Source organism: Xiphophorus hellerii, chromosome 22 (assembly GCF_003331165.1).
Source record: "Xiphophorus hellerii strain 12219 chromosome 22, Xiphophorus_hellerii-4.1, whole genome shotgun sequence".
NCBI lineage: Eukaryota > Metazoa > Chordata > Actinopteri > Cyprinodontiformes > Poeciliidae > Xiphophorus > Xiphophorus hellerii.
In genome coordinates this window covers 26,702,218-26,774,306 of record NC_045693.1, presented here as the reverse complement: position 1 = coordinate 26,774,306, position 72,089 = coordinate 26,702,218, and the positions used below count along the sequence as shown (strand labels likewise).

At 37.3% G+C, this 72,089-nt stretch overlaps 2 protein-coding genes across 2 annotated transcripts in view; both read left to right on the top strand.

The window, feature by feature from the left end:
• Window positions 1-21,258: 21,258 nt before the first annotated feature.
• Window positions 21,259-29,190, top strand: fam98a (family with sequence similarity 98 member A). Its single transcript, XM_032554075.1, has 8 exons — window positions 21,259-21,385; window positions 22,442-22,590; window positions 23,038-23,172; window positions 23,655-23,836; window positions 24,082-24,162; window positions 24,245-24,361; window positions 25,378-25,545; window positions 27,952-29,190. The coding sequence occupies exons 1-8, from the start codon at window positions 21,348-21,350 to the stop codon at window positions 28,597-28,599; spliced, it is 1,518 nt and encodes a 505-aa protein (XP_032409966.1). The 5' UTR covers window positions 21,259-21,347; the 3' UTR covers window positions 28,600-29,190.
• A 34,212-nt stretch (window positions 29,191-63,402) lies between these two features.
• The window catches only part of LOC116712577 (uncharacterized), a 10,919-nt gene continuing 2,232 nt past the window's right edge, over window positions 63,403-72,089 (top strand). The window contains exons 1-6 of the mRNA XM_032552378.1: window positions 63,403-63,734; window positions 68,785-68,921; window positions 69,012-69,588; window positions 70,670-71,255; window positions 71,918-71,979; window positions 72,081-72,089. The exon at window positions 72,081-72,089 is cut by the window's right edge and continues 79 nt beyond it. Of these exons, the coding sequence (XP_032408269.1) occupies window positions 63,558-63,734; window positions 68,785-68,921; window positions 69,012-69,588; window positions 70,670-71,255; window positions 71,918-71,979; window positions 72,081-72,089 (1,548 nt within the window). The 5' untranslated portion in view covers window positions 63,403-63,557. The remainder of the gene's footprint in view (window positions 63,735-68,784; window positions 68,922-69,011; window positions 69,589-70,669; window positions 71,256-71,917; window positions 71,980-72,080) is intronic.

The following is a 72,089-nucleotide window of genomic DNA, read 5'->3' as shown; positions in this document are numbered from 1 at the left end:
ACTTTAAGGTCGTGTGAAGACTTTCAAGGTTCAGTAAAAGTGAGCTGGTCAAAATCGCTTTTTCCATAGCCACAGATGAATTTGTCACATTTGTACTACCTCAACATGGAGCACTTTCTGAGTATATTCAAGACTGTGCTCATGTCAAGGTAATAGAAGTGATAATGCAATGGCTTCTTCAAGCTTGGAAACACGGCTGTAATAAAATGATGTTTGCAGTAAGAAACAACAAGAACACCCCAACAGTTAGCACTTACTGTATGCACAGACCAAGTGAGAGCCTCTGTTAAGGTCATCTTTTTGCCTAATGTTGTTTGCTTGCAGTTTCTTCTTGTTGATGATAAACTTCCAACCAAGTTAACCCAAAAGAGAAGCACTTATGATATAAGTTGACATCAGTGATTCCATTTCAGGTGACCTGCTTGTATCAGATTCTTCATGATGTGAATCTTATATAGTAAATGCAGCCATTCAAAACAAACACCACCTTCTTTTAAGCAAAGTTTCAGTAGAGTAGACAATGCTCTTCCAACGACTCGTCAGTGATGAGATGGGACGACTCTGATGCGATCAATGCGGGCCGTTAAGGATGGCTGAGTGGTCAACAGTTTTACATGTGAATACTTGGTGGAGGTTGTATTTGATACTGGAACTTCTTTCCTAAAAGGATAAAAAAATACAGGATTTAAAATATACTTTTTAATTATCAACAGTTTGAGAATCACTATTTCATGAAGCAAGTCCACAATGGATGTTTTCTGTTGTTTCTTGATGACGATAAAATCACAGATTACGATAACCCCAAATGAAGCACTTGGACATTAGAAGCCATGAATGCATCATTTGAGGTTGTCCAAAAGTGACTGGGTCAAAAACACAACTTGAATGTTCACAGCAGATTTGTTCCAATTTTAATTGCCCCAACATGAAGAACTTTAAGGTCGTGTGAAGACTTTCAAGGTTCAGTAAAAGTGAGCTGGTCAAAATCGCTTTTTCCATAGCCACAGATGAATTTGTCACATTTGTACTACCTCAACATGGAGCACTTTCTGAGTATATTCAAGACTGTGCTCATGTCAAGGTAATAGAAGTGATAATGCAATGGCTTCTTCAAGCTTGGAAACACGGCTGTAATAAAATGATGTTTGCAGTAAGAAACAACAAGAATACCCCAACAATTAGCACTTACTGTGTACAGAAACCAAGTCAGTGCAAAACATCATCTCAATGCCTTCTTCAGGTATTTCAGCAAGACTGTCAAGAGATCCCATGCCGAGAAAAAGACTAAAAGAATACCCCAACAGTTAGCACTTACTGTATGCACAGACCAAGTGAGTGCCTCTGTTAAGGTCATCTTTTTGCCTAATGTTGTTTGCTTGCAGTTTCTTCTTGTTGATGATAAACTTCCAACCAAGTTAACCCAAAAGAGAAGCACTTATGACATGAGTTGACATCAGTGATTCCATTTCAGGTGACCTGCTTGTATCAGATTCTTCAGGATGTGCATCTTATATCCTGTATTCATCCATTTCAAACAAACCCCACCTTCTTTTAAGCAAAGTTTCAGTAGAGTAGACAATGCTCTTCCAACGACTCGTCAGTGAAGAGATGGGAACGACTCTGATGCGATCAATGCGGGCCGTTAAGGATGGCTGAGTGGTCAACAGTTTTACATGTGAATACTTGGTGGAGGTTGTATTTGATACTGGAACTTCTTTCCTAAAAAAAAAACAAAAAAAAACAAGATTTAAAATATACTTTTTAATTATCAACAGTTTGAGAATCACTATTTCATGAAGCAAGTCCACAATGGATGTTTTCTGTTGATGACGATAAAGTCACAGATTAAGATAACCCCAAAAGAAGCACTTGGACATTAGAAGCCATGAATGCATCATTTGAGGTTGTCCAAAAGTGACTGGGTCAAAAACACAACTTGAATGTTCACAGCAGATTTGTTCCAATTTTAATTGCCCCAACATGAAGAACTTTAAGGTCGTGTGAAGACTTTCAAGGTTCAGTAAAAGTGAGCTGGTCAAAATCGCTTTTTCCATAGCCACAGATGAATTTGTCACATTTGTACTACCTCAACATGGAGCACTTTCTGAGTATATTCAAGACTGTGCTCAAGTCAAGGTAATAGAAGTGATAATGCAATGGCTTCTTCAAGCTTGGAAACACGGCTGTAATAAAATGATGTTTGCAGTAAGAAACAACAAGAACACCCAACAATTAGCACTTACTGTGTACAGAAACCAAGTCAGTGTAAAACATCATCTCAATGCGTTCTTCAGGTATTTCAGCAAGACTGTCAAGAGATCCCATGCCGAGAAAAGGACTAAAAGAATACCCCAACAGTTAGCACTTACTGTATGCACAGACCAAGTGAGTGCCTCTGTTAAGGTCATCTTTTTGCCTAATGATGTTTGCTTGCAGTTTCTTCTTGTTGATGATAAACTTCCAACCAAGTTAACCCAAAAGAGAAGCACTTATGACATGAGTTGACATCAGTGATTCCATTTCAGGTGACCTGCTTGTATCAGATTCTTCAGGATGTGCATCTTATATCCTGTATTCATCCATTTCAAACAAACCCCACCTTCTTTTAAGCAAAGTTTCAGTAGAGTAGACAATGCTCTTCCAACGACTCGTCAGTGATGAGATGGGACGACTCTGATGCGATCAATGCGGGCCGTTAAAGATGGCTGAGTGGTCAACAGTTTTACATGTGAATACTTGGTGGAGGTTGTTTTTGAAACTGGAACTTCTTTCCTAAAAAAAAAAAAAAACAAGATTTAAAATATACTTTTTAATTATCAACAGTTTGAAAATCACTATTTCATGAAGCAAGTCCACAATGGATGTTTTCTGTTGTTTCTTGATGACGATAAAATCACAGATTACGATAACCCCAAATGAAGCACTTGGACATTAGAAGCCATGAATGCATCATTTGAGGTTGTCCAAAAGTGACTGGGTCAAAAACACAACTTGAATGTTCACAGCAGATTTGTTCCAATTTTAATTGCCCCAACATGAAGAACTTTAAGGTCGTGTGAAGACTTTCAAGGTTCAGTAAAAGTGAGCTGGTCAAAATCGCTTTTTCCATAGCCACAGATGAATTTGTCACATTTGTACTACCTCAACATGGAGCACTTTCTGAGTATATTCAAGACTGTGCTCATGTCAAGGTAATAGAAGTGATAATGCAATGGCTTCTTCAAGCTTGGAAACACGGCTGTAATAAAATGATGTTTGCAGTAAGAAACAACAAGAACACCCCAACAGTTAGCACTTACTGTATGCACAGACCAAGTGAGAGCCTCTGTTAAGGTCATCTTTTTGCCTAATGTTGTTTGCTTGCAGTTTCTTCTTGTTGATGATAAACTTCCAACCAAGTTAACCCAAAAGAGAAGCACTTATGATATAAGTTGACATCAGTGATTCCATTTCAGGTGACCTGCTTGTATCAGATTCTTCATGATGTGAATCTTATATAGTAAATGCAGCCATTCAAAACAAACACCACCTTCTTTTAAGCAAAGTTTCAGTAGAGTAGACAATGCTCTTCCAACGACTCGTCAGTGATGAGATGGGACGACTCTGATGCGATCAATGCGGGCCGTTAAGGATGGCTGAGTGGTCAACAGTTTTACATGTGAATACTTGGTGGAGGTTGTATTTGATACTGGAACTTCTTTCCTAAAAGGATAAAAAATACAGGATTTAAAATATACTTTTTAATTATCAACAGTTTGAGAATCACTATTTCATGAAGCAAGTCCACAATGGATGTTTTCTGTTGTTTCTTGATGACGATAAAATCACAGATTACGATAACCCCAAATGAAGCACTTGGACATTAGAAGCCATGAATGCATCATTTGAGGTTGTCCAAAAGTGACTGGGTCAAAAACACAACTTGAATGTTCACAGCAGATTTGTTCCAATTTTAATTGCCCCAACATGAAGAACTTTAAGGTCGTGTGAAGACTTTCAAGGTTCAGTAAAAGTGAGCTGGTCAAAATCGCTTTTTCCATAGCCACAGATGAATTTGTCACATTTGTACTACCTCAACATGGAGCACTTTCTGAGTATATTCAAGACTGTGCTCATGTCAAGGTAATAGAAGTGATAATGCAATGGCTTCTTCAAGCTTGGAAACACGGCTGTAATAAAATGATGTTTGCAGTAAGAAACAACAAGAATACCCCAACAATTAGCACTTACTGTGTACAGAAACCAAGTCAGTGCAAAACATCATCTCAATGCCTTCTTCAGGTATTTCAGCAAGACTGTCAAGAGATCCCATGCCGAAAAAAAGACTAAAAGAATACCCCAACAGTTAGCACTTACTGTATGCACAGACCAAGTGAGTGCCTCTGTTAAGGTCATCTTTTTGCCTAATGTTGTTTGCTTGCAGTTTCTTCTTGTTGATGATAAACTTCCAACCAAGTTAACCCAAAAGAGAAGCACTTATGACATGAGTTGACATCAGTGATTCCATTTCAGGTGACCTGCTTGTATCAGATTCTTCAGGATGTGCATCTTATATCCTGTATTCATCCATTTCAAACAAACCCCACCTTCTTTTAAGCAAAGTTTCAGTAGAGTAGACAATGCTCTTCCAACGACTCGTCAGTGATGAGATGGGAACGACTCTGATGCGATCAATGCGGGCCGTTAAGGATGGCTGAGTGGTCAACAGTTTTACATGTGAATACTTGGTGAAGGTTGTATTTGATACTGGATCTTCTTTCCTAAAAAAAAAAACAAAAAAAACCCAAGATTTAAAATATACTTTTTAATTATCAACAGTTTGAAAATCACTATTTCATGAAGCAAGTCCACAATGGATGTTTTCTGTTGATGACGATAAAGTCACAGATTACGATAACCCCAAAAGAAGCACTTGGACATTAGAAGCCATGAATGCATCATTTGAGGTTGTCCAAAAGTGACTGGGTCAAAAACACAACTTGAATGTTCACAGCAGATTTGTTCCAATTTTAATTGCCCCAACATGAAGAACTTTAAGGTCGTGTGAAGACTGTCAAGGTTCAATAAAAGTGAGCTGGTCAAAATCGCTTTTTCCATAGCCACAGATGAATTTGTCACATTTGTACTACCTCAACATGGAGCACTTTCTGAGTATATTCAAGACTGTGCTCAAGTCAAGGTAATAGAAGTGATAATGCAATGGCTTCTTCAAGCTTGGAAACACGGCTGTAATAAAATGATGTTTGCAGTAAGAAACAACAAGAACACCCAACAATTAGCACTTACTGTGTACAGAAACCAAGTCAGTGTAAAACATCATCTCAATGCGTTCTTCAGGTATTTCAGCAAGACTGTCAAGAGATCCCATGCCGAGAAAAAGACTAAAAGAATACCCCAACAGTTAGCACTTACTGTATGCACAGACCAAGTGAGTGCCTCTGTTAAGGTCATCTTTTTGCCTAATGATGTTTGCTTGCAGTTTCTTCTTGTTGATGATAAACTTCCAACCAAGTTAACCCAAAAGAGAAGCACTTATGACATGAGTTGACATCAGTGATTCCATTTCAGGTGACCTGCTTGTATCAGATTCTTCAGGATGTGCATCTTATATCCTGTATTCATCCATTTCAAACAAACCCCACCTTCTTTTAAGCAAAGTTTCAGTAGAGTAGACAATGCTCTTCCAACGACTCGTCAGTGATGAGATGGGACGACTCTGATGCGATCAATGCGGGCCGTTAAGGATGGCTGAGTGGTCAACAGTTTTACATGTGAATACTTGGTGGAGGTTGTATTTGATACTGGAACTTCTTTCCTAAAAGGATAAAAAATACAGGATTTAAAATATACTTTTTAATTATCAACAGTTTGAAAATCACTATTTCATGAAGCAAGTCCACAATGGATGTTTTCTGTTGTTTCTTGATGACGATAAAGTCACAGATTACGATAACCCCAAATGAAGCACTTGGACATTAGAAGCCATGAATGCATCATTTGAGGTTGTCCAAAAGTGACTGGGTCAAAAACACAACTTGAATGTTCACAGCAGATTTGTTCCAATTTTAATTGCCCCAACATGAAGAACTTTAAGGTCGTGTGAAGACTGTCAAGGTTCAATAAAAGTGAGCTGGTCAAAATCGCTTTTTCCATAGCCACAGATGAATTTGTCACATTTGTACTACCTCAACATGGAGCACTTTCTGAGTATATTCAAGACTGTGCTCAAGTCAAGGTAATAGAAGTGATAATGCAATGGCTTCTTCAAGCTTGGAAACACGGCTGTAATAAAATGATGTTTGCAGTAAGAAACAACAAGAACACCCAACAATTAGCACTTACTGTGTACAGAAACCAAGTCAGTGCAAAACATCATCTCAATGCCTTCTTCAGGTATTTCAGCAAGACTGTCAAGAGATCCCATGCCGAGAAAAAGACTAAAAGAATACCCCAACAGTTAGCACTTACTGTATGCACAGACCAAGTGAGTGCCTCTGTTAAGGTCATCTTTTTGCCTAATGTTGTTTGCTTGCAGTTTCTTCTTGTTGATGATAAACTTCCAACCAAGTTAACCCAAAAGAGAAGCACTTATGACATGAGTTGACATCAGTGATTCCATTTCAGGTGACCTGCTTGTATCAGATTCTTCAGGATGTGCATCTTATATCCTGTATTCATCCATTTCAAACAAACCCCACCTTCTTTTAAGCAAAGTTTCAGTAGAGTAGACAATGCTCTTCCAACGACTCGTCAGTGATGAGATGGGACGACTCTGATGCGATCAATGCGGGCCGTTAAGGATGGCTGAGTGGTCAACAGTTTTACATGTGAATACTTGGTGGAGGTTGTATTTGATACTGGAACTTCTTTCCTAAAAAAAAACAAAAAAAACAAGATTTAAAATATACTTTTTAATTATCAACAGTTTGAGAATCACTATTTCATGAAGCAAGTCCACAATGGATGTTTTCTGTTGATGACGATAAAGTCACAGATTAAGATAACCCCAAAAGAAGCACTTGGACATTAGAAGCCATGAATGCATCATTTGAGGTTGTCCAAAAGTGACTGGGTCAAAAACACAACTTGAATGTTCACAGCAGATTTGTTCCAATTTTAATTGCCCCAACATGAAGAACTTTAAGGTCGTGTGAAGACTTTCAAGGTTCAGTAAAAGTGAGCTGGTCAAAATCGCTTTTTCCATAGCCACAGATGAATTTGTCACATTTGTACTACCTCAACATGGAGCACTTTCTGAGTATATTCAAGACTGTGCTCAAGTCAAGGTAATAGAAGTGATAATGCAATGGCTTCTTCAAGCTTGGAAACACGGCTGTAATAAAATGATGTTTGCAGTAAGAAACAACAAGAACACCCAACAATTAGCACTTACTGTGTACAGAAACCAAGTCAGTGTAAAACATCATCTCAATGCGTTCTTCAGGTATTTCAGCAAGACTGTCAAGAGATCCCATGCCGAGAAAAGGACTAAAAGAATACCCCAACAGTTAGCACTTACTGTATGCACAGACCAAGTGAGTGCCTCTGTTAAGGTCATCTTTTTGCCTAATGATGTTTGCTTGCAGTTTCTTCTTGTTGATGATAAACTTCCAACCAAGTTAACCCAAAAGAGAAGCACTTATGACATGAGTTGACATCAGTGATTCCATTTCAGGTGACCTGCTTGTATCAGATTCTTCAGGATGTGCATCTTATATCCTGTATTCATCCATTTCAAACAAACCCCACCTTCTTTTAAGCAAAGTTTCAGTAGAGTAGACAATGCTCTTCCAACGACTCGTCAGTGATGAGATGGGACGACTCTGATGCGATCAATGCGGGCCGTTAAAGATGGCTGAGTGGTCAACAGTTTTACATGTGAATACTTGGTGGAGGTTGTTTTTGAAACTGGAATCTTCTTTCCTAAAAGAAAAAAAAAACAAGATTTAAAATATACTTTTTAATTATCAACAGTTTGAAAATCACTATTTCATGAAGCAAGTCCACAATGGATGTTTTCTGTTGTTTCTTGATGATGATAAAATCACAGATTACGATAACCCCAAATGAAGCACTTGGACATTAGAAGCCATGAATGCATCATTTGAGGTTGTCCAAAAGTGACTGGGTCAAAAACACAACTTGAATGTTCACAGCAGATTTGTTCCAATTTTAATTGCCCCAACATGAAGAACTTTAAGGTCGTGTGAAGACTTTCAAGGTTCAGTAAAAGTGAGCTGGTCAAAATCGCTTTTTCCATAGCCACAGATGAATTTGTCACATTTGTACTACCTCAACATGGAGCACTTTCTGAGTATATTCAAGACTGTGCTCAATGTCAAGGTAATAGAAGTGATAATGCAATGGCTTCTTCAAGCTTGGAAACACGGCTGTAATAAAATGATGTTTGCAGTAAGAAACAACAAGAACACCCAACAATTAGCACTTACTGTGTACAGAAACCAAGTCAGTGTAAAACATCATCTCAATGCCTTCTTCAGGTATTTCAGCAAGACTGTCAAGAGATCCCATGCCGAGAAAAGGACTAAAAGAATACCCCAACAGTTAGCACTTACTGTATGCACAGACCAAGTGAGTGCCTCTGTTAAGGTCATCTTTTTGCCTAATGTTGTTTGCTTGCAGTTTCTTCTTGTTGATGATAAACTTCCAACCAAGTTAACCCAAAAGAGAAGCACTTATGACATGAGTTGACATCAGTGATTCCATTTCAGGTGACCTGCTTGTATCAGATTCTTCAGGATGTGCATCTTATATCCTGTATTCATCCATTTCAAACAAACCCCACCTTCTTTTAAGCAAAGTTTCAGTAGAGTAGACAATGCTCTTCCAACGACTCGTCAGTGATGAGATGGGACGACTCTGATGCGATCAATGCGGGCCGTTAAGGATGGCTGAGTGGTCAACAGCTTTACATGTGAATACTTGGTGGAGGTTGTTTTTGAAACTGGATCTTCTTTCCTATAAGAAAAAAAAAACAAGATTTAAAATATACTTTTTAATTATCAACAGTTTGAAAATCACTATTTCATGAAGCAAGTCCACAATAGATGTTTTCTGTTGTTTCTTGATGACGATAAAGTCACAGATTACGATAACCCCAAATGAAGCACTTGGACATTAGAAGCCATGAATGCATCATTTGAGGTTGTCCAAAAGTGACTGGGTCAAAAACACAACTTGAATGTTCACAGCAGATTTGTTCCAATTTTAATTGCCCCAACATGAAGAACTTTAAGGTCGTGTGAAGACTATCAAGGTTCAGTAAAAGTGAGCTGGTCAAAATCGCTTTTTCCATAGCCACAGATGAATTTGTCACATTTGTACTACCTCAACATGGAGCACTTTCTGAGTATATTCAAGACTGTGCTCATGTCAAGGTAATAGAAGTGATAATGCAATGGCTTCTTCAAGCTTGGAAACACGGCTGTAATAAAATGATGTTTGCAGTAAGAAACAACAAGAACACCCAACAATTAGCACTTACTGTGTACAGAAACCAAGTCAGTGCAAAACATCATCTCAATGCCTTCTTCAGGTATTTCAGCAAGACTGTCAAGAGATCCCATGCCGAGAAAAGGACTAAAAGAATACCCCAACAGTTAGCACTTACTGTATGCACAGACCAAGTGAGTGCCTCTGTTAAGGTCATCTTTTTGCCTAATGTTGTTTGCTTGCAGTTTCTTCTTGTTGATGATAAACTTCCAACCAAGTTAACCCAAAAGAGAAGCACTTATGACATGAGTTGACATCAGTGATTCCATTTCAGGTGACCTGCTTGTATCAGATTCTTCAGGATGTGCATCTTATATCCTGTATTCATCCATTTCAAACAAACCCCACCTTCTTTTAAGCAAAGTTTCAGTAGAGTAGACAATGCTCTTCCAACGACTCGTCAGTGAAGAGATGGGAACGACTCTGATGCGATCAATGCGGGCCGTTAAAGATGGCTGAGTGGTCAACAGTTTTACATGTGAATACTTGGTGGAGGTTGTATTTGATACTGGAACTTCTTTCCTAAAAGGATAAAAAATACAGGATTTAAAATATACTTTTTAATTATCAACAGTTTGAAAATCACTATTTCATGAAGCAAGTCCACAATGGATGTTTTCTGTTGTTTCTTGATGACGATAAAATCACAGATTACGATAACCCCAAATGAAGCACTTGGACATTAGAAGCCATGAATGCATCATTTGAGGTTGTCCAAAAGTGACTGGGTCAAAAACATAACTTGAATGTTCACAGCAGATTTGTTCCAATTTTAATTGCCCCAACATGAAGAACTTTAAGGTCGTGTGAAGACTTTCAAGGTTCAGTAAAAGTGAGCTGGTCAAAATCGCTTTTTCCATAGCCACAGATGAATTTGTCACATTTGTACTACCTCAACATGGAGCACTTTCTGAGTATATTCAAGACTGTGCTCATGTCAAGGTAATAGAAGTGATAATGCAATGGCTTCTTCAAGCTTGGAAACACGGCTGTAATAAAATGATGTTTGCAGTAAGAAACAACAAGAACACCCAACAATTAGCACTTACTGTGTACAGAAACCAAGTCAGTGTAAAACATCATCTCAATGCCTTCTTCAGGTATTTCAGCAAGACTGTCAAGAGATCCCATGCCGAGAAAAAGGACTAAAAGAATACCCCAACAGTTAGCACTTACTGTATGCACAGACCAAGTGAGTGCCTCTGTTAAGGTCATCTTTTTGCCTAATGTTGTTTGCTTGCAGTTTCTTCTTGTTGATGATAAACTTCCAACCAAGTTAACCCAAAAGAGAAGCACTTATGACATGAGTTGACATCAGTGATTCCATTTCAGGTGACCTGCTTGTATCAGATTCTTCAGGATGTGCATCTTATATCCTGTATTCATCCATTTCAAACAAACCCCACCTTCTTTTAAGCAAAGTTTCAGTAGAGTAGACAATGCTCTTCCAACGACTCGTCAGTGATGAGATGGGACGACTCTGATGCGATCAATGCGGGCCGTTAAGGATGGCTGAGTGGTCAACAGTTTTACATGTGAATACTTGGTGGAGGTTGTTTTTGAAACTGGCTCTTCTTTCCTAAAAGAAAAAAAAAAACAAGATTTAAAATATACTTTTTAATTATCAACAGTTTGAAAATCACTATTTCATGAAGCAAGTCCACAATGGATGTTTTCTGTTGTTTCTTGATGACGATAAAATCACAGATTACGATAACCCCAAATGAAGCACTTGGACATTAGAAGCCATGAATGCATCATTTGAGGTTGTCCAAAAGTGACTGGGTCAAAAACACAACTTGAATGTTCACAGCAGATTTGTTCCAATTTTAATTGCCCCAACATGAGGAACTTTAAGGTCGTGTGAAGACTTTCAAGGTTCAGTAAAAGTGAGCTGGTCAAAATCGCTTTTTCCATAGCCACAGATGAATTTGTCACATTTGTACTACCTCAACATGGAGCACTTTCTGAGTATATTCAAGACTGTGCTCATGTCAAGGTAATAGAAGTGATAATGCAATGGCTTCTTCAAGCTTGGAAACACGGCTGTAATAAAATGATGTTTGCAGTAAGAAACAACAAGAACACCCAACAATTAGCACTTACTGTGTACAGAAACCAAGTCAGTGCAAAACATCATCTCAATGCCTTCTTCAGATATTTCAGCAAGACTGTCAAGAGATCCCATGCCGAGAAAAGGACTAAAAGAATACCCCAACAGTTAGCACTTACTGTATGCACAGACCAAGTGAGTGCCTCTGTTAAGGTCATCTTTTTGCCTAATGTTGTTTGCTTGCAGTTTCTTCTTGTTGATGATAAACTTCCAACCAAGTTAACCCAAAAGAGAAGCACTTATGACATGAGTTGACATCAGTGATTCCATTTCAGGTGACCTGCTTGTATCAGATTCTTCAGGATGTGCATCTTATATCCTGTATTCATCCATTTCAAACAAACCCCACCTTCTTTTAAGCAAAGTTTCAGTAGAGTAGACAATGCTCTTCCAACGACTCGTCAGTGAAGAGATGGGACGACTCTGATGCGATCAATGCGGGCCGGTTAAGGATGGCTGAGTGGTCAACAGTTTTACATGTGAATACTTGGTGGAGGTTGTATTTGATACTGGAATCTTCTTTCCTAAAAGGATAAAAAAATACAAGGATTTAAAATATACTTTTTAATTATCAAAAGTTTGAGAATCACTATTTCATGAAGCAAGTCCACAATGGATGTTTTCTGTTGTTTCTTGATGACGATAAAATCACAGATTACGATAACCCCAAATGAAGCACTTGGACATTAGAAGCCATGAATGCATCATTTGAGGTTGTCCAAAAGTGACTGGGTCAAAAACATAACTTGAATGTTCACAGCAGATTTGTTCCAATTTTAATTGCCCCAACATGAAGAACTTTAAGGTCGTGTGAAGACTTTCAAGGTTCAGTAAAAGTGAGCTGGTCAAAATCGCTTTTTCCATAGCCACAGATGAATTTGTCACATTTGTACTACCTCAACATGGAGCACTTTCTGAGTATATTCAAGACTGTGCTCATGTCAAGGTAATAGAAGTGATAATGCAATGGCTTCTTCAAGCTTGGAAACACGGCTGTAATAAAATGATGTTTGCAGTAAGAAACAACAAGAACACCCAACAATTAGCACTTACTGTGTACAGAAACCAAGTCAGTGCAAAACATCATCTCAATGCCTTCTTCAGATATTTCAGCAAGACTGTCAAGAGATCCCATGCCGAGAAAAGGACTAAAAGAATACCCCAACAGTTAGCACTTACTGTATGCACAGACCAAGTGAGTGCCTCTGTTAAGGTCATCTTTTTGCCTAATGTTGTTTGCTTGCAGTTTCTTCTTGTTGATGATAAACTTCCAACCAAGTTAACCCAAAAGAGAAGCACTTATGACATGAGTTGACATCAGTGATTCCATTTCAGGTGACCTGCTTGTATCAGATTCTTCAGGATGTGCATCTTATATCCTGTATTCATCCATTTCAAACAAACCCCACCTTCTTTTAAGCAAAGTTTCAGTAGAGTAGACAATGCTCTTCCAACGACTCGTCAGTGAAGAGATGGGACGACTCTGATGCGATCAATGCGGGCGGTTAAAGATGGCTGAGTGGTCAACAGTTTTACATGTGAATACTTGGTGGAGGTTGTTTTTGAAACTGGCTCTTCTTTCCTAAAAGAAAAAAAAAAACAAGATTTAAATATACTTTTTAATTATCAAAAGTTTGAGAATCACTATTTCATGAAGCAAGTCCACAATAGATGTTTTCTGTTGTTTCTTGATGACGATAAAATCACAGATTACGATAACCCCAAATGAAGCACTTGGACATTAGAAGCCATGAATGCATCATTTGAGGTTGTCCAAAAGTGACTGGGTCAAAAACACAACTTGAATGTTCACAGCAGATTTGTTCCAATTTTAATTGCCCCAACATGAGGAACTTTAAGGTCGTGTGAAGACTTTCAAGGTTCAGTAAAAGTGAGCTGGTCAAAATCGCTTTTTCCATAGCCACAGATGAATTTGTCACATTTGTACTACCTCAACATGGAGCACTTTCTGAGTATATTCAAGACTGTGCTCAAGTCAAGGTAATAGAAGTGATAATGCAATGGCTTCTTCAAGCTTGGAAACACGGCTGTAATAAAATGATGTTTGCAGTAAGAAACAACAAGAACACCCAACAATTAGCACTTACTGTGTACAGAAACCAAGTCAGTGCAAAACATCATCTCAATGCCTTCTTCAGATATTTCAGCAAGACTGTCAAGAGATCCCATGCCGAGAAAAGGACTAAAAGAATACCCCAACAGTTAGCACTTACTGTATGCACAGACCAAGTGAGTGCCTCTGTTAAGGTCATCTTTTTGCCTAATGTTGTTTGCTTGCAGTTTCTTCTTGTTGATGATAAACTTCCAACCAAGTTAACCCAAAAGAGAAGCACTTATGACATGAGTTGACATCAGTGATTCCATTTCAGGTGACCTGCTTGTATCAGATTCTTCAGGATGTGCATCTTATATCCTGTATTCATCCATTTCAAACAAACCCCACCTTCTTTTAAGCAAAGTTTCAGTAGAGTAGACAATGCTCTTCCAACGACTCGTCAGTGAAGAGATGGGAACGACTCTGATGCGATCAATGCGGGCCGTTAAGGATGGCTGAGTGGTCAACAGTTTTACATGTGAATACTTGGTGGAGGTTGTATTTGATACTGGAACTTCTTTCCTAAAAGGATAAAAAATACAGGATTTAAAATATACTTTTTAATTATCAACAGTTTGAGAATCACTATTTCATGAAGCAAGTCCACAATGGATGTTTTCTGTTGTTTCTTGATGATGATAAAATCACAGATTACGATAACCCCAAATGAAGCACTTGGACATTAGAAGCCATGAATGCATCATTTGAGGTTGTCCAAAAGTGACTGGGTCAAAAACACAACTTGAATGTTCACAGCAGATTTGTTCCAATTTCAATTGCCCCAACATGAGGAACTTTAAGGTCGTGTGAAGACTTTCAAGGTTCAGTAAAAGTGAGCTGGTCAAAATCGCTTTTTCCATAGCCACAGATGAATTTGTCACATTTGTACTACCTCAACATGGAGCACTTTCTGAGTATATTCAAGACTGTGCTCAAGTCAAGGTAATAGAAGTGATAATGCAATGGCTTCTTCAAGCTTGGAAACACGGCTGTAATAAAATGATGTTTGCAGTAAGAAACAACAAGAACACCCCAACAATTAGCACTTACTGTGTACAGAAACCAATTCAGTGTAAAACATCATCTCAATGCCTTCTTCAGGTATTTCAGCAAGACTGTCAAGAGATCCCATGCCGAGAAAAAGACTAAAAGAATACCCCAACAGTTAGCACTTACTGTATGCACAGACCAAGTGAGTGCCTCTGTTAAGGTCATCTTTTTGCCTAATGATGTTTGCTTGCAGTTTCTTCTTGTTGATGATAAACTTCCAACCAAGTTAACCCAAAAGAGAAGCACTTATGACATGAGTTGACATCAGTGATTCCATTTCAGGTGACCTGCTTGTATCAGATTCTTCAGGATGTTCATCTTATATCCTGTATTCATCCATTTCAAACAAACCCCACCTTCTTTTCTGCAAAGTTTCAGTAGAGTAGATAATGCTCTTCCAACGACTCGTCAGTGATGAGATGGGACGACTCTGATGCGATCAATGCGGGCCGTTAAGGATGGCTGAGTGGTCAACAGTTTTACATGTGAATACTTGGTGGAGGTTGTTTTTGAAACTGGCTCTTCTTTCCTAAAAGAAAAAAAAAACAAGATTTAAAATATACTTTTTAATTATCAACAGTTTGAAAATCACTATTTCATGAAGCAAGTCCACAATGGATGTTTTCTGTTGTTTCTTGATGATGATAAAATCACAGATTACGATAACCCCAAATGAAGCACTTGGACATTAGAAGCCATGAATGCATCATTTGAGGTTGTCCAAAAGTGACTGGGTCAAAAACACAACTTGAATGTTCACAGCAGATTTGTTCCAATTTTAATTGCCCCAACATGAGGAACTTTAAGGTCGTGTGAAGACTTTCAAGGTTCAGTAAAAGTGAGCTGGTCAAAATCGCTTTTTCCATAGCCACAGATGAATTTGTCACATTTGTACTACCTCAACATGGAGCACTTTCTGAGTATATTCAAGACTGTGCTCAAGTCAAGGTAATAGAAGTGATAATGCAATGGCTTCTTCAGGCTTGGAAACACGGCTGTAATAAAATGATGTTTGCAGTAAGAAACAACAAGAATACCCCAACAATTAGCACTTACTGTGTACAGAAACCAATTCAGTGTAAAACATCATCTCAATGCCTTCTTCAGGTATTTCAGCAAGACTGTCAAGAGATCCCATGCCGAGAAAAAGACTAAAAGAATACCCCAACAGTTAGCACTTACTGTATGCACAGACCAAGTGAGTGCCTCTGTTAAGGTCATCTTTTTGCCTAATGTTGTTTGCTTGCAGTTTCTTCTTGTTGATGATAAACTTCCAACCAAGTTAACCCAAAAGAGAAGCACTTATGACATGAGTTGACATCAGTGATTCCATTTCAGGTGACCTGCTTGTATCAGATTCTTCAGGATGTTCATCTTATATCCTGTATTCATCCATTTCAAACAAACCCCACCTTCTTTTCTGCAAAGTTTCAGTAGAGTAGACAATGCTCTTCCAACGACTCGTCAGTGATGAGATGGGAACGACTCTGATGCGATCAATGCGGGCCGTTAAGGATGGCTGAGTGGTCAACAGCTTTACATGTGAATACTTGGTGGAGGTTGTTTTTGAAACTGGATCTTCTTTCCTAAAAAAAAAAAAAAACAAGATTTAAAATATACTTTTTAATTATCAACAGTTTGAAAATCACTATTTCATGAAGCAAGTCCACAATGGATGTTTTCTGTTGTTTCTTGATGACGATAAAATCACAGATTACGATAACCCCAAATGAAGCACTTGGACATTAGAAGCCATGAATGCATCATTTGAGGTTGTCCAAAAGTGACTGGGTCAAAAACACAACTTGAATGTTCACAGCAGATTTGTTCCAATTTTAATTGCCCCAACATGAGGAACTTTAAGGTCGTGTGAAGACTTTCAAGGTTCAGTAAAAGTGAGCTGGTCAAAATCGCTTTTTCCATAGCCACAGATGAATTTGTCACATTTGTACTACCTCAACATGGAGCACTTTCTGAGTATATTCAAGACTGTGCTCATGTCAAGGTAATAGAAGTGATAATGCAATGGCTTCTTCAAGCTTGGAAACACGGCTGTAATAAAATGATGTTTGCAGTAAGAAACAACAAGAACACCCCAACAATTAGCACTTACTGTGTACAGAAACCAATTCAGTGTAAAACATCATCTCAATGCCTTCTTCAGGTATTTCAGCAAGACTGTCAAGAGATCCCATGCCGAGAAAAAGACTAAAAGAATACCCCAACAGTTAGCACTTACTGTATACACAGACCAAGTGAGTGCCTCTGTTAAGGTCATCTTTTTGCCTAATGATGTTTGCTTGCAGTTTCTTCTTGTTGATGATAAACTTCCACCCAAGTTAACCCAAAAGAGAAGCACTTATGACATGAGTTGACATCAGTGATTCCATTTCAGGTGACCTGCTTGTATCAGATTCTTCAGGATGTGCATCTTATATAGTAAATGCAGCCATTCAAAACAAACCCCACCTTCTTTTCTGCAAAGTTTCAGTAGAGTAGACAATGCTCTTCCAACGACTCGTCAGTGATGAGATGGGACGACTCTGATGCGATCAATGCGGGCCGTTAAGGATGGCTGAGTGGTCAACAGTTTTACATGTGAATACTTGGTGGAGGTTGTTTTTGATACTGGAACTTCTTTCCTAAAAGGAAAAAAAAAACACAGGATTTGGAATATACTTTTTAAAAGCCAGTCTTTTGAATTCCTTCACTTGTGCCAGGTCAAATGTGCATTTTAATTATCAACAGTTTGAGAGTCACTATTTCATGAAGGAAGTATAGAATTGCACCTCTGTTTTTAAGGTGGAAAATTTTGAAAAGAAATATTTGAATGCACAAGTACAACATATTGCCACAAATAACCCAGCCGACCTCACTCAGTGACTTCTAGTCAATGTAATTACATATCCGAAATTGTGAAGAAAAACATTTCCTACAGGCCTACTAATGAATGTTTTCAGTCGTTTCGTGATGATGATATAGTCACACATTGCGATAACCCGAAAGAGTAGCACTTTGTCATCTATATGATCTTTAGTTGTGAATATGTTTCTGTATGTTTGTTTGTTCTATTTGTCCATGTTGGTGTAGCACGTACCCTACCTCTTTTCTGTAGATTGCTTGAGATGAGCACTGGTTCCTCTTGTGACCCTGCAAAGAACAGTGTGCTAAATAATGGATGGACAATTTACTTTATACTGGCTTTTCATTATATATTGATCCATATCTATTGACATAAACCTACAAAATCTAAATATAGTAAGAAACTCGTTCAAAACTTATTTTTGTGTGTCATGTACTAATGTTATTTGCATTATCTTAAAAGGAAATGGTGATTTGTATATCAGTAGTCAGCCAATAAGCCTATACTGGGATTGAATTTTAGTGGGATCCTGGGGGGCTTTAATCAAAGAGCTGTTTCGCATGAAGTTGCTGCATGACAGCAGTACTGAAAAATCATTCCTTGTTCTGTCTCACCTACTTTCAAGGGTAGAGTAGCAGCACTCTGTTATCAGTGCAGATGGTACAACAAACTCCAGATCATTCTTTATTACAGGTAATCAGATTAGTTTACTGACATCTCTGGTTTGCAGAGAATTTATACTTTTGGAAACATATTTATCAATTTATTTGTTATGTTATTTTCTACATTTATTTCCATCTTACAACGCAGGTCTGAGCATGTAATTTCCTGATTTGTAATAGACTGCCTTGAATTCCTTTACGCCCCCTGTACCAGGAAGTTATATGAAAGTCAAAGCTGTTTAATTGTATTTAATTCTGTCTAAGAAAAGCCATTCAGGATTACATTATTAATATATGTTTCATGGTGTATGTCGTGTCATTTCACAGCTGTTCATTAGGATTATTTCAACATTTCTTACACCAGCATCAGAAATCAGGAAAATACAGTATCTTGATCCAGATAACGAGGACCGTAATTTTAGAGTTTTCACTTTAAGTGATTCTGTTTTTTAGTGTTTGTGACATGACTTGGCATGATTGTTTGACAATAATCATCTACCTCACGGCCTGGCCGGCCGGGAGGTACATACTTGGACAAGATTGTTGGTAAACCCTTGGTTGAATCTGACAAAGGTAATGATGAATAAAAATTCTATGAAAATGAACAAGTGAACGTCAGACATTGCTTTTCAAGCATGCTTCAACAGAATTATTCTAAAAAGCAAACTCATGAAACAGACCTGGACTAAAATGACACCCTTCACCTACTATTTTGTTGCACAACCTTTTGAGGCAATCACTGCAATCAAACAATTCCTACAACTATCGGTGAGACTTCTGCACCCCTCAGCAGGTATTTTGGCCCTCTCCTCATGAGCAAACTGCTCCAGTTTTGTCCTGGTGTGTCGGTACCTGACTGCCTCACATTTAGTGGGCAGCCGTCATCCACCTCTAGGGAAAGGTGACCAGATTTCTAAGACTAAATCTGGGGACATTCCTCACTCGGCGATAAAGAGGAAGCAAATTTGTCAAACTAAAATGAAAAAACTGGGACAGATAAGTTTACATATTTATTAACATTTAAACATTAAAAATCAAATATAAAAGCAGGAACGTGTCTCTCCACACAGTGGTAATATTACTATTAATAACAATAAAAGTAATAGCAGCAATAGAAAATTAAAACTGGAAATATGGGGGAAATTACATAGTTTGTAAGTAACCATGAATATACATGAACAACATAGTTGGTTCCTCTGTTAATGAACAAAAAGCTACAATGGTAACAGAAGAAACTTGAAACTGACAAAAGTAGTAAAAAATTGTTTACTGACAAACTGATGAAAGTCAGACACTGCTTTTAAATTGTGGCTCAATTAAAAATGATGGTAATTAAAACTTATTAGCATTTTTGTGTCTGTGACCATAGAACTGATGTTCCTTTTGTCTCATCTCTCCCAGAACCTGTGTGATAAATTCCAGCCTCACTTTTTATGATTTGCTTTCCTCCTTGGTCATTTCACATCAAATCCACCTTGACCTTGTAGTTCACCTTTAATTTCTGGACTTGGTTGTTCTGGACTTTAAGTAACCATTCATATTGTAAGATGATTTATTTTTTTAATATAACAACTTAATTTGAAATGAGGACAATTCTCTTGAATTTGTCAATTTTCTTCCTGGCTCCAGTCCTGTGGACCTTAAGTTTCAGAATAATCCGTACTACTGTACAGTAGTCATCTTGGTCTGTCATTTTCTTATTCTGTTGTACCTCAATTCAAAATAATGTCAGATTTTTATTGGTTAATTTTCAGTAAATTTTCAATTATTACTTTTGTCAGTTTCAGGTTGTTTCAGTCATTCAGTCTGTGGGTTTTTCAGTCATTAACAGAAAATAACAGCAACTTTGTCCACCTGTGAATGTTGTGCAAGAATGGACACATAACTGTCCATAAATACATGAGGTGTGTGTCTAAAGTTATGTAGCTGAAATGTAAGGACACTGTGTGTGTTTGAGATGAGTGAACTCTGGTCAGGAAGTCCACCAACATGAGCTCATCTCTGGATCTACAAACCCTCCTGGGTCTGAAGAGCCATCAGCCACATGATCATAGAGGTCTGGATAGAATAAGAGCAGAAGAGATTATGTGAAAAACTGAGAAACACCACAGGTGATAGTAGAGAGAAACACTTAAAATACAACATATAAGAAACAATTAAATAATAATATGTTTATATTTCATCTTTCTCTTCAGCTTCGTCAGTTTTTCTGTTTTCCTCATTCATTCAGTTTATCAGAATATTTTCCTCCTGTTTCATCTTTTATCAGTCTGCCAGTATTCTAAAACAGAGACATAATATCATCTCAATCTTCCCCCAAAACATTAGAATGTACATTTGACAAATTGAAAATGTACAATTTAAGAAATAAAATTAGAATTGTTTTCTTTGAGAATGTGGTCATTTTGAGATGAGGATCTGCTCTTCTTGATTTGTACTTGCTGTTCGCTCTGCTGCTCTTCTTCTCTGTAACTTTAACGGTAGCGCGACCAGATACCGTAACTGCTGTTGTTGCGCGCAACACGCTCACTCGCGCTTTCTAGTCCCTGCCATATGGAGTCTCCGGCTACCGTAATAACAATCTATAGGACACTTTTTTTTTCTCATTCATAAAACGTTAAAATCGGGGACTTTTCCGGGGACGGCTTCAGGCGGGGACAGGCCATCTAAAACGGGGACGTCTGGTCACCCTACTCCAGGTTAATTATGGACATTACATTTCCTGCCAATAGAACCAACCTCTTCCAGTGCTTATACTTATAGCTTTGACTACTGGTGATTTTTCTTAAACCTATAACATTTCCCTTCCAAAAATAATTTATGATAATCTGGAAACGCCTTATAGAAGGAGATTGTCTTAGGAAACATGCAGTGCCTATTATAAAGCACAAGGGGGCGGTAATTCACCAATAAGGTGCTTTCCAACTGTTATTAAAAAAAAACGAAGAAGGCGGACTTCAACGTGTAACAGCTGAGTGCCTGTGAGAAACCTTTGCTGTGGTACCTCTACTTTCATCATAGAACTTTGAGATGGAGAATGATATTCTCGTCTCGCTGGAAGATTTAGGGTAAGTGAACAAAGCTTCTGTTCCACGGGGAGCGCAGGGCTGTGTGCATAAAACCCTACAGAGCTTCCTGCTCTGTGTCTAGTTTTCGCTAGCCGCTGCAGTGTGTAGCTCTGAAAGCTAATCTGAGAGGACAGAAACATCATGTTGGTATTCTGTTGCTTCAAGTGACAGGTCAACGTTTCCATAGCGGTGTAAGCTGAGCTCCAAATTGGTATAGGTGGTTTGCATGAAGCTGCGTCAGCAGAACTGGGCGAGAATGGGCTGCCCCGCTGCCTGCCTGTCGCTCTTTATGTTAAGCGGTCAGATTTCTAGAAAGTAGGATTTATGCTAACATTATAAATGTAACCTGTATATAGAAATATGCGATGAATTTATGGAAGTCATCAGAGTTTAGGAATTGGTTTAAGTCCTGTACGTGCTGAATGCTTGGCAACATGGAAGAATGTCCAATGACAGATTCAGACGGGTTATTTCTGCTGGTGCCTGTCCAGAATCACGGTGATTGTCCCGTGAGAACCACTGGACTGTGATCCTGTACAGCGTAGAAAAATCTGGAATTTTGTTTTCTACGTCTGGTTGAATTTGTGCTCTATCAAGCCATTCATCATTTTTATTTAGTAGTATCAATCTTTTCTTTTACTTCTTAGCTCTCAATCTATTATTAAATCTATTATCAGTCATCCATCCATGTTCGTTTTCTCTGTCCATCCATTCAGCCAGCCATGGTTTTTATTTGTCTGTCCTTCTGTGTCTCCTATCTATCTATCTATCTATCTATCTATCTATCTATCTATCTATCTATCTATCTATCTATCTATCTACTCGTCATATCATTTATCAATCTTCGCCTGTTCTCCATCCATATCCATTTCTCTGATTATCAACCACTCATCCAGTGAAATGGGCTGTAAAGGACTGAGAGTTCTTGTAATGCTTGTATGAATTAATCTTACACACATGTGTAGGGACACTGCAATGAGGGAATAAAAGTTGCGATTTTGAACTGATCCGGGTTTCTTGTGGTTTAGCTGCTTTGTGTGTGTCCTGTTCTTCCAGCTACCAGGGCCCTCTGTTGGAGGATGGAGCTCTGGATTCTGCTGTCATGAGAGGAGCAGCTTCCCCTGAGTTCACCAAGCTCTGTGCCTGGATCATCTCAGAGCTCAGCCTGTATCACAAGCTGGAGGAAAATGTCCATGCTACTAACTGTAAGTTTAGTAGCCCCACTCTAACCTTTGGCACTGCTTGCACCGGTGTTCCTGACTTTTTCCACTCATATGCGCAGCCATAGCATTTTAATGGCTCCCTTACCTCCGTGATGTTAGTCATATCCTATCATCTCCAGACAAAGCAGCAACAGTCATTTAAATATTGGAACAGGATTAAAAGTTTGGGTAAATCTTTTTTTTTCCCATTTTGCAGATTGCGCAACTATAAATAAATGTAATTATTGTGAAAAATAGTTATAGGTTTTTAGCTGCAGAAAACCTTTTTCGACAACATATGACTGTGTTGTTGGTGGATTAATACCAAGACTGAGACTGACTAATTGTACACCAGTAAGGTTGATGCTTATCAAAACTTATCAAGCTTTTTTTTTGCTGATATACGAGACCAAACCTGTGATGGGTCTGTGTTTCTGCTCCACACCTCAGGTCCCAGTGAGGCAGAGGGGTTCCAGCTGGAGATGAGTGGTCTTCTGTCAGAGCTTGCCTGCCCTTACAGCACTCTGACCACCGGAGACATCGCCCAGAGGTTTCTGAGCAGAACTGACTGTCTGCTCCTAATCAGTATGTTTATTACACTACACTAGCATGTTTTTGTTCAAACTTACCTTCGTTCTACTACTTTGACGTACATGTTAGGAATTCAAATATTTCCAGTCGTACTCGAAGCGCTTTTTTCGCCCACTCACACTCACAAGCATGCTCACATTTATACACAAATACGCAGTTTGGTAGGTAATTGGCAGCTTGGCGTTTAATGCCCTGCCTCGGGGCAAACTGGCGTGCGACAGGAGGAAGATGGAATCGCACCTGTAACGTCTCTACCACTGAGCCCCATGGAGCTGCCGAACCACTAGATGTTTTTATGTTAATGCAGAAAAGCCTGGAGTCCCCATCTTAAAGACAGAAATGAGCATTTAGGGTGGTGAGCGGGTGGTGTGGCTGGAGCTCCCGCGGTCGGAGCGGCGCTGCGAGGACCTCCAGCCATGTAACACCTGAATTTCATATTTGCTGGACAACAAAGGCCGTTTCTATTTCTTCTTCAGCCTTTTTAGTGTCCGAGTTGGAGGCGTCAAGAATGATCCTGATCAACAGGCCTCAGAAGAAAGCCCAGGAGTCCGGGAGCCCCGTCTTCCAGGAGCTGAAGGGTATCTGCATGGCGCTGGGCATGTCCAAACCTCCATCCAACATCACCATGTTCCAGTTCTTTTCTGGAATTGAGAAGAAGGTCCGTCTACCTGGCAGCTCCACGTTTTTATTGTTGCTAACTGTAAATCTTTACATGAGATGGAATAAAATGGTCTCTAAGTTCAAAATAAATGAATATGGTTTAGTGGATTTGACTCTGTTCTGTCAGCAGTTTCAGCCTGTAAATATGCTCCAAGAAGGAGCTTTTACCTGTGTATTGTTGATCATTTTTATGCACACATATATTACTTTTCTTTTTTTAATTATTATTTCTCTCCATCTCAGTTAAAAGAAGCCATAAGTCGAGTTGCACCAAATCACGTTGGAGAACCTCTGCTGGACAAGCCCCTCGGACCTGTGCATATGGTAAATTCTGCTAAATGAAACAAATAATTCCCAGTTGGCAGAAAGTGAGTGGATGTCTCTTTACTCCCTTTTCTTAATCTAGGAAAAGATTGAGGCCATAAACCAAGTTCTTGTAAATGAGTATGAAGTGAGAAGAAAGATGTTGTTGAAACGTCTTGATGTAACTGTGCAGTCTTTCGGCTGGTCTGAAAGAGCCAAGGTACGTTGCTATCCAGGTATTACCATGCACAAAATGTTTTTTTTTAATAGTGCTGACTGATAAATTGATTTTGACTGTGCTGTTATTAAAGATTTACACTTATGGAAAATTTAACCCAGTGCACTCATTGGGTTTTGGACGTTCAGAGTCATGTCAGCCAACCCAGGGCCGACCACCTCGTTTTACAAGCAGGTGTCATAGCTTGTATTAGTAGGACCTTCAGTTTAGGAAAACTCCCAGAAGGGATTGTTGGAGCAAAAGGAACTTCTTGAAAAACATTTCCTGTCATTTGTAATTTCTTTGTAAGAAAGGAAATGTAAATGATATAAAAATTGATTAAAATCTGATTTTGTATAAAAAAAGAAATCTGAGATTATATTTTTAAATTATATCACTTAGCTGTAGTTTTTACTATTTATGACATCGAATGGTAAATGTTTGTCTAAGTCAATGACAAAATGGTAATGAACACTGTAAAGAAAACTAGCTGCATACTTTCTGGGATTATCACATTTTGTGAGTTCAAAATATCCCACCTTCTGTTTCCTCTTTCAATTGTAGATTGCATGAAAATAAGTGTGTAATGTATGAGGGGTTAAAGACGGGATGCACTGAACTCATAATGGACTTTTAATGATGAAAACTGGTCTTTTATTTTAATAAGTCTTCCTGAAGGTTCTTAAATATTTTTCATTTTTTTTAAACAAAGTTCTGCTGATTTCTCCAAATCTCACTGTGTTGAAGAAGCGCCGGGTTGAATCTGATAGAGAATCTGTGAAGCTATCCACAGATGAGGTGAAGACAAGAGGACTTTCAACCTCCAACAGTTGAAACTCATCACAAAAGATTAATGGTCCAACATCTCAGTTTAGACATACAAAAAATCTCAGCAGCAATAAGTGGGAACACCACAAAATCAGGCCCGTATAAAGTTAAATATTTCTCTGTGCAACTTTTACTATTACAAACTAAAATACCTTTTTTTTTTTTTTTCCTTTTCCCATGTTTTGCTAAAGATCCAAGCTGAGAAGTTAAGTAAAGTGTACCAGCCGCTGCGTTCTACCCTCCTCACCAAAAGCAACATTTCTGTCGCTCACCTTCTCGCTGCACGACAAGACTTCTCCAAGATCCTTCGTACAAGCAGTGGCAAGATAAGAGAGAAGACAGCCTGTGCCATTAATAAGGTGGGTGTGTTCCAACAGCGTCACACTGTTTTCCTCCTATTAAATCAGGGATGTCCTGATTTAATTATTTCCTTGATTGCAATCACCATTTCTGTCATGTAAGCAAAATAACCACACCAGAAGTTGTCTTATAGGAATATTTTCTGTAGTTGATCATGTACTTTTAAACGACGGACAAATCTGAAGACCGTTCGTTCTTTTGACAGATTACACTTCACACTCCTGACTACTTGGTGCAAACGCGCGAGACACTTTCAACTTTACGAATAGAGTACATGGTGGAGGGAACTAAATCAATCAATAAACATATTAAAAATCCCATCTTAATTTGATGTATTACTTGTACAGTGAACTAAATTCATCTCGCTGATCAGGAGCTGACAGCGCGCTGAGAGTTATGAAAACTTTCCAGCGCGTCAGGTTCAAAAGCGCATTCCAAACTTTGGCGGAGGAGGCACGTGTAACGAGTGTACAGTACATGCAGAAAAGAGAAAACTACATGAGAATGCTATGTTCTGTTGATCTATGTATAGTCTAAATAAAGGAGGAGGCAGTTTTCCCTTTTGAGGAAAGAAACTAAGGTGCAGAAGTTAATTAGGCTGTAATAACCACAGCACACGGGACAATAAATACATATGCAACCCCACCCTGCTCCGCTCAATCACTCTTCCAGGAGATTTGTACTTGACTCAGCCTGCTGTTGCAACAAGCGACAAAATGGAACTAGAAAACATTAAACAAAGGATACAAACGGGAGAAGTAGCACTTCTTACTTATGATCTAAAAGTGAAAGCAGTAAGATCTTAATTAAAATGGCATGTCAGATTTAATGCAGCCTCCGTCCTTTAATTAAAGTTAATTAGTCGAGTTGAATCGGGCTCGGACACAGTTAATGCTGTTCTAAACTCTAGCGCAGATTTCTCCTCCTGTGAGGCTGTGCATTCAGGCCACAGCAGGTGAAGCATTCATAATTTAAGTGGAGTTGTTTAATTTTATTATTCATGTGTAGTTATTGGGGTCACAGTCATTGGTTTTTATCTCTCTGGAAGAAAAAGTTAGTTCACCTGCTCTGTGTAATAGAATCGTGATAATCTGCTCAACTTGTTGAATATTAAATGGATAGAATGAAAACGATATTCGACTGAATAGCTTATGTAATTAGCATCATCATAAAAATTGTCTGGTAAAATAGGTTATGACAGAATTTTTTTTTTGATGCCAGCACAGCCTCTGAACCACAAACAAAAAATAAAACATTTGTGGAACGGATCATATTTTCACTATAAATGTAACAACTAAAGCATATTTAAAATATATGTGTGAGTCTCATCGGGCTGGACCGGTAATTAGACATTTTGGGCCAAAACACTTTTATTTATATATATATTTTTTATGTTCACCTACCAACCCAAAAACGTCTCATTGGATCACTTTATGTTGAGCTGACCCAATCACATCTCTAATTACTAGTCACACATGTCTTCACAGCAGGAAGAGCAGCAACAGCTGATGCTCCTCTGATTTCTCAACCATATGCAGACTTGCATATGAAACCAGAGAAAATGAGCATAGCTAAATGTTTGATGGACTAGTAAAATGGACTAAAAAGTTCCAGAAATGAGGCCAAATCTTTTAGTTAGCATTAAATAAGGAATATCTAGGAAAAACTATTTTTCTGTTACCAGTTATTGAGTGCAGGCAGATTTATCTGCATCAGCTACTGTTTAAAATAAGAACAACAGCAAAAAGTTGGTCACAGTCAAATTCTCTAGCGTTGGCTACAAATCAGTGGCCTGAAGATGGGGGACAGAAAATGGAACGGCTAAGCAGGAAAGGAAACATCTGCAGGCTGATGCTGCCAAAGATGAACATTTCACACACACATTTGCTCTAGCTTTCAGTTCTGCAGCAACAGATGTTAAACAGCCACATGAAATGGAGGAAGAAGAGCCTTAGCGAAGAGAGCAGCAGACGACGTGGTGTGCAGTAACTTTATTGAATCAGGGAAGCAATGACTGTGGTCCAAATGTTTCTATCTGCATCAGGAGGGAAGGAGGGGTGCTCTGCGGCGCAGGACTGCAGATCCGAGGCAGAGCCTTTGGTAAATGAGCAGGCCCTCCCCATTGGTCGCCACGAGAGATCAATTTTGTAAAAATGCATGAATGCATCAAAGCAACACCCCAGATATGTTTTTGAGGAAGAAATAACATTATAAAGTAATATAAAACTAAAAGAAGTTGAATTTGCGTAATACTCTAGCCATAGCCATTTATAAATAACACAAATTACAGTCTGCAGACATCTAACGCTGGCTGTTTTATTTTTTTTTTTCCCTTTTGTAATCTCACTGATCTAAAAACCCTTTAGCTTTCAACAACTTCAACAATACCTGACTCTGCTCCTCAGGTTCTGATGGGCCGAGTGCCGGACAGAGGTGGAAGACCATGCGAGATCGAGCCGCCGCCTCCAGAGATGCCATCCTGGCAGAAACGTCAGGATGCCCCTCAAGGAGGAGGGCACTACAGTGGGTCCCACGGGGGCAGCAGAGGGGGCTACGATAGCTTTTCATACGGTGGCCGTGGAGGCTATGAAAGAGGTGGTGGAGGGGGACATGAAGACAGGGGGGGCAGAGGAGTCGGTGGCAGAGGAGGGAAGGTGCAGGGAAGCTGGGGAGAGGGAGCTGGAGGGGGGAGAGGTGGGTACAGCCAGGGTCACTACCAAGATGCAGGAAATTATCATGGGGGAGGAGGGAGAGGAGGTTATACGGGAGGGGGAGCCAACCAAGGAGGATTCCAGGATCAGGGCTTTCACGGGGGAGGAGGGGGCTACAACAACAGTTATAGCCAGGACGGGGGCTGGCACCAGGAAAGAGGCGGCGGCCGTGGAGGCCGAGGGGGCAGGGGCAGAGGCAGCAGAGGAGGTCAAGGTGGAGGCTGGGGGGGTAGAGGAGGTCAGAATTTCAACCAAGGAGGACAGTTTGAACAGTTTTTCCAACATGGAGGGCAGCAGTACAACCAGACTGGCTTCAATCAAGGCAGACACTACACCAGCTGAAGGTGCCATGTGGGGCTTTACAGCAGAGATCAGAACACTGAATTCAGGAACTTCAGAGAAAAGCCTTATCTGAGCAGGTTCAGCAAACTGAAGCAAGAAATGTGTCCTCCACATATTTTTATTTGGGTCACGTTCTATGTGGACTGATAAGTAATTGAAGATATAATCTTTTGCGTCCTGGTATGTTATCATTTTTGCCTTATTAATACATTTTTAAGCTGCCCTCCAGCTCTATTTAAAATAGCCTGTGTAGCTGGACTCTGCTGTGCTGATTTCATCCTGGTAGTTAAATCGGCCTTACTGAACATCCTTCCTTAACGCAGAAAGCGTTCCGCACGTGTCAGTGTTTGTGCACCTATTGTGTGCAGTGCACATCAGTACCACACACAGGACAGGAGGGTCACTGAAATCAAAGATTACTTGAAAGCGGTGTCAATTTTCCAGTCCACATTTCATTTCAGTATGTTTGACTGGAAATTTCTAAGTTACTTATTTAAAAGATGCCAACTTGCACAGCTGTGTGGATACAGCTATAAATGTTGGAAGGTTAGTATGGATGTGTGAATGAGGAATAAAAGGAATAAAAATCCCTTTTTGCATCGAGTAGTGTGGTGATTTCATCTGCAGAACTTGCAGTATAATTCCCACTGATGGCCCATTTGAATTGAAATTGATATGAAACCCAAACAGGGAGCAGTAACCAAAATCATAGATGATCTGCTTTGAAACCTGAAAAAAATAAAAATTGACGCTGGGAAAAGATGCATCCATTTGATACATCATTATGAATCAATTGGAAAATGATTCTTTAATCAGAATTAACATGTATTCATGCAAACTAATGATGATTACCTGAATGATTTAGTTCACTAGAAGCTGATGCATATTTGGTCAGAAGATTAATGTTGCAGTCAAGATGGAAAGTGAACATTAGCCTCACAGATCCATTACTAAACAAAAATCCCTTCTGGGATCAACAGAACCTCAGTAAATAATAGACAAAATCATTATTCAATACAATGCGCATTTTGACTAGAATTACTGCAATAATTGTATTTACAGCAATTGTAAATAAATATCATCAAACTAGAAAATTTCGGAAGAAATTTAGCCGGGGCCTGCCAAGGCGCGCCCGTCGGGTTTGGGCCCGGCGTCGTCACGCCACAAATTGGCATCGACGCTAAAGAACGCCGCAACGTGATCAATGGCATGCGGAGAACCACAAGAACGTTAAGTAAGGCGGACGTGCACCATTCAGTATGATTTAAAATTTTGTCAAGGCTTTTATTTTGGAAGTTTTGTTAAACTTCATTTCAAAGGGCCAAACTAATCCCATGCGTAATAGTCCTTGGGTTAAAATAGTTATATAATGCTCAAAACACAAGTAGCTGATGTAAAAATATTCAAGGCTTTTATTTTGAAATGTTTGTTAAGCTTCATTTCAAAGCGCCAAACTAATCCCATGTATAACAGTTATATAATGCTCAACACAGCAATTATCTGATTTAAAAATATTCAAGGCTTTTATTTTGGAATTTTTGTTAAACTTCATTTCAAAGGGCCAAACTAATACCATGTGTAACAGTGCTTTGGATGAAAAAGTCAAATAAAGCCAAAAAGAGCAATTACATGATGTAAAAATATTCAAGGCTTTTATTTTGAAATTTTTGTTAAGCTTCATTTCAAAGGGCCAAACTAATCCCATGTGTAACAGTTACTGAGTTAAATCAGTATACAGCCCATAGCAGCAGGTAGTTGTAAAGGCCAGTTAAGTCCTGATCTGTTTCAACTGAGGGTTTCACTATAGATAGAACTACAGTGATGCGTATTTGTAGTCCAAATCAGCAGCCAATAGCCTCTTGAGATCCGTTGCTATGTTAAATAAGTTTCACACCAAGGTGTGAAGTGTTAGTGAAAGAGCCTGAGAGCCTCAGAAAATCCTGTCGCATGACTTTGCTCTGAAGCACCGTGACAGAAAACCGTACGGTCTAGATAAATTTCGAAAACATTTTACCGGAGCAGACAGGCGTATCAATGTCAGGACCGATTTTGATACCAATCGTGCGATATTTGTGGGCGTGATGGCGATTTCAAAAATGATTTGGGTTGAAAAAGTTGTCTTGATCTCTCACTCTAATCAATCAGAGAAGCACTGTAATTTTCGGAAAAATGAGAAACTTTGGGTCGCTTAGAGGCAAATTGTGGACAAACCGTAACTGGTATCGACGAGCCGTCTTCACTTTCGAAGAGATCACAGACGTATCTACAAAATGAAATTTGAATGGCATTTCTAGGTGAATTCGTGACGACACAGAAAATCCTCAAAAATAGGGTATTTCCAGGATTTTTCCCATTGACTTATAATGGGGTTTTTTTCGTAGTTTTTTGCGAATTATGTCGCCACGTTAACCCCAAATCCCACCAAAAATAATAGCTCCAATGGCGTGAATTTTCTGCACGTTTTGATACCTCATTTGTAGGTGTGCACCCAGCGGTATGAGCCGCATTAACGGTGACGGAAGAAAAATAAAGAAGAAGACTAGAAAATTTCGGAAGAAATTTAGCAGGGGCCTGCCAAGGCGCGCCCGTGGGGTTCGGGCCCGGCGTCGTCACGCTACAAATTGGCATCGACGCTTAAGAACGCCGCAACGTAATCAGTGGCACGCGGAGAACCGCAAGAACGTTAAGTAAGGCGGACGTGCACCATTCAGTACGATTTAAAATGTTGTCAAGGCTTTTATTTTGGAAGTTTTGTTAAACTTCATTTTAAAGGGCCAAACTAATCCCATGCGTAATAGTCCTTGGGATAAAATAGTTATATAATGCTCAAAACACAAGTAGCTGATGTAAAAATATTTAAGGCTTTTATTTTGAAATTTTCAGTATGCTTCATTTTAAAGTTCTGAACTAATACCACATGTAAGAGTGCTTTGGATGAAAAAGTCAAATAAAGCCAAAAAGAGCAATTACGTCATGTAAAAATATTCAAGGCTTTTATTTTGAAATTTTCAGTATGCTTCATTTTAAAGTTCTGAACTAATTCCACGTGTAAGAGTGCTTTGGATGAAAAAGTCATATAAAGCCAAAAACAGCAATTACCTGATGTAAAAATATTCAAGGCTTTTATTTTGACATTTTCAGTATGCTTAATTTTAAAGGGCCAAACTAATACCATGTGTAACAGTGCTTTGGATGAAAAAGTCAAATAAAGCCAAAAACAGCAATTACCTGATGTAAAACTATTCAAGGCTTTTATTTTGAAATTTTCAAGTATGCTTCATTTCAAAGGGCCAAGCTAATACCATGTGTAACAGTGCTTTGGATGAAAAAGTCAAATAAAGCCAAAAAGAGCAATTACATGATGTAAAAATATTCAAGGCTTTTATTTTGAAATTTTCAGTATGCTTCATTTCAAAGGGCCAAACTAATACCATGTGTAACAGTGCTTTGGATGAAAAAGTCAAATAAAGCCAAAAAGAGCAATTACGTAATGTAAAAATATTCAAGGCTTTTATTTTGAAATTTTCAGTATGCTTCATTTCAAAGTTCCGAACTAATACCACGTGTAACAGTGCTTTGGATGAAAAAGTCAAATAAAGCCAAAAAGAGCAATTACTTCATGTAAAAAATATTCAAGGCTTTTATTTTGAAATTTTCTGTATGCTTCATTTCAAAGGGCCAAACTAATACCATGTGTAACAGTGCTTTGGATGAAAAAGTCAAATAAAGCCAAAAAGAGCAATTACGTAATGTAAAAATATTCAAGGCTTTTATTTTGAATCTATTATTATGCTCCATTTTAAAGTTCCGAACTAATCCCATGTGTAACAGTGCTTTGCATGAAAAAGTCATATACGGCCAAAAAAAGCAATTACATGATGTAAAAATATTCAAGGCTTTTATTTTGAAATTTTCAGTATGCTTCATTTCAGAGGGCCAAACTAATACCACGTGTAACAGTGCTTTGGATGAAAAAGTCACATAAAGCCAAAAACAGCAATTACCTGATGTAAAAATATTCAAGGCTTTTATTTTGAAATTATTATTATGCTCCATTTTAAAGTTCCGAACTAATCCCATGTGTAACATTGCTTTGGATGAAAAAGTCATATACGGCCAAAAAGAGCAATTACGTCATGTAAAATATTCAAGGCTTTTATTTTGAAATTTTCAGTATGCTTAATTTTAAAGTTCCAAACTAATCCCATGTGTAACAGTGCTTTGGATGGAAAAGTCAAATAAAGCCAAAAAGAGCAATTACGTCATGTAAAAATATTCAGGGCTTTTATTTTGAAATTTTCAATATGCTTAATTTTAAAGTTCCAAACTAATCCCATGTGTAACAGTTACTGAGTTAAATCAGTTATATACAGCACATAGCAGCAAGTAGTTGTAAAGGCCAGTTCTCAGCCCTGATCTGTTTCAACTGAGGATAGTTAGAACTACAATGATGCGTATTTGTAGTCCAAATCAGCAGCCAATAGCCTCTTGAGTTCCGTTGCTATGTTAAATAAGTTTCACACCAAGGTGTGAAGTGTTAGTGAAAGAGCCTGAGAGCCTCAGAAAATCCTGTCGCATGACTTTGCTCTGAAGCACCGTGACAGAAAACCGTACGGTCTAGATAAATTTCGAAAACATTTTACCGGAGCAGACAGGCGTATCAATGTCAGGACCGATTTTGATACCAATCGTGCGATATTTGTGGGCGTGATGGCGATTTCAAAAATGATTTGGGTTGAAAAAGTTGTCTTGATCTCTCACTCTAATCAATCAGAGAAGCACTGTAAGTTTCGGAAAAATGAGAAACTTTGGGTCGCTTAGAGGCAAATTGTGGACAAACCGTAACTGGTATCGACGAGCCGTCTTCACTTTCGAAGAGATCACAGACGTATCTACAAAATGAAATTTGAATGGCATTTCTAGGTGAATTCGTGACGACACAGAAAATCCTCAAAAATAGGGTATTTCCAGGATTTTTCCCATTGACTTATAATGGGGTTTTTTTCGTAGTTTTTTGCGAATTATGTCGCCACGTTAACCCCAAATCCCACCAAAAATAATAGCTCCAATGGCGTGAATTTTCTGCACGTTTTGATACCTCATTTGTAGGTGTGCACCCAGCGGTATGAGCCGCATTAACGGTGACGGAAGAAAAATAAAGAAGAAGAATATTAAAGAGACGCTTCTCTCCGACAATAGTAATAGGTTCCTGCCATTGCTTTGCATGGCAGGCCCCAACTAGAAAATTTCGGAAGAAATTTAGCCGGGGCCTGCCAAGGCGCGCCCGGCGGGTCTGGGCCCGGCGTCGTCACGCTACAAATCTGCCTCGACGCTAAAGAACGCCGCGACGTAATCAGTGGCATGCGGAGAATCGCAAGAACGTTAAGTGAGGCGGACGTGCACCATTCAGTATTATAAAGTAAGTATATCAGCTAAAATCAGCAGAAACGCTAATGTTAGCGTCATTGCTTTCATCAGTATGTGGGAAATCACTAGGATATTTTCTGTAATTGATTTACTCCATTCAGTATACTAAACATTGCTAAAAAGTAAAATAAATAGCTAATAGCTTATTGAAGCTAAAATGCTAACGCTAATGAACCTTGCATTGAACTGTTTAGTAACAGTTCAATGCTCATAAACTGCAGGAAGGCAGTTCATTAGCATTTACCTAATGATTGTCACAAATATAAATTTTCAATAACGCACACACACAACACATTACAGTTTAAAAATATATATTGACCTTATGTTAAAGATTTCTACAAACTTTTTACAGGTAAAGTTTACAATGAACCAAAATTACAACATTTAAAGAATACCATAAATTTATGAATCTAATGTCTCTGCAATAAAAAGAAATTGCTATCTTTTTTATTTTTAAACAACACCTCATATTGTTAAATAACTGATTTTATGTATTCAAGTTTTAAATATTACATTTGAGTTTGCATGGATGTAAAATTACTGCTCAGTTTAAAAATTACAGTATTTTTAAACTGAGCAGTTTAAAAATATGCTCAGTATTTTTAAACTGCTCAGCTAAACTTCGCTCTTTAGCTCGTTAGCTTGTCGATGTTTCAGTTTTATTCGCTGGGAAAATTATTCTTTGTCTGCTTTGAAGATAAGCAGACAAATAATAAAAAACAAGTTTTGATATTAACTCTCAACTTCATTCACAAAACTTTTTCGTTATTTATTACACAACGAACATGCATTTCACATAAGAACAAAACAATGAGGTGACGTTGCCTGTCCTTGAACACAACGCTGATCCCTCTTCACCCTGTCACCAACTCACACACATCCTCATTGTGTTGTGTTCTGTAAATAAACAAAACACAAGCAAAATCAATAAACTATATGCATATTCCAGTATACTGAGTTTTGGTTTTACATTCATTCTATTTAAATGTAGTTTGTTTGTGCTTACCAATGTTTTCTGGCCGGATGTCAGGCACCGTTTTCCCCTGGTCAGTTCGTCGATGTCTGGTTTTAGTTCTATTCTGTGGCAATCCGCAAAACGGCTTGTAGGTTTTCTTCAGTAATGCGCGATCTGTGCTTGGTCTTGTTTAAAGTCATTATTGAAAACATCTGTTCGCACAGATAGGTGCTTCCAAACGTGGACAAAACACGAGCTGCATGGAGTCGAAGCTGTGGCATCAAATCAGGGGGCAGTAGACGGTAAAAGTCCTCGATTGAAACATCACGGGACTTCGCTCTTTAGCTTGTTAGCTTGTCGATGTTTCAGTTTTATTCGCTGGGAAAATTAATAATCAGCTTGAGGTCACTCTGCTGCACTCTAGTGGCGAGAAGCCGTAATGTTGGTTGGTAAGAATCGGAAGGCATTATGGGATATGTAGTTTGTAGTCAATTCGTCCTCAAAACCTATTTTAAGTCAATCAATGGGGCTGTAAAACGGTGGTAGGGGGGAGAGGGCCACATAAAATGACGTAGCGGGCAACATGTGGCCCGCGGGCCTTGAGTTTGACACATGTGCAATAGAGGATCTATCTGCTGCTCATGCAAAACAGTCTATTTTAATCCCATGTGTAATAGTCATTGGGTTAAATCAGTTATATAATGCTCAAAACACAAGTAGCTGATGTAAAAATATTCAAGGCTTTTATTTTGAAATTTTCAGTATGCTTCATTTTAAAGTTCTGAACTAATACCACGTGTAAGAGTGCTTTGGATGAAAAAGTCAAATAAAGCCAAAAAGAGCAATTACGTCATGTAAAAATATTCAAGGCTTTTATTTTGAAATTTTCAGTATGCTTCATTTCAAAGGGCCAAACTAATACCATGTGTAACAGTGCTTTGGATGAAAAAGTCAAATAAAGCCAAAAAGAGCAATTACGTCATGTAAAAATATTCAAGGCTTTTATTTTGAAATTTTCAGTATGCTTCATTTCAAAGGGCCAAACTAATACCATGTGTAACAGTGCTTTGGATGAAAAAGTCAAATAAAGCCAAAAAGAGCAATTACCTGATGTAAAAATATTCAAGGCTTTTATTTTGAAATTTTCATCAAGCTTAATTTTAAATTGCCACACTAATCCCATGTGTAACAATTGCTGGGTTAAATCAATTATATACAGCTCAAAAGAGCAATTTTCTGATGTAAAAATATTCAAGGCTTTTATTTTGAAATTTTTGTTAAGCTTCATTTCAAAGGGCCAAACTAATACCATGTGTAACAGTGCTTTGGATGAAAAAGTCAAATAAAGCCAAAAAGAGCAATTACATGATGTAAAAATATTCAAGGCTTTTATTGTGAAATTTTTGTTAAGCTTCATTTTAAAGTTCAAAACTAATCCCATGTGTAACAGTTACTGAGTTAAATCAGTTATATACAGCCCATAGCAGCAAGTAGTTATAAAGGCCAGTTAAGTCCTGATCTGTTTCAACTGAGGGTTTCACTATAGATAGAACTACAATGATGCGTATTTGTAGTCCAAATCAGCAGCCAATAGCCTCTTGAGTTCCGTTGCTATGTTAAATAAGTTTCACACCAAGGTGTGAAGTGTTAGTGAAACAGCCTGAGAGCCTCAGAAAATCCTGTCGCATGACTTTGCTCTGAAGCACCGTGACAGAAAACCGTACGGTCTAGATAAATTTCGAAAACATTTTACCGGAGCAGACAGGCGTATCAATGTCAGGACCGATTTTGATACTAATCGTTCGATATTTGTGGGCGTGATGGCGATTTCAAAAATGATTTGGGCTGAAAAAGTTGTCTTCATCTCTCACTCTAAGCAGCCAGAGACGCACTCTAACTTTAGGAAAAATGAGAAACTTTGGGTCGCTTAGAGGCAAATTGTGGACAAACCGTAACTGGTATCGACGAGCCGTCTTCACTTTCGAAGAGATCACAGACGTATCTACAAAATGAAATTTGAATGGCATTTCTAGGTGAATTTGTGACGACACAGCAAATCCTCAAAAATAGGGTATTTCTAGGATTTTTCCCATTGAGTTATAATGGGGTTTTTTTCGTAGTTTTTTGCGAATTATGTCGCCACGTTAAGCCCAAATCCCACCAGAAGTAATAGCTCCAATGGCGTGAATTTTCTGCACGTTTTGATACCTCATTTGTAGGTGTGCACCCAGCGGTATGAGCCGCATTAACGGTTACGGAAGAAAAATAAAGAATACTAGAAAAACAAAATTTCTGAAGAAATTTAGCCGGGGCCTGCCAAGGCGCGCCCGTGGGGTATGGGCCCGGCGTCGTCACGCTACAAATTGGCATCGACGCTAAAGAACGCCGCAACGTAATCAGTGGCACGCGGAGAATCGCAAGAACATAAAGTAAGGCGGACGTGCACCATTCAGTATGATTTAAAATTTTTGTCAAGGCTTTTATTTTGGAAGTTTTGTTAAACTTCATTTCAAAGGGCCAAACTAATCCCATGCGTAATAGTCATTGGGTTAAATCAGTTATATAATGCTCAACAGAGCAATTATCTGATTTAAAAATATTCAAGGCTTTTATTTTGAAATTTGCAGTATGCTTCATTTCAGAGGGCCAAACTATTCCATTGTGTAACAGTGCTTTGGATAAAAAAGTCACATAAAGCCAAAAAGCGCAATTACCTGATGTAAAAATATTCAAGGCTTTTATTTTGAAATTATTATTATGCTCCATGTTAAAGTTCCGAAGTAATCCCATGTGTAACAGTGCTTTGGATGAAAAAGTCATATACGGCCAAAAAGAGCAATTACCTGATGTAAAAATATTCAAGGTTTTTATTTTGAAATTATTATTATGCTCCATTTTAAAGTTCCGAAGTAATCCCATGTGTAACAGTGCTTTGGATGAAAAAGTCATATACGGCCAAAAAAAGCAATTACGTCATGTAAAATATTCAAGGCTTTTATTTTGAAATTTTCAGTATGCTTAATTTTAAAGTTCCAAACTAATCCCATGTGTAACAGTGCTTTGGATGAAAAAGTCACATAAAGCCAAAAACAGCAATTACCTGATGTAAAAATATTCAAGGCTTTTATTTTGAAATTATTATTATGCTCCATTTTAAAGTTCCGAACTAATCCCATGTGTAACATTGCTTTGGATGAAAAAGTCATATACGGCCAAAAAGAGCAATTACGTCATGTAAAATATTCAAGGCTTTTATTTTGAAATTTTCAGTATGCTTAATTTTAAAGTTCCAAAATAATCCCATGTGTAACAGTTACTGAGTTAAATCAGTTATATACAGCCCATAGCAGCGGGTAGTTCTAAAGGCCAGTTCTCAGTCCTGATCTGTTTCAACTGAGGATAGATAGAACTACAATGATGCGTATTTGTAGTCCAAATCAGCAGCCAATAGCCTCTTGAGATCCGTTGCTATGTTAAATAAGTTTCACACCAAGGTGTGAAGTGTTAGTGAAACAGCCTGAGAGCCTCAGAAAATCCTGTCGCATGACTTTGCTCTGAAGCACCGTGACAGAAAACCGTACGGTCTAGATAAATTTCGAAAACATTTTACCGGAGCAGACAGGCGTATCAATGTCAGGACCGATTTTGATACAAATCGTGCGATATTTGTGGGCGTGATGGCGATTTCAAAATTATTTTGGGCTCAAAAAACCTCTTCATTTCTCACTCTAGCCGAGATGGGCTGTCACTCTAATTTTAGAAAAAATGAGAAACTTTGGGTCGCTTAGAGGCAAATTGTGGACAAACCGTAACTGGTATCGACGAGCCGTCTTCACTTTCGAAGAGATCACAGACGTATCTACAAAATGAAATTTGAATGGCATTTCTAGGTGAATTTGTGACGACACAGAAAATCCTCAAAAATAGGGTATTTCTAGGATTTTTCCCATTGACTTATAATGGGGTTTTTTTCGTAGTTTTTTGCGAATTATGTCGCCACGTTAAGCCCAAATCCCACCAGAAGTAATAGCTGGAATGGCGTGAATTTTCTGCAGGTTTTGATACCTCATTTGTAGGTGTGCACCAAGCGGTATGAGCCGCATTAACGGTTACGGAAGAAAAATAAAGAAGAACTAGAAAATTTCGGAAGAAATTTAGCCGGGGCCTGCCAAGGCGCGCCCGTCGGGCATGGGCCCGGCGTCGTCACGCCACAAATCGGCGTCGACGCTAAAGAACGCCGCAACGTAATCAGTGGCACGCGGAGAATCGCAAGAACGTTAAGCGAGGCGGACGTGCACCATTCAGTATTATAAAGTAAGTATATCAGCTAAAATCAGCAGAAACGCTAATGTTAGCGTCATTGCTTTCATCAGTATGTGGGAAATCACTAGGATATTTTCTGTAATTGATTTACTCCATTCAGTATACTAAACATTGCTAAAAAGTAAAATAAATACCTAATAGCTTATTGCAGCTAAAATGCTAACGCTAATGAACCTTGCATTGAACTGTTTAGTAACAGTTCAATGCTCATAAACTGCAGGAAGGCAGTTCATTAGCATTTACCTAATGATTGTCACAAATATAAATTTTCAATAACGCACACACACAACATATTACAGTTTAAAAATATATATTGACCTTATGTTAAAGATTTCTACAAACTTTTTACAGGTAAAGTTTACAATGAACCAAAATTACAACATTTAAAGAATACCATAAATTTAAGAATCTAATGTCTCTGCAATAAAAAGAAATTGCTATCTTTTTTATTTTTAAACAACACCTCATATTGTTAAATAACTGATTTTATGTATTCAAGTTTTAAATATTACATTTGAGTTTGCATGGATGTAAAATTACTGCTCAGTTTAAAAATTGCGTTGTGTTCTGTAAATAAACAAAACACAAGCAAAATCAATAAACTATATGCATATTCCAGTATACTGCGTTTTGGTTTTACATTCATTCTATTTAAATGTAGTTTGTTTGTGCTTACCAATGTTTTCTGGCCGGATGTCAGGCACCGTTTTCCCCTGGTCAGTTCGTCGATGTCTGGTTTTAGTTCTATTCTGTGGCAATCCGCAAAACGGCGTGTAGGTTTTCGTCAGTAATGCGCGATCTGTGCTTGGTCTTGTTTAAAGTCATTATTGAAAACATCTGTTCGCACAGATAGGTGCTTCCAAACGTGGACAAAACACGAGCTGCATGGAGTCGAAGCTGTGGCATCAAATCAGGGGGCAGTAGACGGTAAAAGTCCTCGATTGAAACATCACGGGACTTCGCTCTTTAGCTTCTTAGCTTGTCGATCTTTCAGTTTTATTCGCTGGGAAAATTAATCATCAGCTTGAGGTGACTCTGCTGCACTCTAGTGGCGAGAAGCCGTAATGTTGGTTGGTAAGAATCGGAAGGCATTATGGGATATGTAGGTTGTAGTCAATTCGTGCTCAAAACCTATTTTAAGTCAATCAATGGGGCTGTAAAACGGTGGTAGGGGGGAGAGGGCGACATAAAATGACGTAGCCGGCCACATGTGGCCCGCGGGCCTTGAGTTTGACACATGTGCAATAGAGGATCTATCTGCTGCTCATGCAAAACAGTCTATTTTAATCCCATGTGTAATAGTCATTGGGTTAAATCAGTTATATAATGCTGAAAAAGCAAGTAGTTGATGTAAAAATATTCAAGGCTTTTATTTTGAAATTTTCATCAAGCTTAATCTTAAATTGCCACACTAATCACATGTGTAACAATTGCTGGGTTAAATCAGTTATATAAAGCTCAAAAGAGCAATTTCCTGATGTAAAAATATTCAAGGCTTTTATTTTGAAATTTTCATCAAGCTTAATCTTAAATTGCCACACTAATCACATGTGTAACAATTGCTGGGTTAAATCAGTTATATAAAGCTCAAAAGAGCAATTTCCTGATGTAAAAATATTCAAGGCTTTTATTTTGAAATTTTTGTTAAGCTTCATTTCAAAGGGCCAAACTAATACCATGTGTAACAGTGCTTTGGATGAAAAAGTCAAATAAAGCCAAAAAGAGCAATTACATGATGTAAAAATATTCAAGGCTTTTATTGTGAAATTTTTGTTAAGCTTCATTTTAAAGTTCAAAACTAATCCCATGTGTAACAGTTACTGAGTTAAATCAGTTATATACAGCCCATAGCAGCAGGTAGTTCTAAAGGCCAGTTCAGTCCTGATCTGTTTCAACTGAGGATAGATAGAACTACAGCGATGCGTATTCGTAGTCCAAACCAGCAGCCAATAGCCTCTTGAGATCCGTTGCTATGGCAAATAATGGTCTCAGCAGGGTGTGAGCTCTGAGCTCTGAGCTCTCAAACACACAATTGTGTGTTTGAGCAAACACGTTTTACTGACAAAAAAGCATTGGAAACAAATCCTTCTTGTTCGGGAACCGTAATACATATTCGAAAAGCGTTTCGAGCGTATGAGAGGGCTATGTGTCTTCTGCGATAGTCCCGAGATTCATATCTGTACCTCACTCAGAACATTTACAGCGATGAGAGAAAGAAATGTTGTGCCCAGATCTGAAATTCTATTCAAATACATGGGAGAGAGCCTCAGACAGCCTCAGAAAATCCTGTCGCATGACTTTGCTCTGAAGCACCGTGACAGAAAACCGTACGGTCTAGATAAATTTCGAAAACATTTTACCGGAGCAGACAGGCGTATCAATGTCAGGACCGATTTTGATACTAATCGTGCGATATTTGTGGGCGTGATGGCGATTTCAAAAATGATTTGGGCTGAAAAAGTTGTCTTCATCTCTCACTCTAAGCAGCCAGACACGCACTCTAACTTTAGGAAAAATGAGAAACTTTGGGTCGCTTAGAGGCAAATTGTGGACAAACCGTAACTGGTATCGACGAGCCGTCTTCACTTTCGAAGAGATCACAGACGTATCTACAAAATGAAATTTGAATGGCATTTCTAGGTGAATTTGTGACGACACAGAAAATCCTCAAAAATAGGGTATTTCTAGGATTTTTCCCATTGACTTATAATGGGGTTTTTTTCGTAGTTTTTTGCGAATTATGTCGCCACGTTAAGCCCAAATCCCACCAGAAGTAATAGCTGGAATGGCGTGAATTTTCTGCAGGTTTTGATACCTCATTTGTAGGTGTGCACCAAGCGGTATGAGCCGCATTAACGGTTACGGAAGAAAAATAAAGAAGAACTAGAAAATTTCGGAAGAAATTTAGCCGGGGCCTGCCAAGGCGCGCCCGTCGGGCATGGGCCCGGCGTCGTCACGCTACAAATCGGCGTCGACGCTAAAGAACGCCGCGACGTAATCAGTGGCACGCGGAGAATCGCAAGAACGTTAAGCGAGGCGGACGTGCACCATTCAGTATTATAAAGTAAGTATATCAGCTAAAATCAGCAGAAACGCTAATGTTAGCGTCATTGCTTTCATCAGTATGTGGGAAATCACTAGGATATTTTCTGTAATTGATTTACTCCATTCAGTATACTAAACATTGCTAAAAAGTAAAATAAATAGCTAATAGCTTATTGAAGCTAAAATGCTAACGCTAATGAACCTTGCATTGAACTGTTTAGTAACAGTTCAATGCTCATAAACTGCAGGAAGGCAGTTCATTAGCATTTACCTAATGATTGTCACAAATATAAATTTTCAATAACGCACACACACACAACATATTACAGTTTAAAAATATATATTGACCTTATGTTAAAGATTTCTACAAACTTTTTACAGGTAAAGTTTACAATGAACCAAAATTACAACATTTAAAGAATACCATAAATTTAAGAATCTAATGTCTCTGCAATAAAAAGAAATTGCTATCTTTTTTATTTTTAAACAACACCTCATATTGTTAAATAACTGATTTTATGTATTCAAGTTTTAAATATTACATTTGAGTTTGCATGGATGTAAAATTACTGCTCAGTTTAAAAATTGCGTTGTGTTCTGTAAATAAACAAAACACAAGCAAAATCAATAAACTATATGCATATTCCAGTATACTGCGTTTTGGTTTTACATCCATTCTATTTAAATGTAGTTTGTTCGTGCTTACCAATGTTTTCTGGCCGGATGTCTGGCACCGTTTTCCCCTGGTCAGTTCGTCGATGTCTGGTTTTAGTTCTATTCTGTGGCCATACGCAAAACGGCGTGTAGGTTTTCGTCAGTAATGCGCGATCTGTGCTTGGTCTTGTTTAAAGTCATTATTGAAAACATCTGTTCGCACAGATAGGTGCTTCCAAACGTGGACAAAACACGAGCTGCATGGAGTCGAAGCTGTGGCATCAAATCAGGGGGCAGTAGACGGTAAAAGTCCTCGATTGAAACATCACGGGACTTCGCTCTTTAGCTTGTTAGCTTGTCGATGTTTCAGTTTTATTCGCTGGGAAAATTAATGATCAGCTTGAGGTGACTCTGCTGCACTCTAGTGGCGAGAAGCCGTAATGTTGGTTGGTAAGAATCGGAAGGCATTATGGGATATGTAGGTTGTAGTCAATTCGTGCTCAAAACCTATTTTAAGTCAATCAATGGGGCTGTAAAACGGTGGTAGGGGGGAGAGGGCGACATAAAATGACGTAGCCGGCCACATGTGGCCCGCGGGCCTTGCTAAACTACGCTCTTTAGCTCGTTAACTTGTCGATGTTTCAGTTTTATTCGCTGGGAAAATTATTCTTTGTCTGCTTTGAAGATAAGCAGACAAATAATAAAAAACAAGTTTTGATATTAACTCTCAACTTCATTCACAAAACTTTTTCGTTATTTATTACGCAACGAACATGCATTTCACATAAGAACAAAACAATGAGGTGACGTTGCCTGTCCTTGAACACAACGCTGATCCCTCTTCACCCTGTCACCAACTCACACACATCCTCATTGCGTTGTGTTCTGTAAATAAACAAAACACAAGCAAAATCAATAAACTATATGCATATTCCAGTATACTGCGTTTTGGTTTTACATTCATTCTATTTAAATGTAGTTTGTTCGTGCTTACCAATGTTTTCTGGCCGGATGTCTGGCACCGTTTTCCCCTGGTCAGTTCGTCGATGTCTGGTTTTAGTTCTATTCTGTGGCAATCCGCAAAACGGCGTGTAGGTTTTCGTCAGTAATGCGCGATCTGTGCTTGGTCTTGTTTAAAGTCATTATTGAAAACATCTGTTCGCACAGATAGGTGCTTCCAAACGTGGACAAAACACGAGCTGCGTGGAGTCGAAGCTGTGGCATCAAATCAGGGGGCAGTAGACGGTAAAAGTCCTCGATTGAAACATCACGGGACTTCGCTCTTTAGCTTGTTAGCTTGTCGATCTTTCAGTTTTATTCGCTGGGAAAATTAATCATCAGCTTGAGGTGACTCTGCTGCACTCTAGTGGCGAGAAGCCGTAATGTTGGTTGGTAAGAATCGGAAGGCATTATGGGATATGTAGGTTGTAGTCAATTCGTGCTCAAAACCTATTTTAAGTCAATCAATGGGGCTGTAAAACGGTGGTAGGGGGGAGAGGGCGACATAAAATGACGTAGCCGGCCACATGTGGCCCGCGGGCCTTGAGTTTGACACATGTGCAATAGAGGATCTATCTGCTGCTCATGCAAAACAGTCTATTTTAATCCCATGTGTAATAGTCATTGGGTTAAATCAGTTATATAATGCTGAAAAAGCAAGTAGTTGATGTAAAAATATTCAAGGCTTTTATTTTGAAATGTTCAGTATGCTTCATTTCAGAGGGCCAAACTAATACCACGTGTAACAGTGCTTTGGATGAAAAAGTCACATAAAGCCAAAAACAGCAATTACCTGATGTAAAAATATTCAAGGCTTTTATTTTGAAATTTTCATCAAGCTTAATTTTAAATTGCCACACTAATCACATGTGTAACAATTGCTGGGTTAAATCAGTTATATAAAGCTCAAAAGAGCAATTTCCTGATGTAAAAATATTCAAGGCTTTTATTTTGAAATTTTTGTTAAGCTTCATTTCAAAGGGCCAAACTAATACCATGTGTAACAGTGCTTTGGATGAAAAAGTCAAATAAAGCCAAAAAGAGCAATTACATGATGTAAAAATATTCAAGGCTTTTATTGTGAAATTTTTGTTAAGCTTCATTTTAAAGTTCAAAACTAATCCCATGTGTAACAGTTACTGAGTTAAATCAGTTATATACAGCCCATAGCAGCAGGTAGTTCTAAAGGCCAGTTCTCAGTCCTGATCTGTTTCAACTGAGGATAGATAGAACTACAGCGATGCGTATTCGTAGTCCAAACCAGCAGCCAATAGCCTCTTGAGATCCGTTGCTATGGCAAATAATGGTCTCAGCAGGGTGTGAGCTCTGAGCTCTGAGCTGTCAAACACATAATTGTGTGTTTGAGCAAACACGTTTTACTGACAAAAAAGCATTGGAAACAAATCCTTCTTGTTCGGGAACCGTAATACATATTCGAAAAGCGTTTCGAGCGTATGAGAGGGCAATGTGTCTTCTGCGATAGTCCCGAGATTCATATCTGTACCTCACTCAGAACATTTACAGCGATGAGAGAAAGAAATGTTGTGCCCAGATCTGAAATTCTATTCAAATACATGGGAGAGAGCCTCAGACAGCCTCAGAAAATCCTGTCGCATGACTTTGCTCTGAAGCACCGTGACAGAAAACCGTACGGTCTAGATAAATTTCGAAAACATTTTACCGGAGCAGACAGGCGTATCAATGTCAGGACCGATTTTGATACTAATCGTGCGATATTTGTGGGCGTGATGGCGATTTCAAAAATGATTTGGGTTGAAAAAGTTGTCTTCATCTCTCACTCTAATCAGCGAGAGAAGCACTGTAATTTTCGGAAAAATGAGAAACTTTGGGTCGCTTAGAGGCAAATTGTGGACAAACCGTAACTGGTATCGACGAGCCGTCTTCACTTTCGAAGAGATCACAGACGTATCTACAAAATGAAATTTGAATGGCATTTCTAGGTGAATTTGTGACGACACAGAAAATCCTCAAAAATAGGGTATTTCCAGGATTTTTCCCATTGACTTATAATGGGGTTTTTTTCGTAGTTTTTTGCGAATTATGTCGCCACGTTAACCCCAAATCCCACCAAAAATAATAGCTCCAATGGCGTGAATTTTCTGCACGTTTTGATACCTCATTTGTAGGTGTGCACCCAGCGGTATGAGCCGCATTAACGGTGACGGAAGAAAAATAAAGAATTATAATAAAGAGACGCTTGTTGGGTGTAGAGTAATAGGTTCCTGCCATTGCTTTGCATGGCAGGCCCCAATAAAGAAACACTTTCTCCGACAATAACAATAGGTTCCTGCCATTGCTTTGCATGGCAGGCCCCAACTAGAAAATTTCGGAAGAAATTTAGCCGGGGCCTGCCAAGGCGCGGCCGTGGGGTTCGGGCCCGGCGTCGTCACGCCACAAATCGTCGTCGACGCTAAAGAACGCCGTGACGTGATCAGTGGCACGCGGAGAACCGCAAGAACGTTAAGTGAGGCGGACGTGCACCGTTCGGTACGATTTAAAATGTTGTCGAGGCTTTTATTTTGGAAGTTTTGTTAAACTTCATTTCAAAGGGCCAAACTAATCCCAAGCGTAATAGTCCTTGGGTTAAAATAGTTATATAATGCTCAAAACACAAGTAGCTGATGTAAAAATATTCAAGGCTTTTATTTTGAAATTTTCAGTATGCTTCATTTTAACGTTCCGAACTAATACCACGTGTAAGAGTGCTTTGGATGAAAAAGTCAAATAAAGCCAAAAAGAGCAATTACGTCATGTAAAAATATTCAAGGCTTTTATTTTGAAACTTTTGTTAAGCTTCATTTCAAAGGGCCAAACTAATACCATGTGTAACAGTGCTTTGGATGAAAAAGTCAAATAAAGCCAAAAAGAGCAATTATGTCATGTAAAAATATTCAAGGCTTTTATTTTGAAATATTTGTTAAGCTTCATTTTAAAGTTCCGAACTAATACCACGTGTAAGAGTGCTTTGGATGAAAAAGTCAAATAAAGCCAAAAAGAGCAATTACGTCATGTAAAAATATTCAAGGCTTTTATTTTGAAACTTTTGTTAAGCTTCATTTCAAAAGGGCCAAACTAATACCACGTGTAACAGTGCTTTGGATGAAAAAGTCAAATAAAGCCAAAAAGAGCAATTACCTGATGTAAAAATATTCAAGGCTTTTATTTTGAAATTATTATTATGCTCCATTTCAAAGTTCCGAACTAATCCCATGTGTAACAGTGCTTTGGATGAAAAAGTCATATACGGCCAAAAAAAGCAATTACATGATGTAAAAATATTCAAGGCTTTTATTTTGAAATTTTCAATATGCTTCATTTCAGAGGGCCAAACTAATACCACGTGTAACAGTGCTTTGGATGAAAAAGTCACATAAAGCCAAAAAGAGCAATTACCTGATGTAAAAATATTCAAGGCTTTTATTTTGAAATTTTCAGTATGCTTAATTTTAAAGTTCCGAACTAATCCCATGTGTAACAGTGCTTTGGATGAAAAAGTCATATAAAGCCAAAAACAGCAATTACATGATGTAAAAATATTCAAGGCTTTTATTTTGAAATTGTCAGTATGCTTAATTTTAAAGTTCTGAACTAATACCACGTGTAACAGTGCTTTGGATGAAAAAGTCAAATAAAGCCAAAAAGAGCAATTACGTCATGTAAAAATATTCAGGGCTTTTATTGTGAAATGTTCAATATGCTTAATTTTAAAGTTCAAAACTAATCCCATGTGTAACAGTGCTTTGGATGAAAAAGTCAAATAAAGCCAAAAAAGAGCAATTACGTCATGTAAAATATTCAAGGCTTTTATTTTGAAATTTTCAGTATGCTTAATTTTAAAGTTCCAAACTAATGCCATGTGTAACAGTGCTTTGGATGAAAAAGTCAAATAAAGCCAAAAAGAGCAATTACGTCATGTAAAAATATTCAGGGCTTTTATTGTGAAATGTTCAATATGCTTAATTTTAAAGTTCAAAACTAATCCCATGTGTAACAGTGCTTTGGATGAAAAAGTCAAATAAAGCCAAAAAAGAGCAATTACGTCATGTAAAATATTCAAGGCTTTTATTTTGAAATTTTCAGTATGCTTAATTTTAAAGTTCCAAACTAATGCCATGTGTAACAGTGCTTTGGATGAAAAAGTCAAATAAAGCCAAAAAGAGCAATTACGTCATGTAAAAATATTCAGGGCTTTTATTGTGAAATGTTCAATATGCTTAATTTTAAAGGTCAAAACTAATCCCATGTGTAACAGTGCTTTGGATGAAAAAGTCACACAAAGCCAAAAACAGCAATTGCATGATGTAAAAATATTCAAGGCTTTTATTTTGAAATTATTATTATGCTCCATTTTAAAGTTCCAAACTAATCCCATGTGTAACAGTGCTTTGGATGAAAAAGTCATATACGGCCAAAAAAAGCAATTACATGATGTAAAAATATTCAAGGCTTTTATTTTGAAATTTTCAATATGCTTCATTTCAGAGGGCCAAACTAATACCACGTGTAACAGTGCTTTGGATGAAAAAGTCACATAAAGCCAAAAAGAGCAATTACCTGATGTAAAAATATTCAAGGCTTTTATTTTGAAATTTTCAGTATGCTTAATTTTAAAGTTCCGAACTAATCCCATGTGTAACAGTGCTTTGGATGAAAAAGTCATATAAAGCCAAAAACAGCAATTACATGATGTAAAAATATTCAAGGCTTTTATTTTGAAATTGTCAGTATGCTTAATTTTAAAGTTCTGAACTAATACCACGTGTAACAGTGCTTTGGATGAAAAAGTCAAATAAAGCCAAAAAGAGCAATTACGTCATGTAAAAATATTCAGGGCTTTTATTGTGAAATGTTCAATATGCTTAATTTTAAAGTTCAAAACTAATCCCATGTGTAACAGTGCTTTGGATGAAAAAGTCAAATAAAGCCAAAAAAGAGCAATTACCTGATGTAAAATATTCAAGGCTTTTATTTTGAAATTTTCAGTATGCTTAATTTTAAAGTTCCAAACTAATGCCATGTGTAACAGTGCTTTGGATGAAAAAGTCACATAAAGCCAAAAACAGCAATTACCTGATGTAAAAATATTCAAGGCTTTTATTTTGAAATTTTCAGTTTGCTTCATTTTAAAGTTCTGAACTAATACCACGTGTAAGAGTGCTTTGGATGAAAAAGTCAAATAAAGCCAAAAAGAGCAATAACATGATGTAAAAATATTCAAGGCTTTTATTTTGAAATTTTCAGTTTGCTTCATTTTAAAGTTCTGAACTAATACCACGTGTAAGAGTGCTTTGGATGAAAAAGTCAAATAAAGCCAAAAAGAGCAATTACGTCATGTAAAAATATTCAAGGCTTTTATTTTGAAATTATTATTCTCCATTTTAAAGTTCCAAAGTAATCCCATGTGTAACAGTGCTTTGGATGAAAACGTCAAATAAAGCCAAAAAGAGCAATTACGTCATGTAAAAATATTGAGGGCTTTTATTTTGAAATTTTCAATATGCTTAATTGTAAAGTTCCAAACTAATCCCATGTGTAACAGTGCTTTGGATGAAAAAGTCACATACCGCCAAAAAAAGCAATTACGTCATGTAAAATATTCAAGGCTTTTATTTTGAAATTTTCAGTATGCTTAATTTTAAAGTGCCAAACTAATCCCATGTGTAACAGTTACTGAGTTAAATCAGTTATATACAGGCCATAGCAGTTCTAAAGGCCAGTTCAGTCCTGATCTGTTTCAACTGAGTATTCCACTATATATAGAACTACAATGATGCGTATCTGTAGTCCAAATCAGCAGCCAATAGCCTCTTGAGTTCCGTTGCTATGGTAAATAATGGTCTCAGCAGGTGTGAGCTCTGAGCTCTGAGCTCTCAAACACACAAGTGTGTTTGAGCAAACACGTTTTACTGAAAAAAAGCATTGGAAACAAATCCTTCTTGTTCGGGAACCGTAATACATATTCGAAAAGCGTTTTAAGCGTATGACAGTTCAATGTGTCTTCTGCGATAGTCCCGAGATTCATATCTGTACCTCACTCAGAACATTTACAGCGATGAGAGAAAGAAATGTTGTGCCCAGATCTGAACCTACATCGGCTGTCACTCTAATTTGAAGAAAAATGAGAAACTTTGGGTCGCTTAGAGGCAAATTGTGGACAAACCGTAACTGGTATCGACGAGCCGTCTTCACTTTTGAAGAGATCACAGACGTATCTACAAAATGAAATTTGAATGGCATTTCTAGGTGAATTTGTGACGACACAGCAAATCCTCAAAAATAGGGTATTTCTAGGATTTTTCCCATTGAGTTATAATGGGGTTTTTTTCGTAGTTTTTTGCGAATTATGTCGCCACGTTAACCCCAAATCGCACCACAAGTAATAGCTCCAATGGCGTGAATTTTCTGCACGTTTTGATACCTCATTTGTAGGTGTGCACCCAGCGGTATGAGCCGCATTAACGGTTACGGAAGAAAAATAAAGTTCTATAATAATAATAATAATATTAAAGAGACGCTTCTCTCCGACAATAGTAATAGGTTCCTGCCATTGCTTTGCATGGCAGGCCCCAATAAAGAAACACTTTCTCCGACAATAACAATAGGTTCCTGCCATTGCTTTGCATGGCAGGCCCCAACTAGAAAATTTCGGAAGAAATTTAGCCGGGGCCTGCCAAGGCGCGCCCGTGGGGGTTGGGCCCGGCGTCGTCACGCCACAAATCGGCGTCGACGCCAAAGGACGCCGCAACGTAATCAATGGCACCCGGAGAACCGCAAGAACGTTAAGCGAGGCGGACGTGCACCATTCGGTACGATTTAAAATTTTTGTCAAGGCTTTTATTTTGGAAGTTTTGTTAAACTTCTTTTCAAAGGGCCAAACTAATCCCATGCGTAATAGTCATTGGGTTAAATCAGTTATATAATGCTCAACAGAGCAATTATCTGATTTAAAAATATTCAAGGCTTTTATTTTGAAATTTTCAGTATGCTTCATTTCAGAGGGCCAAACTATTCCATTGTGTAACAGTGCTTTGGATGAAAGAGTCATATACGGCTAAAAAGAGCAATTACATGATGTACAAATATTCAAGGCTTTTATTTTGAAATTATTATTATGCTCCATTTTAAAGTTCCGAACTAATCCCATGCGTAACAGTGCTTTGGATGAAAAAGTCATACAAAGCCAAAAACAGCAATTACCTGATGTAAAAATATTCAAGGCTTTTATTTTGAAATTATTATTATGCTCCATTTTAAAGTTCCGAACTAATCCCATGTGTAACAGTGCTTTGGATGAAAAAGTCATATACGGCCAAAAAGAGCAATTACATGATGTACAAATATTCAAGGCTTTTATTTTGAAATTATTATTATGCTCCATTTTAAAGTTCCGAACTAATCCCATGCGTAACAGTGCTTTGGATGAAAAAGTCATATACGGCCAAAAAGAGCAATTACATGATGTAAAAATATTCAAGGCTTTTATTTTGAAATTATTATTATGCTCCATTTTAAAGTTCCGAACTAATCCCATGTGTAACAGTGCTTTGGATGAAAAAGTCATATACGGCCAAAAAGAGCAATTACATGATGTAAAAATATTCAAGGCTTTTATTTTGAAATTATTATTATGCTCCATTTTAAAGTTCCGAACTAATCCCATGCGTAACAGTGCTTTGGATGAAAAAGTCATACAAAGCCAAAAACAGCAATTACCTGATGTAAAAATATTCAAGGCTTTTATTTTGAAATTATTATTATGCTTCATTTTAAAGTTCCGAACTAATCCCATGCGTAACAGTGCTTTGGATGAAAAAGTCATATACGGCCAAAAAGAGCAATTACATGATGTACAAATATTCAAGGCTTTTATTTTGAAATTATTATTATGCTCCATTTTAAAGTTCCGAACTAATCCCATGCGTAACAGTGCTTTGGATGAAAAAGTCATATACGGCCAAAAAGAGCAATTACATGATGTACAAATATTCAAGGCTTTTATTTTGAAATTATTATTATGCTCCATTTTAAAGTTCCGAACTAATCCCATGCGTAACAGTGCTTTGGATGAAAAAGTCATATACGGCCAAAAAGAGCAATTACATGATGTACAAATATTCAAGGCTTTTATTTTGAAATTATTATTATGCTCCATTTTAAAGTTCCGAACTAATCCCATGCGTAACAGTGCTTTGGATGAAAAAGTCATATACGGCCAAAAAGAGCAATTACATGATGTAAAAATATTCAAGGCTTTTATTTTGATATTATTATTATGCTCCATTTTAAAGTTCCGAACTAATCCCATGTGTAACAGTGCTTTGGATGAAAAAGTCATATACGGCCAAAAAGAGCAATTACATGATGTAAAAATATTCAAGGCTTTTATTTTGAAATTATTATTATGCTCCATTTTAAAGTTCCGAACTAATCCCATGTGTAACAGTGCTTTGGATGAAAAAGTCATATACGGCCAAAAAGAGCAATTACATGATGTAAAAATATTCAAGGCTTTTATTTTGAAATTATTATTATGCTCCATTTTAAAGTTCCGAACTAATCCCATGCGTAACAGTGCTTTGGATGAAAAAGTCATACAAAGCCAAAAACAGCAATTACCTGATGTAAAAATATTCAAGGCTTTTATTTTGAAATTATTATTATGCTTCATTTTAAAGTTCCGAACTAATCCCATGCGTAACAGTGCTTTGGATGAAAAAGTCATATACGGCCAAAAAGAGCAATTACATGATGTACAAATATTCAAGGCTTTTATTTTGAAATTATTATTATGCTCCATTTTAAAGTTCCGAACTAATCCCATGCGTAACAGTGCTTTGGATGAAAAAGTCATATACGGCCAAAAAGAGCAATTACATGATGTACAAATATTCAAGGCTTTTATTTTGAAATTATTATTATGCTCCATTTTAAAGTTCCGAACTAATCCCATGCGTAACAGTGCTTTGGATGAAAAAGTCATATACGGCCAAAAAGAGCAATTACATGATGTACAAATATTCAAGGCTTTTATTTTGAAATTATTATTATGCTCCATTTTAAAGTTCCGAACTAATCCCATGCGTAACAGTGCTTTGGATGAAAAAGTCATATACGGCCAAAAAGAGCAATTACATGATGTAAAAATATTCAAGGCTTTTATTTTGATATTATTATTATGCTCCATTTTAAAGTTCCGAACTAATCCCATGTGTAACAGTGCTTTGGATGAAAAAGTCATATACGGCCAAAAAGAGCAATTACATGATGTAAAAATATTCAAGGCTTTTATTTTGAAATTATTATTATGCTCCATTTTAAAGTTCCGAACTAATCCCATGTGTAACAGTGCTTTGGATGAAAAAGTCATATACGGCCAAAAAGAGCAATTACATGATGTAAAAATATTCAAGGCTTTTATTTTGAAATTATTATTATGCTCCATTTTAAAGTTCCGAACAAATCCCATGTGTAACAGTGCTTTGGATGAAAAAGTCATATACGGCCAAAAAGAGCAATTACATGACGTAAAAATATTCAAGGCTTTTATTTTGAAATTTTCAGTATGCTTCATTTCAGAGGGCCAAACTATTCCATTGTGTAACAGTGCTTTGGATAAAAAAGTCACATAAAGCCAAAAAGCGCAATTACCTGATGTAAAAATATTCAAGGCTTTTATTTTGAAATTATTATTATGCTCCATTTTAAAGTTCCGAACTAATCCCATGTGTAACATTGCTTTGGATGAAAAAGTCAAATAAAGCTCAAAAGAGCAATTACATGATGTAAAAATATTCAAGGCTTTTATTTTGAAATTTTTGTTAAGCTTCATTTTAAAGTTCAAAACTAATCCCATGTGTAACAGTGCTTTGGATGAAAACGTCATATACGGCCAAAAAAAGCAATTACATTATGTAAAAATATTCAAGGCTTTTATTTTGAAATTATTATTATGCTCCATTTTAAAGTTCCGAACTAATCCCATGTGTAACATTGCTTTGGATGAAAAAGTCATATACGGCCAAAAAGAGCAATTACATGACGTAAAAATATTCAAGGCTTTTATTTTGAAATTTTCAGTATGCTTCATTTCAGAGGGCCAAACTATTCCATTGTGTAACAGTGCTTTGGATAAAAAAGTCACATAAAGCCAAAAAGCGCAATTACCTGATGTAAAAATATTCAAGGCTTTTATTTTGAAATTATTATTATGCTCCATTTTAAAGTTCCGAACTAATCCCATGTGTAACATTGCTTTGGATGAAAAAGTCAAATAAAGCTCAAAAGAGCAATTACATGATGTAAAAATATTCAAGGCTTTTATTTTGAAATTATTATTATGCTCCATTTTAAAGTTCCGAACTAATCCCATGTGTAACAGTGCTTTGGATGAAAAAGTCATATACGGCCAAAAAGAGCAATTACATGATGTAAAAATATTCAAGGCTTTTATTTTGAAATTATTATTATGCTCCATTTTAAAGTTCCGAACAAATCCCATGTGTAACAGTGCTTTGGATGAAAAAGTCATATACGGCCAAAAAGAGCAATTACATGACGTAAAAATATTCAAGGCTTTTATTTTGAAATTTTCAGTATGCTTCATTTCAGAGGGCCAAACTATTCCATTGTGTAACAGTGCTTTGGATAAAAAAGTCACATAAAGCCAAAAAGCGCAATTACCTGATGTAAAAATATTCAAGGCTTTTATTTTGAAATTATTATTATGCTCCATTTTAAAGTTCCGAACTAATCCCATGTGTAACATTGCTTTGGATGAAAAAGTCAAATAAAGCTCAAAAGAGCAATTACATGATGTAAAAATATTCAAGGCTTTTATTTTGAAATTTTTGTTAAGCTTCATTTTAAAGTTCAAAACTAATCCCATGTGTAACAGTGCTTTGGATGAAAACGTCATATACGGCCAAAAAAAGCAATTACATTATGTAAAAATATTCAAGGCTTTTATTTTGAAATTATTATTATGCTCCATTTTAAAGTTCCGAACTAATCCCATGTGTAACATTGCTTTGGATGAAAAAGTCATATACGGCCAAAAAGAGCAATTACATGACGTAAAAATATTCAAGGCTTTTATTTTGAAATTTTCAGTATGCTTCATTTCAGAGGGCCAAACTATTCCATTGTGTAACAGTGCTTTGGATAAAAAAGTCACATAAAGCCAAAAAGCGCAATTACCTGATGTAAAAATATTCAAGGCTTTTATTTTGAAATTATTATTATGCTCCATTTTAAAGTTCCGAACTAATCCCATGTGTAACATTGCTTTGGATGAAAAAGTCAAATAAAGCTCAAAAGAGCAATTACATGATGTAAAAATATTCAAGGCTTTTATTTTGAAATTTTTGTTAAGCTTCATTTTAAAGTTCAAAACTAATCCCATGTGTAACAGTGCTTTGGATGAAAACGTCATATACGGCCAAAAAAAGCAATTACATTATGTAAAAATATTCAAGGCTTTTATTTTGAAATTATTATTATGCTCCATTTTAAAGTTCCGAACTAATCCCATGTGTAACATTGCTTTGGATGAAAAAGTCATATACGGCCAATAAGAGCCATTACGTCATGTAAAATATTCAAGGCTTTTATTTTGAAATTATTATTATGCTCCATTTTAAAGTTCCAAACTAATCCCATGTGTAACATTGCTTTGGATGAAAAAGTCATATACGGCCAAAAAGAGCAATTACGTCATGTAAAATATTCAAGGCTTTTATTTTGAAATTTTCAGTATGCTCAATTTTAAAGTTCCAAACTAATCCCATGTGTAACAGTTACTGAGTTAAATCAGTTATATACAGCCCATAGCAGCAGGTAGTTCTAAAGGCCAGTTCTCAGTCCTGATCTGTTTCAACTGAGGATAGATAGAACTACAATGATGCGTATCTGTAGTCCAAATCAGCAGCCAATAGCCTCTTGAGTTCCGTTGCTATGGCAAATAATGGTCTCAGCAGGTGTGAGCTCTGAGCGCTGAGCTGTCAAACACACAATTGTGTGTTTGAGCAAACACATTTTACTGACAAAAAAGCATTGTAAACAAATCCTTCTTGTTCGGGAACCGTAATACATATTCGAAAAGCGTTAAGTCATATACGGCCAAAAAGAGCAATTACATGACGTAAAAATATTCAAGGCTTTTATTTTGAAATTATTATTATGCTCCATTTTAAAGTTCCGAACAAATCCCATGTGTAACAGTGCTTTGGATGAAAAAGTCATATACGGCCAAAAAGAGCAATTACATGACGTAAAAATATTCAAGGCTTTTATTTTGAAATTTTCAGTATGCTTCATTTCAGAGGGCCAAACTATTCCATTGTGTAACAGTGCTTTGGATAAAAAAGTCACATAAAGCCAAAAAGCGCAATTACCTGATGTAAAAATATTCAAGGCTTTTATTTTGAAATTATTATTATGCTCCATTTTAAAGTTCCGAACTAATCCCATGTGTAACATTGCTTTGGATGAAAAAGTCAAATAAAGCTCAAAAGAGCAATTACATGATGTAAAAATATTCAAGGCTTTTATTTTGAAATTTTTGTTAAGCTTCATTTTAAAGTTCAAAACTAATCCCATGTGTAACAGTGCTTTGGATGAAAACGTCATATACGGCCAAAAAAAGCAATTACATTATGTAAAAATATTCAAGGCTTTTATTTTGAAATTATTATTATGCTCCATTTTAAAGTTCCGAACTAATCCCATGTGTAACATTGCTTTGGATGAAAAAGTCATATACGGCCAAAAAGAGCAATTACATGACGTAAAAATATTCAAGGCTTTTATTTTGAAATTTTCAGTATGCTTCATTTCAGAGGGCCAAACTATTCCATTGTGTAACAGTGCTTTGGATAAAAAAGTCACATAAAGCCAAAAAGCGCAATTACCTGATGTAAAAATATTCAAGGCTTTTATTTTGAAATTATTATTATGCTCCATTTTAAAGTTCCGAACTAATCCCATGTGTAACATTGCTTTGGATGAAAAAGTCAAATAAAGCTCAAAAGAGCAATTACATGATGTAAAAATATTCAAGGCTTTTATTTTGAAATTATTATTATGCTCCATTTTAAAGTTCCGAACTAATCCCATGTGTAACAGTGCTTTGGATGAAAAAGTCATATACGGCCAAAAAGAGCAATTACATGATGTAAAAATATTCAAGGCTTTTATTTTGAAATTATTATTATGCTCCATTTTAAAGTTCCGAACAAATCCCATGTGTAACAGTGCTTTGGATGAAAAAGTCATATACGGCCAAAAAGAGCAATTACATGACGTAAAAATATTCAAGGCTTTTATTTTGAAATTTTCAGTATGCTTCATTTCAGAGGGCCAAACTATTCCATTGTGTAACAGTGCTTTGGATAAAAAAGTCACATAAAGCCAAAAAGCGCAATTACCTGATGTAAAAATATTCAAGGCTTTTATTTTGAAATTATTATTATGCTCCATTTTAAAGTTCCGAACTAATCCCATGTGTAACATTGCTTTGGATGAAAAAGTCAAATAAAGCTCAAAAGAGCAATTACATGATGTAAAAATATTCAAGGCTTTTATTTTGAAATTTTTGTTAAGCTTCATTTTAAAGTTCAAAACTAATCCCATGTGTAACAGTGCTTTGGATGAAAACGTCATATACGGCCAAAAAAAGCAATTACATTATGTAAAAATATTCAAGGCTTTTATTTTGAAATTATTATTATGCTCCATTTTAAAGTTCCGAACTAATCCCATGTGTAACATTGCTTTGGATGAAAAAGTCATATACGGCCAAAAAGAGCAATTACATGACGTAAAAATATTCAAGGCTTTTATTTTGAAATTTTCAGTATGCTTCATTTCAGAGGGCCAAACTATTCCATTGTGTAACAGTGCTTTGGATAAAAAAGTCACATAAAGCCAAAAAGCGCAATTACCTGATGTAAAAATATTCAAGGCTTTTATTTTGAAATTATTATTATGCTCCATTTTAAAGTTCCGAACTAATCCCATGTGTAACATTGCTTTGGATGAAAAAGTCAAATAAAGCTCAAAAGAGCAATTACATGATGTAAAAATATTCAAGGCTTTTATTTTGAAATTTTTGTTAAGCTTCATTTTAAAGTTCAAAACTAATCCCATGTGTAACAGTGCTTTGGATGAAAACGTCATATACGGCCAAAAAAAGCAATTACATTATGTAAAAATATTCAAGGCTTTTATTTTGAAATTATTATTATGCTCCATTTTAAAGTTCCGAACTAATCCCATGTGTAACATTGCTTTGGATGAAAAAGTCATATACGGCCAATAAGAGCCATTACGTCATGTAAAATATTCAAGGCTTTTATTTTGAAATTATTATTATGCTCCATTTTAAAGTTCCAAACTAATCCCATGTGTAACATTGCTTTGGATGAAAAAGTCATATACGGCCAAAAAGAGCAATTACGTCATGTAAAATATTCAAGGCTTTTATTTTGAAATTTTCAGTATGCTCAATTTTAAAGTTCCAAACTAATCCCATGTGTAACAGTTACTGAGTTAAATCAGTTATATACAGCCCATAGCAGCAGGTAGTTCTAAAGGCCAGTTCTCAGTCCTGATCTGTTTCAACTGAGGATAGATAGAACTACAATGATGCGTATCTGTAGTCCAAATCAGCAGCCAATAGCCTCTTGAGTTCCGTTGCTATGGCAAATAATGGTCTCAGCAGGTGTGAGCTCTGAGCGCTGAGCTGTCAAACACACAATTGTGTGTTTGAGCAAACACATTTTACTGACAAAAAAGCATTGTAAACAAATCCTTCTTGTTCGGGAACCGTAATACATATTCGAAAAGCGTTTGCAGCGTATGACAGTTCAATGTGTCTTCTGCGATAGTCCCGAGATTCATATCTGTACCTCACTCAGAACATTTACAGCGATGAGAGAAAGAAATGTTGTGCCCAGGTCTGAACCTACATCGGTTGTCACTCTAATTTGAGCAAAAATGAGAAAGTTTGGGTCGCTTAGAGGCAAATTGTGGACAAACCGTAACTGGTATCGACGAGCCGTCTTCACTTTCGAAGAGATCACAGACGTATCTACAAAATGAAATTTGAATGGCATTTCTAGGTGAATTTGTGACGACACAGCAAATCCTCAAAAATAGGGTATTTCTAGGATTTTTCCCATTGAGTTATAATGGGGTTTTTTTCGCAGTTTTTTGCGAATTATGTCGCCACGTTAAGCCCAAATCCCACCAAAAATAATAGCTCCAATGGCGTGAATTTTCTGCACGTTTTGATACCTCATTTGTAGGTGTGCACCCAGCGGTATGAGCCGCATTAACGGTTACGGAAGAAAAATAAAGAATTATAATAAAGAGACGCTTCTCTCCGACAATAGTAATAGGTTCCTGCCATTGCTTTGCATGGCAGGCCCCAACTAGAAAATTTCGGAAGAAATTTAGCAGGGGCCTGCCAAGGCGCGCCCGTGGGGTTCGGGCCCGGCGTCGTCACGCTACAAATTGGCATCGACGCTTAAGAACGCCGCAACGTAATCAGTGGCACGCGGAGAACCGCAAGAACGTTAAGTAAGGCGGACGTGCACCATTCAGTACGATTTAAAATGTTGTCAAGGCTTTTATTTTGGAAGTTTTGTTAAACTTCATTTTAAAGGGCCAAACTAATCCCATGCGTAATAGTCCTTGGGATAAAATAGTTATATAATGCTCAAAACACAAGTAGCTGATGTAAAAATATTTAAGGCTTTTATTTTGAAATTTTCAGTATGCTTCATTTTAAAGTTCTGAACTAATACCACATGTAAGAGTGCTTTGGATGAAAAAGTCAAATAAAGCCAAAAAGAGCAATTACGTCATGTAAAAATATTCAAGGCTTTTATTTTGAAATTTTCAGTATGCTTCATTTTAAAGTTCTGAACTAATTCCACGTGTAAGAGTGCTTTGGATGAAAAAGTCATATAAAGCCAAAAACAGCAATTACCTGATGTAAAAATATTCAAGGCTTTTATTTTGACATTTTCAGTATGCTTAATTTTAAAGGGCCAAACTAATACCATGTGTAACAGTGCTTTGGATGAAAAAGTCAAATAAAGCCAAAAACAGCAATTACCTGATGTAAAAATATTCAAGGCTTTTATTTTGAAATTATTATTATGCTCCATTTTAAAGTTCCGAACTAATCCCATGTGTAACATTGCTTTGGATGAAAAAGTCATATACGGCCAAAAAGAGCAATTACGTCATGTAAAATATTCAAGGCTTTTATTTTGAAATTTTCAGTATGCTTAATTTTAAAGTTCCAAACTAATCCCATGTGTAACAGTGCTTTGGATGGAAAAGTCAAATAAAGCCAAAAAGAGCAATTACGTCATGTAAAAATATTCAGGGCTTTTATTTTGAAATTTTCAATATGCTTAATTTTAAAGTTCCAAACTAATCCCATGTGTAACAGTTACTGAGTTAAATCAGTTATATACAGCCCATAGCAGCAAGTAGTTCTAAAGGCCAGTTCTCAGTCCTGATCTGTTTCAACTGAGGATAGATAGAACTACAATGATGCGTATTTGTAGTCCAAATCAGCAGCCAATAGCCTCTTGAGTTCCGTTGCTATGTTAAATAAGTTTCACACCAAGGTGTGAAGTGTTAGTGAAAGAGCCTGAGAGCCTCAGAAAATCCTGTCGCATGACTTTGCTCTGAAGCACCGTGACAGAAAACCGTACGGTCTAGATAAATTTCGAAAACATTTTACCGGAGCAGACAGGCGTATCAATGTCAGGACCGATTTTGATACTAATCGTGCGATATTTGTGGGCGTGATGGCGATTTCAAAAATGATTTGGGTTGAAAAAGTTGTCTTGATCTCTCACTCTAATCAGCGAGAGAAGCACTCTAACTTTAGGAAAAATGAGAAACTTTGGGTCGCTTAGAGACAAATTGTGGACAAACCGTAACTGGTATCGACGAGCCGTCTTCACTTTCGAAGAGATCACAGACGTATCTACAAAATGAAATTTGAATGGCATTTCTAGGTGAATTTGTGACGACACAGAAAATCCTCAAAAATAGGGTATTTCCAGGATTTTTCCCATTGACTTATAATGGGTTTTTTTTCGTAGTTTTTTGCGAATTATGTCGCCACGTTAACCCCAAATCCCACCAAAAATAATAGCTCCAATGGCGTGAATTTTCTGCACGTTTTGATACCTCATTTGTAGGTGTGCACCCAGCGGTATGAGCCGCATTAACGGTGACGGAAGAAAAATAAAGAAGAAGAATATTAAAGAGACGCTTCTCTCCGACAATAGTAATAGGTTCCTGCCATTGCTTTGCATGGCAGGCCCCAAATATTAAAGAGACGCTTCTCTCCGACAATAGTAATAGGTTCCTGCCATTGCTTTGCATGGCAGGCCCCAATAAAAGTAGCACTACTTAAATTATTTTTGCTCAATTAAAAACAGAATAGGCATCCAAGAAATTACTCAATAGTAAAGTATTTGGTAAAAAGGCTACTGAGTAACCAAAATGAAAATAATTTATGTACGTACCATAGTTACAAAAATAAGAAAAGCAGGCAACAGACCAATTTTTCATAATCAATTTCTTTCATTATAAAACTTATGAAAAAAACTGTTTTGTGATTTTTTTTTTTTTTTATTGGCTAAGACCAGCTTGTTCTGACTTCAGTGAAGTTACTCACAGTCATAGGCGTAAATCCCAGGGGGGTCGGAGGGGTCCCGAGCCCCCAAATCTTGGAAAAGTCTAGAATTGTCCCCCCTGCCCAAAAAAAATCATTGAAGAAACATTTGCTTTTAAATAATATCAATTTGAAAAGGCAAAAAACAAACAAAATAAATCTGCCATTTATCTAAGAAAAAAATAATACATTTTTAGGTCCCCCACTACCATTGTTAGAACAATGGTTCAGTCCAACAGCAGCGCTGGACGGCACAGACTGGGCTGAAGTGAGGAGCTAGCTGTTAGCTGTTAACTGTGGCTCTGCAGCACAAACATAAAACCCTCCAGTAAGTAAATACTTAAAGCAAAAGACATGTAAACCTTTTATTTAGTTTCACAAGAAGAAACATATAAAGATCAGACTGCAGCTCGTTATTTTATTACTTTGGCTGAATCATGATAAGCTGCGTCTTTAGCAAAACTGCTGCACTGCTTTCATAGACTTAAGCTATTTTTTTTTGTCAAAGGTAACAAACATCTCATTCATATTTAACTCTTTTAATTTTTAGTTAATTAGAAGAGTTTGAAACGGGAGGGAGGGGCTGAGCAAATGACCGACAGCTCTGTGTGTGGGAGCCGAGAACAGAAGAGAGAACAGATTGAAAAAACAGAAAGTTATGCCTTTATTTCTCACTGTCTTCAATGTAGAGCCTTTAAAACCACAAAATAAAATCTGAATATTTTTCTATATAAACCCTGGTGCTTTAAATGTTACGTTAAAGTTATAATAACCCCCCAGATATTCATTTCTATCTACCTGTTGCTTTCTCAGTCATCCAGGACATGGCAAAACTAAAAAAGGCTTAAAAATAAAGCAACTTAAGTTATAATTTAAGTACCACATAACTTGCATAGGGAGCCATTTTAATAAATCGATGTTTATGAGGAATTTTACTATGAGCAGTTACTCATTAAAACTTTTTTATTTAGAACCTTAAATTTTTGTAAAGATGTAGCAGAGATTAGATCAGTGAGACTGAACAAAACTTGCTTAGAAGCAACATTTGAATTTTAGTTTGATTTCTCAATAGTTTGCTTACTGAGAAAAACACATTTGATATGCATTACTAGTCATTTTTGATCCTGCAGCTTGAATGTGGTTAAAAAACTTTTTAAACCATATTTAACGTTACATTTCACTGTAACTTTGCCGACCCCCTCAAAATTGGTCTTAAGAAATGTTCCTGTTTATGGTCCCCCCAATAATGAAATGGGATTTACGCCCTTGCTCACAGTGGGTAGATATCCAGAAATTGTACTCAAATTAGTATGAATAACGACACTTCATATAAAAATTGGGGAGTAAAAGTAAGGAGTGTTTTTTCCACAAAACAGTTATCAAATAAATGTAACTAAGTGTAGCTAGTTATATTACCCAACTTCGATTTTTTTTTTATTGTTCTTGGAGTGCACCTACGCCCTCTGGTGGCCCTTCATATGTATTTACCTCCTCATTTTTAGATTTGCGGGACACACCGGTCCTCTAACACTGCTGTAGACTATAGACAATTAGTCGTGGGTGCGTATTTATTCTGAATAGTTTCTCTGAAAATGTACAATATTTTGGGCCATCAAAAAAAAAAAAAGAAATTGTATTTCCAATCTTTACTTTGAAGTTTACATGCCGGATGTTTCGTCACTTGTAGTTCCGGTGGCTTCTGTGTGTGTACTGAGAAGTAAGACCCGAAAAGATATCAAACCTAGCTAATTCCTACGGAGACTGACATTCATTGTTAACGTTTAAACGTGAGCTCAGAGTGACCTCTGGGAGGTTCTGGGCTTCTGGGTCATGTACCGGCCGGACCAACCTGAGCAGAGGCCACGGATGCCGTTTGGTTCTCCACCGCCCCTCGGTCTGCATGTCAGACCCCCGGTGGCCTGTCCCCCGCCTCACCCTGGACACGGCGGCCCGTTTTCGGAGAACCGTTTTCTGTTCAGCAGGCTGCCAGCAAGCCACTTCGTCAGTGTACGTACCGACTCTTTTCAGCGCTACCTCTGCGGCTAATAGCAGTGCTTTACTGCGCGGTTAGCTTTACGCAGGCAGCAGGTTGCTGCTGCTGTCTTTGTTCTGCTACAGATTCCCCTTCTGTGAAGTATATATCAGAATTTGAAGTAAATGAACATCCCTGTAGATAGACGGTGTTTCACAATGTGAGCAGTTTTCAGCACTGTAACTGTAATGTTGACAGATTTTTTTCACGATTAAACTTTAGCTGTATGCTAAATAAACCAATCACGAGCCGCCTGTTTGCAGCGCCTCACTGCATGCTTCTACATTATTTCAGTTTTTAAAACAGGGGTGCTCAAGTCCAGTCCTCCTAGAACTACCATCCTGCAGCTTTCAGATGCATCCCTGCTCCAACACACTTGAATCAAATGAGTGGCTGGTTAGCAGGCCTGTTTAGAGCTGATCCCGGTTTGTTGGAGTAAGGATGCTTCTAAAAGTTGCAGGATGTTGGCTCTCGAGGACTGGTCCTGAGCACCCCTGTTTTAAATGAACAGTGTTCCTGACGGCCATTCTGGAGGACATGTAAACTAGAGCCATAGCCTGAGAGTTTGGAGGAAATTGACTTTGTGATTTAGTGTTTTTTTATTTTTGCACAGTAGTTTGTAGTGGGACAAACAATAAGGCAGGTATCAAAAAGAGCATACGCCTATCCAAGAAATGTTTACCTCAGTACAGTTTTTAATGTGTAAAAATGTGCATATGAATTTTTGGATTAAAAGACTATTATGTAAAAAGAGAAATAAAATTGCAAATGCATAAATGTTTTCAGTGAAACACGATTTTCAACTGGACAAAAACAGTCTTTGAAAGGCAAATCACTAGTTTATGTGAGAGCAGAAGCTCATGATGGGGCTCTTGCTGTAGCGGCCCCTAGGTTATGGACCAGGTCACCTCTACATGCTGCTAAGCAGCTCCTTCACCATCTCCTCTGAAATCCATCTATTTTCCCAACAATCAACACAGCATAAATTGTTTGTTCTTTCATGGACGTTATCATGTTACTTGATATGGTTATATCTTTACTTATCCCCTTAGTGTACAATACTTTGATCAACCATTTGTTGTTTTCAAGTGTGCTTTACAAGAAGATGAATTGGACTGAATAGCCATGGTTTCTGCATTAGAGCACAGCTCATGTTGATCCTCAAAACCATGGTGTGTTTTTGCAACCAGCCTCTTTGATCTTACCTAGTTAATAATAGACACAAATCATAATTCACATACAATTGACAGTAAACTTATGTCCCGAAGTCAATGATCCGATGCACTTTGCTACACTTTGGATCCATTCTGACATGAATTTGTGTATGTGAACTGAAATATCAGAGCGAGTCGTACTCGATGACTGATTGAACAAATGATCATACAGGCATTTTTCCACTGTCTGCCTGTTTAATAACAGAAGGATAGATGTTGTGTAGTGCCAGAGTTAGCAGGGGGACCTTTAGGGCTAACCAATGTTAGAAAATCATGGGATGGTAATATTGCAGATAAGCATCATAACATCATCAGTTGAAGTAAATCCATATTTTCTTTTCTTACTGTCATCTCTGCCTCGAAGACTCTGGGATGTTAGCCCCCATTTTCACAGTCAGCTCTGATGGGGTGAGCGTCTTCTAAAGTGAAACTCTTCATGGACACAGAATTTGAAATCTGTGTGCAATCTGAGCTCATGGACTAAAATTACTGCATTCCAAACACTTGGGTGATATCGTTACACACACAGATGCTGTGATGGTGTTTTGTGATGAACCATTTCGAGGTGCCTATAAATGTTGTGGAAGAACTTTTTTGGTTTTCACACCAACCTGTAGAAGTTGTAAAATTATTATTAAAGATGTATATTAAAAAGAAGCTAATTAAAATGACACTTTTTCTTAAAATCTAAGGCATACTGTTGTTTTGTACCTTTCTCAGCCAACAGCAAGATTTTCTGCAGTCCATTTACGTATTTTGGTTTTCCTTCCACCGCGACAAACGGTTATTTTTTCCTGAAGATGGACAATTTGTGCCAGAAAGAGTAAGTTGACATGAACGTTAGTTGTTTAAATACTGTACTGTTCTCAACCACATATCTTGTATATTAATGCTGATATTCAGTTAGCATGAATAGTTTTCAGTGGCAAACTTTAGCTGCCTATTTTGCAAGATTAGCTTATTCCTCACTTTTGTTTTCTTAAGTTTTTGTATGATTCTTTTTGCATTCTTCTTTTGTTATGCCTAAATGAAGTGGTAAAGGAAATAATGCGTGTTTCTCATATTTTGCAGGGTAAAATTAAAAGTGAACAGAACCCCTGAAGAGATGATTTGGTTCTATAGTTGGCTTTTGAGATGCTCTCAGCTGTTTCTGCTGTGGCTTATTCAGCACTAACTAACAGGCTTGGAGAAACTAATGCATTTGTCTGGAGATGTGTAAAAATCTGAACTATTGAGAAATTTGTAAACTTACCTAACATTGCATAGTTCTAACTAGGATAAAATTTGCATTCTACTTTTGTCTTTCATTTGATCATTATTAGTATTATTCATGTGTTTCTAGATGTTTTTTAAGTATCTCCGATTCACGTTTTGTTGTACTGCTAATTTTTTTTTTAATCAATTTACTGATATTAGAAGACTGTGTATATCTTTGTATAATAATTTTGTACAGTTTATGACTCTGCATTCTGTGCATTCCTATGACCTAGTAAACTTTATTTAATAGCTATGCAGTTTAAGATAAAATTCTGCACATTCTCATTGATTCTAAGTTTGGAAGTGATCATTTGTTAAGTTTACCCTTTTATTTCAAGCCTGTTTAGAACTTTGTCCTTGAGAGAAAGCACAATCAAATGTGGAGATCAAGACCTGGATTAACCTCAGACACTTCAGTGTTGTCAATCTGCACATGGAGAAGTAAAGAAGATGGTTCTACTAAAAGCTGAGATGTTTGATTTAATTGTGTTTATCTGTGGTTTCAGCAATTTTGAATATGTATTTACTACTCTTACTTTTGCAGTTTTGATGTTCAGTAGGATATCATTTGAATTATTTTCAAAAATGTTTCTGCAACTTCCAAAAATCATTTACTAAACTATAAATGTGAATCGGGATGTTTTTGTTTAATCTACTCATTAAATTTTATTTCATGTCAAACATTTGATGCTACATTTGTTTAATGTATGTCAATGGCTTTATTCATTGTTTTAGGTCATTTTGTTATCTTGCTTTTGTGATGTATTTTGTTGTTGGGTGAGCTTTTGTAACAACTTTAAAGTTGCGACTGGTAAGTTTTATAAAAATGTATTTTATTTTACATATTTGCTTAAACTGTTACTGTTCTGACATGAATATGGGAGAGATAATAATATGTGGAAAAAAAAATCAGGCTCCTCCTAGTCGCCCTACAGCCATTTACTGAAATACACAGATTCTGGTCAGAAACAACTAATCAAGGCCAGGTGGAAGGTCTTAGCAATGTCAATCATGCCTATGTATGTGCTGCTCACACCCTTCTCCCGTTCAAAGCATACTGTTCTTCAACTAGTGTGCTGCAGCTGTGCTAATGGAGGAGAAGCAATCTATCATTGCTTCTCCTCCATTTCTCGAGTACTCGGCAGGCTCCGCCTTGGAGGGAGGGCTGTAGTGTAGTAGAGGTAGCAGAGGGCTGACTGTTAACTTTTCAAGCTAGGTCCATGGTTTTGTCTTGAAAATGTACTCTTTATTTCCAAATATGCTAGATAGTTCACCACCACACACGTCTGAAAGCTTGTGTCAGTGAGAGCGAAGTCCGACCGTATTCATTGAAAATTTATTAAATGGATTTTTTTTAACCTTTTATATGTTGGAAGACATGCTTTTATTGGAGTCAAGTTTGGTTATAAATAATTATAATTGCTTAAGACATTAAAAAAAGTAGTAATTACTCAGCTGGGATCAAAAACCTATCAAGAAAATAGCCTACCAATTCAATATTTATTATTTATACTTGCCTGATGAGTTCTAGGTTTAAAAATAGATAAAAAACATAAGCCCAGCACTGGCATTATAGATGCAGAAAAATGCTACACATGTATGGAAAGAACATAGACATTTTTTCTCAAATAAACAAGCGCTTGTATTAAGAAAAATAATAAGCTTTAGAGTTAAAACATTTTAATCAGCAAACTTGATATGTGAGTAACACAGAAGACTATTGACAAAATGATGATGAAACTAAAACTATTAGAAGCAAAATGGATAAAAATAGAACCAATAAAATGATGTAATGATGACAGTGTGTTAATTAGGTTTAACTAATTTAGGTTTGTTTACACCAAAATATGCTATGTGTGTTCATCACTCAGTAACACCAGAATGTGCAAAGTACGGCACATGAAATCCATAGAATGTGCTACTGTAATAGTCTAGTATGAGTAGGAATGCTTAAAAACCAAGGATTGTATTGAAATGTGTTGGTGAGGTAAATTAGCTCTAAACTAACTAAGGAATTAGTTTAGAGAATTTCAGAAACTTGGTATATACTGTATTCCAAACGTACCAAGTTTGGTATACATACCAAACTTGGTATGTATTTATATACCAAGTCCAAACTTTCTACAAAAGTTTGGACACACTTTCTCATTGAATTCAATGAGAAGGTGTGTCCAAACATTTGGTCTGAACTGAGTACAGACCAAAAGTTTGGACACACAGTTGTGTCCAAACTTTTGGTCTGTACTGTGTATATATATATATATATATTTTTTTTTTTTTTTGTTTGTATATTTTCTATAACTTCTTGTATGAGCATTCTAAGAATAAGACCAAAATACTTTCTGTTTATGGTTGAAGTTTGAGGTATGAAAATATTTTGAATATTTAAGATGATCATTTTCACAAGTTTACATAATAGTAACTATTTACAAAGAAATTGGGATCACCAGCAATGAGACCCCCTTTGGACCCTGCACATCACTTTCACCTATACTGATGGTTGTTAAAGTTTTATTGTGTATGTCACTAAAACATGAATTCTGAATACTCTCAGCCCCACTGTAGCAACTTCCCTATAGACCATAGTATAGTGGGAGGCAACCAGCAGCTTGTTCCTTCGGCAGAACTGCAACATCATCAGGCCCCCCTGTGGAATCCTTTAATTGTGAAACACCACCCTCAAGACAACAGGTCTGTGTGTGAATAATTTTTTTTAAGCTTCTACTGCTATTGTACTTTTATTTCTTTAAAAATTTGAAATGCATTCTTATTCGTTTTTAGTGATCGGGCTGGAGAGGAATTTCTGAGATGCCTTGCGGCCAACAAACCTCTACCAGACTATCTCAAAGGGAATATGACATACAATTTGTTGGATGCATTGAAGTCTGCTAAAGACCTGAAAGAAGCAGTCAAAGGAGATCCACAGTTCCAGAAGCACGCTGGCAGGAACAAGAGTCGAAGCAGAAGTCGAAGTCGGGGCAGAAGTCGAGGGAGGTCTCGAGCCAAAAGCCGACCAAGAAGCAAAAGCAGGGGAAGAAGCAGAAGTATGGGAAGAAGCAAAAGCTGTGTGCGCGGAAAGAGTCGAGCTAGAAGCAAAAGTAGGGCTCGCAGTCGGAGCCGAAGTCAGAGCAAAAAGAGTCACAAACGAAGTAAGAGCAAAGTCAGAAGGTCTAAGTCCCGTAGTGCCAGTATTGAAAAAAGGAGGAAGAGGAGCCCTGTGCAGAGTAGTAGCAGTGTTGGCAGCAGCAGTAACAATTTGACAGGAAATAGTTTGTTAGAAGGACTGAAGATGGTGATAAAGAGCAAAGATTTGGAAGAACGGTTACCAGCGCTCAAAGATGCCATCCTTGGTATTCAGGTAAGAGTCTTCAGCCATTACTTTTTCACTGAGTCATTTTGAAAAATTGTTACCCATGATTTCTTAAAAATGAAAATAATGCAATCCAGCTGCTTTTTATTTTCATTCAGTTTCATTAATATTCAATAAGTCGATCAGAGAATCCACATTGTGCAATCAAACATCAGATACATGTAACTTGCATTTAAATTATGAACACGGAAATGGATTACCCATTTGTGTGCAATCAAATGTCTCAGGGTTTTCATATTAATCTGGAAGCTGAGTTCACACTCTGCAGCTGCAATGGAGACTGGAATTACAAAACGGCAGCTAAAGTTTTGAAATCAGGGAACATCTCTCAAATTGAAGTGATCAGAAATTGGCAAAATTCTCTGATCTTGAGAGGATGGGCTCATTTTGCATCAGACACAATCCAAAGACTCTACAGCTCCTCATTGTGCAGTCAGGTCCCGGATAGTGAGAGTTCAGAGTTCATTTAGTTCAGAATTCAGGTCAGAGATGATACTCGGATGGGATATTTTTTTTATTATAATGGATGGGAACATTTGCTACAAATTTTCTCAGAAAATGTGTTTCCATTTTGCTTCTTTCACATGAAGTCTTTTTAGCAAAAGCCACTTAAAGCGAGTGTAAAAACCTTTATGCAAAATTTAGGATGTTTCTTCAAATTTTACTGTTTCCATCAACCTTTTCCAACACGATACTTAAAAACCTTGATGGAAAAACGGCAAGTGTCAAGATGGGCTAAGTTCTCAGTGGAGCAAATATGTTAATATAATGCTATACGGCTTAAAAAGCCATCTGGTCATAACGTCTCACAGAACCCAACTTTACAAAATGCAAACTTGATTTCAAGTGCAGAAATAGATATATTACATAGATATATAAATATATATATTATGGTAAAGCCATAAAAGATCACATTATATGTGTTTGAAGGGTATGTATCACACTCTAGAAATCACAGAAATGAATCAAAATTTTACCATATTGTTCATGCAGAATGCATTTATTACCAGACCAATTTAATCTTCCCCCTTATTCCCTGTAAGTAATTGTTTCAATTTGTTCTGCACAGGTCTCTGATGAAACCAAGAAGCTGGAAAGTACCTCTGCTAAGTGTAAGATTGAGAAGCGGCGCAGCCTGGACATTATGACATCGATGGAAAGCGACAGCATGTTGCTTCCTCATGAGAGAGTTGGCAGTGACTTTTCTTGGCTCAATGACAACGGTCAGGAGAACCTGTCCGTTCAGAAGGCTAGTGAGCTGGAAGATGAGGAGTCTTTCCTGTATGGGGCTGAACCACCTCAGAATGGAGGCCATGTCAAAGTGGACAAAAACCATTTTTCTGGTGTTGGCCGTCACCAGAACACGTCCCTGTTCAGTGGGCTCAATAATTTGGTTGATCCAAAACCCCCCCAACAGATATCTTTATCGACTTTCTCCTCCGTCAGTCTGGATAGCATAGAATGTGAGAAAATCAAGAATATATTAAGCAGCCTGGGTGGAAAATCGGATATTGGCAAGATGCTGATGAAGACTCAAGGCCAAAAGGAGGGCAGTGAGGCGTCTGGTGCACTATTCAGTTCTGACACAGCAACAGAGACACTGAGTAACCCAAATGTACGGAAAGCTCTGGAGTCTCTGCAGTCTCTGATCAAAGGTTAGCACCTTCTCTCTTGTCTTTGTTGTCTGTTACAACAGGGCCATTTTTTTTTTCTTCAGTATGCAGATAAACATGTTGCCCAATGGCAAAGACGAGGTTATCCTTGTGAATTTAAATCGGTGTTATGTATGTAGGATAAAATGACTCTTCGTGAAACTATTTCTACAACAGAGGGTCTTTCACTCAGAGGCTTCCTCAGATCTGTTGTAACGTAGATTACTACAGGAGATCCTTTCCTGCCCACAGCCATTTTTATCTATGGCTCCTCATTGATTAAACTTGGAAAACTTGATGCACATTTACTTTGCCTTTGGCCCCATCAAAGTATTTTACAATGGACTTTAATGTCACTTGCTGATCGTAACTCAAGAGTTTTTGTCATTTCCCTCCTCACTGTTTGTCTCCTGATTTGGAGATCCTGATTTTCTGAGACTGATTTTTGAGTTTGTGTTTCTTATCATACAGCTTATCTTATCGGGAAGAAAAGCCCGAAGCCTCTGGGCTTATCTTCCAGTTATTTATCTAGCTCTGCTGAACAAAGCAAAGAGTGGACATAAAAAAGTAAAATGCTGATAATAATAATTGAAATTGTCTCATGCATTAGCTTCTTTACTGTCGTCTTTGATACACTGAAATCTGTTTTGTCTGACTTCCTTAAGCAACAAAGGAGAAACGGACAAAAAGTAACGACCAGTCCCTGACCTCGTCTGATAAACACAAGGTAAGAGATTTTCAAGCAACCGTGATTATTAAATTAAGCATCCAAATGTTGAAATGCATCCTCTCACACTTGTACTTAAAAACATACCCTATGCTTTACAGTCAGGTGAC

What these genes read in the sequence shown, in the direction of transcription:
- fam98a (XM_032554075.1), top strand. Translation starts at nt 21,348, where the DNA reads ATGGAGAATGATATTCTCGTCTCGCTGGAAGATTTAGG. An exon ending in GTCTCGCTGGAAGATTTAGG is followed by an intron (nt 21,386 to 22,441) that starts GTAAGTGAACAA and finishes CTGTTCTTCCAG; the next exon opens with CTACCAGGGCCCTCTGTTGG. An exon ending in GCTGGTCTGAAAGAGCCAAG is followed by an intron (nt 24,362 to 25,377) that starts GTACGTTGCTAT and finishes GTTTTGCTAAAG; the next exon opens with ATCCAAGCTGAGAAGTTAAG.